Genomic DNA, 72,089 nt, shown 5'->3' on the forward strand with positions numbered 1-72,089 from the left:
CCTAGATTTTGCCCATTCAAGCAATTATTGCTTTGGTGTCTGAAAAGCCATTCAAAAATTCAAAGATTTAAAGATGTTGTTATAGGTGGGGTGCTGGTAGCCCTTCCTGTTGTTAGGGTTGCCCAACACTTTCCAGGAGAAGAGCCTTTCAGTTGTTTGTGAAACGCTGCCAACTTTAACCATTCAGACTGGAATTTCCCATGTTGGTTGTCTGCCTTAGGCAGAATAATTTTGGAACATTTCAGAAAAAATGATTAAGTCATTTCTGAGGAGGAGATAAGGGAAAAATTAATTGTTTTGCCCATGTTAAAAAAACCCCCTTACGGCCATTTTATTGAGAAGTTCTAATGTCTTCATGCTTTAGAGGAAGGGCTTGAAATTTGAACAGGGCTGGCCTTTGTGTCAGGCATGTAGATTTTGCCTTTTCTGAGAAAAGCTGTCCAAATTTGGCCAATTTATAACCCTTTGAAAAATCTGAGTTTGCACATGCTCAGTAGAGACTTGTTAGAGTTTGGCAGCTGAATTCTCAGAGGATTCCATCTGTACTGACAGCTCAAGCCTGGGGATTCAGAGGCTGAGTATGACTTTCCCTGCATTTGCTCCACCCATCTGCTTGCAGGTGGTTGTGGCATCAGGCACTGGACCTGCGAACTAGAAGAGTGACTGTCCTGTGATCTCAGTGTTTCTGGCACACCATCAGCTTGGAGGGGGAAGCTGCCTGACTCAAATGCGGAGGACAAAGGTTGGAAGAGGCAGCAGATGAGGGAAGGAACCAGACTGGAAGCTGGGAAGACTGGGCATGACTGGGCAAGAAGATTTGAACTGGGATGAGGGGTCCTATAGGTGTAGACTGGAACTGACTCAGTTAAGAGTTCCACACACTGAAGTCCTTGGCCCCAGCCTGGAGCCCTTTCCTGCACCCCAAACACCTCATCCCTGGCTCCACCCTGGAGCCCACACCTTCAGCCAGAACCCCCACCCCCTTCTGCACCCCAACCCCCTGCCCCAGCCCGGTGAAAATGAGCGAGTGAGCAAGGGTGGGGGAGAGTGAGCAACGAAGGAAAGTGGGGAGGTGTATTGAGCTGGGGCTAGGGCCTCAGAGAAGGGGCAGGGCATGAGGGAATGGGCAGGGTAGGGGGCAGGGCAAGGGTGCTCGATTTTCTGCAATCAGACATTGGTGAACCTAATGGCAATAATAAGCACAATACCTTTACTAAGGACATCTTAATTCCCTCTAATTCTCTTCATTGCAGGTTTTCCCTGTTATAAGAACTTTTTTCCCAGGATGCTAGTCTGCAGCTGGTCCTTTCAATTTGGCAGAGCCAACTGAGCAGAGCCCTAAAGTGGCCATTTTGGAACTAGCAGTTGCTTCATTCTTTTCCTTGCTGGTTAGTACTTGTTATGTCTTTTCTTAGATTTTTCACTTTTTATTGCCTAGGGGATGGCATGTTCTCACTTCTTGCACATGCTTGTTTTGTTTTATCCTTTGTTTTATCCTTTGTGTTTTGAACATGTTTTCTTTTTGTGGATCTGCCAAAGTTAAGGCATGCCTCCTTGAGAGTGGCGGAGGATGAGGAGAGGGCACATTGAGCAATTCCTAGGGAGGTTGTAGAATCTCCTTCCTTAGAGGTTTTTAAGGTCAGGCTTGACAAAGCCCTGGTTGGGATGATTTAACTGGGAATTGGTCCTGCTTTGAGCAGGGGGTTGGACTAGATGACCTTCTGGGGTCCCTTCCAACCCTGATATTCTATGATTCTATGATTCTAATTCAATAAATCATCTTGATTTCATTTTCCAGAAAACACAGCCTCTTTGTTGTGCCACTGATACCTCAGGCTTATGAAACTCTCAGTCAAACTGGGGCCAAGCAAGTAGAACTAACCTAAATGGGATAGGTTGCTGGACTAGGTTTATGTTAATTGAACATCCTGGCCAGGATATGTTATTAACTGCCACCTTCTTTTCCCTAGAGTCTTTCAAGGTTATAGAATCACAGAACTGGAAGGGACCTTGAGTGGTCATCTAGTCCAGTCCCCTGCACTCATGGTAGGACTATATTATCTAGACCAGTGGTTCCCAAATTTGTTCTGCTGCTTGTGCAGGGAAAGCCCCTTGGCGGGCCAGGCCGGTTTGTTTACCTGCCGCATCCGCAGGTTTGGCCGATCGCGGCTCCCAGTGGCCGCGGTTCGCTGCTCCAGGCCAATGGGGGCTGCTGGAAGCGGCGGCCAGTACGTCCCTCAGCCTGTGCTGCTTCCAGCAGCTCCCATTGGCCTGGAGCAGCGAACCACAGCCACTGGGAGCCGCGATTGGCCGAACCTGCGGATGCGGCAGGTAAACAAACCGGCCTGGCCCGCCAAGGGGCTTTCCCTGCACAAGCGGCAGAACAAGTTTGGGAACCATTGGTGTAGACCATTCCTGACAGGTGTTTGTCTAACCTGCTCTTAAAAGTCTGCAATGATGGAGATTCTACAACCTCCCTAGGCAATTTATTCCAGTCCTTAACTACCCTGACAGGAAGTTTTCCTAATGTCCAACCTAAATCTCCCTTGCAGCAATTTAAGCCCATTGCTTCTTGTCCTATCCTCAGAGGTTAAGAAAAACAATTTTTCTTCCTCCTCCTTGTAACAAACTTTTACATATTTGAAAACTGTCATCATGTCCCCTCTCAGTCTTCTCTTTTCCAGATTAAAGACAAACCCAATTTTTTCAATCTTCCCTCATAGGTCATGTTTTCTAGAGCTTTAATAATTTTTGTCGCTCTTCTCTGGATTCTCTCCAATTTGAAGATTGGAAGAAATCTTCCAATCATAGAAGATTAGGGTTGTAAGAGACCTCAGGAGTTCATAAGTCCAACCCCATGCTCAAAGCAGGACCAACATCAACTAAATCATCCCAGCCAGGGCTTTGTCAAGCTGGACCTTAGAAACCTCCAAGGATGGAGATTCCACCACCTCCCTAGGTAACCCATTCCAGTACTTCACCACCCTCCTAGTGAAATAGTGTTTCCTAATATCCAACCTAGACCTCTCCGCTACAACTTGAGACCATTGTTTCTTGTTCTGTCATCTGCCACTACTGAGAACAGCCGAGCTCAATCCTCTTTGGAACCTCCCTTCAGGTAGTTGAAGGCTGCTATCAAATCCCCCCTCACTCTTCTCTTCTGCAGACTAAATAAACTCAGTTCCTTCAGCCTCTCCTCATAAGTCGTGCCCCAACCCCCTAATCATTTTTGTTGCCCTCCGCTGGACTCTCTCCAATTTGTCCACATCCTTTCTGTAGTGGGGGGACCAAAACTGGATGCAATACTCCCAGTGTGGCCTCACCAGTGCCAAATGGAGGGGAATAATCACTTCCCTCGATCTACTGTCAATGCTCCTACTAATACAGCCCAATATGCCATTGGCCATCTTGGCAACAAGGGTACACTGCTGACTCATATCCAGCTTCTCATCCATTGTAATCCCAGGTCCTTCTCTGCAGAACTGCTGCTTAGCCAGTCAGCCCCCAGCCTGTAGCAGTGCATGGGATTCTTCCTTCCTAAGTGCAGGACTCTGCACTTGTCCTTGTTGAACCTCATCAGATTTCTTTTGGTCCAACCCTCCAATTTGTCTAGGTCACTCTGGACGCTATCCCTAACCTCCAGCATATCTACCTCTCCCCCCAGCTTAGTGTCATCCGTGAACTTGCTGAGGGTGCAATTCATCCCATCATCCAGATCATTAATAAAGATGTTGAACAAAACTGGCCCCAGGACAGACCCCTGGGGCACTCCGCTTGATACCGGCTGCCAACTAGATATTGAGCTGTTGATCACTACCTGTTGAGCCCGACAATCTATCCAGCTTTCTATTCACCTTATCCACATCCACATTCTTCCTGAAATGTGGCACCCAGAACTGGACACAATACTCCAGTTAGGGCCTAATCAGCACGGAGTAGAGCAGAATTACTTCTTGTGTCTTGCTTACAACACTCCTGCTAATACATCCCAGAAATATGTTTGCTTTTTTTGCAACAGTGTTACCCTGTTGACTCACATTTAGCTTGTGGGCCACTATGACCCCCAGATCTCTTTCCGCAGTACTCCTTCCTACGCAGTCATTTCCCATTTTGTATGTGAGCAACTGATTGTTCCTTCCTTAATGGAGTACTTTGTATTTGTCCTTATTGAATTTCATCCCATTAACTTCAGACCATTTCTCCAGTTTGTCCAGATCATTTTGAATTTTAATCCTATTCAAGTTAAGCTGACTCGTCTGTAATTCCCTGGGTTGTCCTTATTTCCCTTTTTATAGATTGGCACTAAATTTTCCCTTTTCCAGTGTTCTGGAATCTCTCCCTTCTTCCATGACTTTTCAAAGATAATCACTAATGGCTCAGATATATTCTCAGTCAGCTCCGTGAGTATTCTAGGATGCATTTAATCAGGCCCTGGTGACTTGAAGACATCTAATTTGTCCAAGTAATTTTTAACTTGTTCTTTCCCCATTTTAGCCTGTTATGACACAGAAGCTTTTAAAATGTATACAACTGGAAATCAACAGGTAGCATTTGGCTTGTAGTTGCTTTTCAGTGTCTGAGTATATATCACTTGTCTAATAAACCAGCTTTTGGACAATGTCAATTCTTAAAATGACCTGCCTAAAGGCTTTTTTATAGTGAATTAAATATCTGAATGATGGTGAATTGGTTGCATCTCTGACGTGATGGAAGTGATATTTGTTATTGGTAGCAGCATCAAAAGGAGTGGGCTGAGGCAAGGTTTGCAACAATTATTGGGGATGTATACCTGACTTTTATCTAAATAGCGTACAAATTCCTAAAAAAACAGCCTTACGTGTCTCAAGTGGAGCACACAGAAAGTGAAGAAGATGCAGTTAATTAACCATCTGTGAAAAATTTGGTTTAAGTGACTTACCTGGCAAAACCTAGAACAGCGATGGCCAACCTGTGTCTCCGGAGCCACATGCGGCTCTTCAGAAGTTAATATGCGGCTCCTTGTATAGGCACCGACTCCGGGGCTGGAGCTACAGGCATCAACTTTCCAGCGTGCCGGGGGGTGCTCATTGCTCAACCCCTGGCTCTGCCACAGGCCCTGCCCCCACTCCACCCCTTCCCGCTCCCTCCCCTGAGCCTGCCATGCCCTCGCTCCTCCTCCCTTTCCCCCAGACCCTCCTGCAGGCCACGAAACAGCTGATGGGGAGGCTCTGATTGGCAGGGCTGCTGGTAGGTGGGAGCAGGGCGGGAGAGCTGATGTGGAGGCTGCTGACATATTACTGTGGCTCTTTGGCAATGTATATTGGTAAATTCTGGTTTTTTCTCAGGCTCAGGTTGGCCACCCCTGACCTAGAAACTCTGGCCAAGACTATAACACGGTTCAAAAAAGAACTAGATACGTTCATGGAGGATAGGTCCATCAATGGCTATTAGCTAGGATGGACAGAGATGGTGTCCCTAGCCTCTGTTTGCCAGAAGCTGTGAATGGGTGACAGGGGATGGATCATTTGATGGTTACCTGTTCTGTTAATTTCCCCTGGGGTACCTGGCATTGGCCACTGTCGGAAGATAGAATACTGGGCTACCTGGACCTTTGGTCTGACCATTCTTATGTTCTTAACTCTGTATCAAAGTCAAGGATAGAAACCAGTTTCGTTGGGTAGTATTGAGCTACATTAACCACAAGACCATACTCTTGCTTCCTACTGTCCAGTGTGTGTCATTCTCTGAACATCTTGAAATTTCTGTACCAGTGAGCGTAGTCCTACAGACAACAGCCTCCTTCACTACACAGCCCTGATTCACTCCCAGAACACCATCCATGCAGGGAGGTGAATGAGGAAGGGTGACTGTTGAAAAAATAGCCTATGATAATGTAATTAAGACTGTGTCATAAGGTTGTACAAGCAACCTTAAATCAAGCATTTCCTAACTTTTGAGTGCTTGACTTTGCAACCTTAATTAGGTCCTATTAACATAGCTTTTTCAAATGAAATCAAATATATAGCTTTTTCCACAGTTATTTTTTCACACATTGCTCTCTGGTACAAGTGACTGTATATTATGATGTGCATTCTGGATCATTTTGATTGCAGTTTGAGATCATTTTGATTGCAGAGCAGTTCAGTATGGTGCAATATCTTGTCTGAAAATAAACAGAGATAGTGCCAGAAGATATCCGTGTAGATTACACATTTCCTTTTTTCACAGTTAGTTGACAACTAAGGTAAATTCACGCAAAGCTCAAATCTCCATCTGGGAACTTCACAGCTCGTACTTGTATTCAGTAGCCTTATATTTCATTACTTTCAGGCTTTGTTACTGCAGATAAATTTGTTTGGGGAAAATCAGAAGTGAAGGCAAAGAAAATCACTGAAGGAACTAATGGATAAGACTGAACTTTATTGACTGACCAGGACAACTTGTAGTGTAGCCATTTAATGTCCCCAAAATTGTGTATAGAAATATGATCTGATTTTACCTGTTTTTTCACTGCTGTTTGCAGAACCAACAGCCAGAGCTGTTATTCAGACTTATCAACTCAAGAAGGTGTATGCTTTGTTTAGGCTGGGAAATACAGTTTCTGCACAACCTGAAAATAATGAATTTGGCTAAATTTGTTTTAAAAAATTCTGCAGGGGAGGAAAAATTTGAGGAATGTACTCATCATCTTGGTGATATAACAACAAAGTGTGTAGGTCAGTCTATAGCAAACAACGATCAAATTTAGGATCTTCATTGTTTGGAAAAAGCCACAAGTTTGCTGAAATAGTGTGAGTGAACTCATTTAGCTGAAATCTTCACTCCACTTTCAAGGTCCTAATTTATAACAGTAGGATAGAACAAAAAAATCGCAAACAAATAGAATCATAGAATATCAGGGTTGGAAGGGACTCCAGAAGGTCATCTAGTCCAACCCCCTGCTCGAAGCAGGACCAATTCCTAGTTAAATCATCCCAGCCAGGGCTTTGTCAAGCCTGACCTTAAAAACCTCTAAGGAAGGAGATTCTACCACCTCCCTAGGTAACGCATTCCAGTGTTTCACCACCCTCTTAGTGAAAAAGTTTTTCCTAATATCCAATCTAAACCTCCCCCACTGCAACTTGAGACCATTACTCCTCGTTCTGTCATCTGCTACCATTGAGAACAGTCTAGAGCCATCCTCTTTGGAACCCCCTTTCAGGTAGTTGAAAGCAGCTATCAAATCCCCCCTCATTCTTCTCTTCTGCAGGCTAAACAATCCCAGCTCCCTCAGCCTCTCCTCATAACTCATGTGTTCCAGTCCCCTAATCATTTTTGTTGCCCTTCGCTGGACTCTCTCCAATTTATCCACATCCTTCTTGAAGTGTGGGGCCCAAAACTGGACACAGTACTCCAGATGAGGCCTCACCAATGTCGAATAGATAAATAAATAAGGCCTGATTTTCTACTCACTCACTCTGGATTTAAATTGGTGCAACCGCACTGACTTCAAGGGATTACACATGACTTGGGCGGGTGTAAGTGAGAGGAGAATCAAGTCCATTGAGACTATTTGTACATGAGTGAAGGATATCCACCTTCAATAGGTTGTAAGTTCTTATCCCAAAGACCTGTATCTTCCTATATTTGTACAGGGTGGTCCTGATAATACTGCAATGCAAATTGGAAATAATATCATGTATTACACTGATGTTATGCTGTATCTCGGACAAAAGTCTGAAATGAGAACCCTGTAACTTACTAAAAAAATCTGTAATAGATTAGTTGTTGTTAAAATGAGTACTGTGATTGACTGGAAGCTCTGGTTAGTTAGAAATAACAGCAAGTAAATCAAGAAGTATGACATAAAAAAATTCCATACATCTACATAATTGCAGGCAGTGAAATGTTATGTATGGTTAGATCGCCACCTACTGATCTTAATTGATCTGCTCTGCACTTTTTCAATTATATACTTTGCTGTGTTGTAGCCATGTTGGTCCCAGGATATTAGAGCGACAACGTGGGTGAGGTAATATCTTTTATTGGATCAACTTCTAAAAGATATTACCTCACCTACCTTGTCTCAATTGTACAAACTGTCACACTACTTTTTTCCAATTTTTTGGAATTAAAAAAAAATTAGGAAGGTGGAGGGGAAGTTGGTAAATTCACTCTTTTTACTGATGCCGTTACAGTGTGAATCAAAACACACTTTTTTCCCTAGTGAAAAGTACTAGTCTATTAATGAGAAATCCATTTATGCCCGTCACAGTCCAGAATGTGGTATTCTAAACCCATACAATTATATAGCAACATAAATCACTGCTAGCTTTCACTGTATATGTGTAGTGGGGCAGTCACCCCACTCCTGGAAGAAAGGGTAGGCTAATTGGGGAAGCAGCCACAGCTGCCCTGATAAAAGGGCTAAGGGAGGAGCTGGGTCAGTCTCTCTCCAGCCTTGGAGGGAGAAGGGCCTAGCTGCCTGGGACCACAGGGTACCTGAGGTAGAGCGGGGCTGGGGAAGGGCAAGAGGAGCTAGGGAGCTCTAGCCTGGCAACTCCCCAGGCTGAGGCCTTGGTAAAAGCCTAGGGAGGTACTGGAGCTGCAGGGAAAGGCAGCTGGTCCAAACCCTTTGCGAGTGATGAGTGGCCATTACAGACTGCAGTTTGCCCCAGTGAGAGGGGGCTAGATGATGACTGGCCACTGAGGCAAGATGGATATATAGGTTTGGGGATTCCCCTGGGAGGGGAGACACATAGTGAGGGGGTACTGCTGGGGAAGAACCCTGAGGTAAAGGGCACCGGGGTCTGGGAGGGACACCGGGTCCTGAGGCAGGTGAGACACTGGCCAGCAGGGGGTGCTCTGGGTCTGAAAGAGCTATTTCCCAAGGCAACCAGCAGGAGGTGCTGCACCGGTGAGTGCTTGATCTGCTACAATGATAGTTACACCCCTATGTATTGCAGCAGTATACAAAGAAGGTATTCTTAGGCAGTCAAGAAAGAACCAAACCAAATAATGTAGCAACAGCTGATCAGCTAGGGCACTTCTGGTAACAGCCCCTAGATTTGAATGGAGGATATTTGGCTTTTCCAGATCTAACAAAGACTGAATCCATTGACATTAGAGGCAAGGTGTAATTGTGAAATATTTTCTCAGGCTTTTGCCAGAGGAGGTGGTGGTGTGTGGCTAAATTTAACCAGAGGGAGAATATGTGGGATTTACACTGGTCAATACTGTATCTTGTCTATTTTTAAAAATAATGTCATATATGGAAGACTTCTATAAATCTAAAAGTATGGTAGATTTCACAATATTCTTGTATACATTTTATACCAACATGCATTACAGTTAGATTTCTGGGACCTATGCAGATAGCTGTTTCTGGAGAAAATATCTGGGTTGGTCCAGTTCCTATACCTACTAGGGCTGTCGATTAATTGCAGTTAACTCATGTGATTAACTCAAAAAATTAATTGTGATTAATCGCACTATTAAACAATAGAATAACAATTGAAATTTATTAAATATTTTGGATGTTTTTCTACATTATCAAATATATTGATTTCTATTACAACACAGAATAGAAAGTGTGCAGTGCTCACATATATTTTTTATTTAAATATTTGCAGTGTAAAAATGATAAACAAAAGAAATAGTATTTTTCAATTCACCTCACAAGTACTGTAGTGCAATCTCTTTATCGTGAAAGTGTAACTTACAAATACAGATTTTTTTTTACATAACTGCACTCAAAAACAAAACAATGTAAAACTTTAGAGCCTACAAGTCCACTCAGTCCTACAGTCTTGTTCAGCCAAGTTTGTTTACGTTTATGGGAGATACTACTGCCTGCTTATTATGTACAATGTCACCTGAAAGTGAGAACTGGCATTCGCATGGCACTTTTGTAGCCAGCGTTGCAAGGTATTTACATGTCCGATATGCTAAACATTTGTATGCCCCTTCATGCTTCAGCCACCGTTCCAGAGGACATGCTTCCATCCTGATGATGCTCGTTTAAAAAAAATGCATTAATTAAATTTGTGACTGAATTCCGTGGGAGAGAATTGTATATCTCCTGTTCTGCTTTACCTGCATTCTGCCATATATTTCATGTTATAACAGTCTCAGCTGATGACCCAGCAAATCTTTGTTTTAAGAACACTTTCACAACAGATTTGACAAAACACAAAGAAGGTACCAATGTGAGATTTCTAAACATAGCTACAGCACTCGACTCAAGGTTAAGAATCTGAAGTGCCTTCCAAAATCTGAGAGGGACGAGGTGTGGAGCATGCTTTTAGGATTCTTAAAAGAGCAACACTCGTATGTGGAAACTACAGAACCTGAACCACCAAAAAATAAAAATGCTGGTGGCATCTGACTCAGATGATGAAAATGAACATGCGTTGGTCTGCTCTGCTTTGGAGCATTATTGAGCAGAACCCGTCATCAGCATGGACGCATGTCCCCTGGAATGGTGGTTGAAGCATGAAGGGACATATGAATCTTTAGTGCATCTGGCACGTAACTATCTTGCGACGCTGGCTACAACAATGCCGTGTGAGCGCCTGTTCTCTCTTTCAGGTGATGTTGTAAACAAGAAGTGGGCAGCATTATCTCCAGCAAATTGTAACAAACTTGTTTGAGTGATTGGCTGAAGTAGGACTGAGTAGACGTGTAGGCTCTAAAGTTTTACATTGTTTGTTTATTTTTTGAGTGATCTGGAGAAAGGGGTAAACAGTAAGGTGGCAAAGTTTGCAGACAATACTAAACTGCTCAAGATAGTTAAGACCAAAGCAGACTGTGAAGAACTTCAAAAAGATCTCACAAAACTAAGTGATTGGGCAACAAAATGGCAAATGAAATTTAATGTGGATAAATGTAAAGTAATGCACATTGGAAAAAATAACCCCAATTTTACATACAATATGATGGGGGCTAATTTAGCTACAACTAATCAGGAAAGAGATCTTGGAGTCATCATGGATAGTTCTCTGAAGACGACCATACAGTGTGCAGCGGCAGTCAAAAAAAGCAAACAGGATGTTAGGAATAATTTAAAAAGGGATAGAGAATAGGACGGAGAATATCTTATTGCCCTTATAAAAATCCATGGTACGCCCACATCTTGAATACTGCATACAGATGTGGTCTCCTAATCTCAGAAAAGATATACTGACATTAGAAAAGGTTCAGAGAAGGGCAACTAAAATGATTAGGGGTTTGGAATGGGTTCCATATGAGGAGAGATTAAAAAGGCTAGGACTTTTCAGCTTGGAAAAGAGGAGACTAAGGGGGGATATGACAGAGGTCTATAAAATCATGAGTGGGGTGGAGAAAGTGAATAAGGAAAAGTTATTTACTTGTTCCCATAATATAAGAACTAGGGGCCACCAAATGAAATTAATGGGCAGCAGGTTTAAAACAAATAAAAGGAAGTTCTTCTTCACACAGAACACAGTCAACCTGTGGAACTCCTTGCCTGAGGAGGTTGTGAAGGCTAGGACTATAACAGGGTTTAAAAGAGAACTAGATACATTCATGGAAGTTAAGTCTATTAATGGTTCTCAGCCACGATGGGTAAGGAATAGTGTCCCTAGTCTCTGTTTGTCAAAGGGTGGGGATGGATGGCAGGAGAGAGATCACTTGATCATTACCTGTTAGGTTCACACCCTCTGGGGCATCTGGCATTGGCCACTGTTGGCAGACAGGATACTGGGCTGGATGGGCCTTTGGTCTGACCCAGTATGGCCATTCTTATGTTCTTTATGAGTCCAGTTATGTAACAAAAAAAATCTATATTTGTAAGTTACACTTTCATGATAAAGAGATTGCACTACAGTATTTGCAATGGGGAAATAGAAAAATACTATTTCTTTTGTTTTTTCCATTTCAAATATTTGTAATAAAAAATAAATATATATAGTGAGCACTGTACACTTTGTATTCTGTGTTGTAATTGAAATCAATATATTTGAAAATATAGAAAACATCCCAAAACACTTTAAATAAATGGCATTCTATTATTGTTTAACATTGCAATTAATCACGTGATTAATTGCGATTATTTTTTTTAATCACTTGATAGACCTAATTCCTACTACGGCCTCAAAGTACCTTAATTTAGAATCATTTAGTTGATTGCTCTGGAGTCTGATGTGTGCCAGTCACCTTCAGAAGATCCAGTAGCATAACAAGGCCCCAGAGGGCCCTTGTGCAAGAAGATATTAGGGGCCCCTTCCTGATACCAAAATTGGCCCCCTCCAGCTTCTCTACAGCCCCCATCCAGATCCCCAGATCCTGCCTAGTTTCTCACCCAGGTCTGTCTAGTTTCTCGATATCCTCAGTCAAGTCTAGCTAATGCCTGCCTGGCTTCCCTCCAACTCTTTCACAGCCCCCCCCCCCCGGATTCTTATCCCCCACTAACTCCCCTCCAGTTCTGATCCAGCCCAACCCTCACTCTCCCTCAACCCCCATCCAGCTTCTTTCAGTCAGTCCTCAGCTTCCTCATCCCCACTCAAATCACCCCTCTGAGACCCTTTTAGCTCCCCTCCTCACCATCACTTCCCTGATCCTTCGTTCCCTACAACTCCACTTCAAACTCTCCCATGCCCCTGAGCTCTGCTCCTGATGCTCCAAACTCTGTTCCAACCCCTTCCCCCACCCTCAACAGTTCTGATCCCGGTCATCCAGCCCCCCAGCTCCACCCAGTTCTGTTCCACCTCCCCTCCCCACAGCTCTCCCTTTCCTAACCCTCCCCAGTTCTCTCCACTCCATGCAAAGCCACCTATTTTTTTGCCTTGCTCTCCATCTTTGAGGGGGAGGGTGTGTGTCTCCTGTCTCCACGCCCCTCCAGCCCTTCACAACCTCCGACGATGCAATCCCCCACACACATCCCTTCTCCTTGTGTCCTTTGCAGTTGCTCAAGTCCAGGGGCGCTCCACACAAAGGGACTCCCCCATCCCAGCCACCCCCCAGTTCCAGGGAGTTGGGCCCCTTTAATCTCATGGGCCCTGTTGCGACTACCACTTGCCTCATTGTCATTGCACCACTGAGAAGAAGAACCTAGTTCCAAATCAGAGTCCTAGAAGGAGTCACTCTTTGTAGCTCAGTTAAGTTTAGGTTCAGCAGCTTGCAATGACTCTTCTTCTCATGGCACTTTTCAGTGTTGCCAACTCCAAGCATTCAGCGCTTATGAGCCAGGTCCCCGTCCCCCCCCCCGAATCATGAGCTTTAAATCATGTGATTTAAAAAATAATCAAAGTTGGTTGTTTTTATTTGCCATCTGGTCTTTGAGCCTTCATATTTTCATACATTTGTCCACAGCCATGAGGGCTTGAAACTGTTTTTAAAGACTGCTGAGATTCTGATGTAATGACCTGACTTCAGAACCGGGGGATTTAAGAAAGATACCAGGATTAAATTATCACTGCTTGCTTCAAAAGGCTGCTTTATGTAGTGGAAATGTCGAGGGCAAATTCTGTCCTCACTATCATTAATGAAATTTCCACTGAAGTTAGTTGGAAGTCAATTGAAGCTGCATTTATGTAACTAAGAGCAAAATTTGGCCCCAAGTACATGAGTGAAATCTATCTGCAGCTAGCTCATACTTGGTCTTTAAAAAAAAAAGGAAAAAAAAGAAAAGAAACTAAGGGGCACATTTTCAGCTGCTGTAAATCAACTAACTTACTCCTCCTGAGAAATTGGCCCTTAGTCTAAGGCCTCTGTTTTCCTTTGGACCAAGTATGAAGGCCCTGATCCTGTTTTCCAAATCTGTAAAAGTCCCCCATTTAAACTGTTTCCCAGTGTATGTTACTTTGGTGGAACCAGCTTATGCACATCTGTGATTTCCATGAGGCGTGCCACTCCCATGATACCACATCCACACCATACAGTCTCATGGAAAATATTGGTTTCTACAAGAACCAAAATGCCATTAATGCTCAATTGCCTTTTCCACTTCAAAAAGTAATTCCAGTGAGAGAGAGCACCATAGGTGTTACCTTCATACAGACAAAACCATTGCAAAGGATTTATAAAAGCATCTCACCTCATTAACTTTGCTCATAAAGCTTACTGAACCTAAAACAGTCATACTCAGACTGAGGCTTCCAAGTGGCCTTTTAATGTGTCTCCTGTGGCTCTTTGCATCACATGCTATTAAAACACTGTGTGATTTTAATTATTAATCAATCAGGATGCTTTTACTATGTTATTAACCAACTGTAGAATATTTGGTCAGTCATTTTGCTATGAGAATAATATATGTAAATAGTAAATGAAACAATGAATTCACACTACCGTGGCTCTTTTGGGTAATGTTGATCTCTAGTTTGGCTCCTGTACCACTGATGTCTGAGTATCACTGACCTAAAACAATATCCATAGCAAAGTAATGTACAGCCCAACCATTTGAGCGCAGGGCAGACAGAATTTTCTCCTCATGTTATCAGCTATCTAAAAAAGTCAGCTCTGTTAAAAAAAACAAATGGGCAGCAGAAAAGGCACAACATGTAGGGCTTGATCCTGCAATAAGATGTGGGCAGAAGGACCCCTGAGCCCCGAGGGAGACCCTTTGACATGGATTGGCCCACATGCATTTCACTGCAGGCCATAGTTTGCTGAGAACATTAATGAATTGTGACCGGATCAGACAAATACTCACACAGTTCCTTCAAGGTCAGCAGTTGCAATTACTGTGCAGCAAGGAAGGAATTAAAGTGTGCCTACTGCTAACCTGAGCCAACTGCTTTAGTTCCTTGAAAAGGGAGTTTGACAAGGTTCTTGTCTGAGACTGCATCAGGTTTCTGTTAAACTGAACTGAAAGAGGCTATGCCCTGACAGGGCGCTCGCTGCACTGAGAATGAATCACAAAGAACCAGTGCAGACAGTAAGATTCTTACAGAGGTTGCTTGCAGTTCATCAAACCTGTTTGATTCTGGTCCTCTCATCTACCTCCCCCTTTCAGTGACTCTTTTGAACTTTGGTAGAATCTTTGGATTTTGGACCCAAATCTGGATCTGGTCCCTATGTTTATAATGGACTGAGCCAACCCCTGGATCTGAACATCCTTAAACTGGATTGTTTGATGTGTGAATTTCAATTTTGCAACTTGAGTCTCCCTCTGATTCATAATCCTTCATAAACTGATGCTCCACCTCATAGCCTGGCTGAATTTACTGTCAGCAGCAATCTTGCTATGGCTAAGGAAAAGCAGCATTGCTAGAGATTGAGGAAAGCTGAGACATGCTAAGGGCTTGTCTACACTGGCAAGTTTTGTCGCCAAAAACTGGCTTTTGGAGACAAAACAGCAATAGCATACACACTCAATGTGACTTTTAGAAAAAACCTGCCGAGTTTTGGTGACAAAAATCTTCCACCCCCCTCGAGAGACTTTTGTCTCCCCCCCGCTTATTGTTGACAAACATGCAGTGTAGACACCACAGTGCTTTTTAAAAAAATGTTATTGGCCTCCAGAATGTATCCCACAATTCCCATGCTGCTGCTCTGGTCAGCAGTTTGAACTCTGCAGCCAACCCGCCCCTCCACCTTGCAAGCCCCGGGAATTTTAAATCTCATTTCCTGCTCGCTGGCTTCCCAGAGGAGCTTCCCAGGTCAGCATGGCTGGCTATCACACCAAAGGCACTCCCACTTGGACCATCGCTGAGTTATTGGATCTGATCTGTATATGGGGAGAGGGGTCTGTTCAGCCGCAGTTGTGAGTGACCTGTAGGAATCAGGACACATATGGGCACATTTCTCGAGGCTTGTGTGAACAGGGCTGTGATCGGGACAGGCAGCAAAGCAGAGCGAAGATAAAGGAGCTGAGGCAGGCGTACCATAGGGTGCGAGAGGGGAACCATCAGGTGCACCTAAGACCTGCTGCTTCTAGAAGGAGCTGAATTCTATCCTCGGTGGTGACCCCACCTCCATCACCGATTGCCCCATGGATACGTCACAGGCACCAGAAAGAGAGGGTAACCCACAGGCTGAAATACTGGATGAAGAAGTCAAGCTAGAAGAGGATGTGGTGCTCCCAGTGGGGTCGCCAGGTGCATCAGGCAGCCAGGAACTTTTCTCCACTCCAGAAGTGCTCAACGGGGAGCAGGAACCAGATGAAATGCCAAGTAAGTTGCTGTGGCTTGTGTAGGGAATCAAAAAGTGGGAGGCAGGTAGTGTTTTCTGTCAGCTGGACATTGCCCTGTGTAGCTGATGCGCATGGCCAAGCAGGATGTCAATGGACATCGAGACCTGCAGGGAATCCTCCAGAGAGAGGCTCTGGAAAGTTTCCAAGAGGTACTTGTTAATCCTCCGCAGCAGATTCCAAGGGATTGCAGCCTTGTTAGTTCCCCCATTGTAGGAAATTGTACCATGCATTTAGCAATCACTGGAACTGGGACCAAAGCAGCACACAGATGAGCTGCATATAGACCGGGGTGAAAGCCGCAAGCATTCAGCAGCTGTGCCCTGGTTTCTCTGGTCACCCTCAGCAAGCCAGCAGGTTGGCCACCTGTGAAAAAGTGTGGGATAATTTTAGAATGAGTTCCCTGCAAAGCTGTCCTGCAAGCCGTGACCTTTTTGTCTGTATGCACAACCACCTTCCCCTGGCTCCCGACACTCACCATGATTAGAGGGGTGGGATAGCTCAGTGGTTTGAGCATTAGCCTGCTAAACCCAGGGTTGTGAGTTCAATCCTTGAGGGGGCCATTTAGGTATCTGGGGCAAAAATTGGGGATTGGCCCTGCTTTGAGCAAGGGGTTGGACTAGATGACCTCCTGAGGTCCCTTCCAACCCTGATATTCTATGATTGAGGTGCTCGCGGAGTGGTGCGCCTGCCTAGAGTCTCTCAGAGAGAAAGTGATTTCTACTAGCAAAGGCCTTTTTTACTAAAAAGTTACATTCCAGCAAGTGATTGAAACAATCCCTCTTCTGTTCAGCACAGACCTGGAAGAACACACCACGCACCCCCGCAGACCAGCTTCAGCAGATAAGAAAAAGCCCTAGGCGCAGCAAAGAAGACATGTTCTGGGAGGTACTGCAGTGTGATGAGAGACAGACCAGGGAACAGAAAGAGTGCTGGGAAGCTGAAAGGCAGGGCAGAAAGGAGAGTGCTGCTTTTTGCTAGGCAAGTGACAGAGCTGATGATAAAAGTTATGGAAGATCAGCCCGAGATGCTCAAGTCTTTGATACAGCTGCAGACTGAGCAGATCCGTTATCGACTTCCACTGCAGCCCATGCAGATGCACAATTCTTTGCCAACCCCCCCACCCCCCACCCCCATGCCCAGACATTCCTTTTCACTTTGCAGCCCTCCTGAGCCTCCCCATCACTCCACCCTCTCTCACAGCTTGCACAATGATCGCTGGAGCTGCACACAATTGTGAGGTTTTACCCTTTTTAACAACAAATAAAGGCTAAGGTATTTAATGGTACAGTGTTTTTATTCTGTGTTCTACAAAAGCATATAGCAATCAATTCACGCTTGGGAACAGGCTTCTAAAGCATTGTGTTGCATGGATCTTGGGCCCCACAATTGTACATGGATGCACCAGGGAAGCAACTCCAAAGCAGACATGTGTTACTGCCCCTCATTGTCAAAGTGGTTCCTCAAAGCCCTTCTGATGTTAATAGCAGCCCCCTGGGCTCCTATGACAGCCCTAGCATCTGGCGGTTCAAACTGTGCAGCCAAGCGCTCTGCTGCAGTGCTCCACACCTGAGCGAACATTTCACCCTTAGATATCACACAGATTATGCAAAGTGCAGGACGTGGCTATGACCACGGGAATATTATCCTTAGTAAGGTCTAGCCTGCCCTTGAGACACCTCCAGCGAGCTTTCAAACGGCCAAAGGCATATTTGACTACCATGCAGCACCTGCTCAGCCTGTTGTGAAAATGCTCCTTGCTGCTGTCCAGGTGCCCTGTGAAAGGTTTCATGAGCCAGGGCTGTAAGGGGTAAACTGGGTTTCCGAGGATTACTATGGGCATTTCCACATCCCCCACTGTGAACTTGTGGTCTGGAAAGAAAGTCCCCGCCTGCAGCTTTCTGTACAGGCCACTGTTCCTGAAGATGTGTGTCATGCACCTTTCCGGACCAGCCTGCACTGATGTCCGTGAAATACCCCTGGTGATCCACAAGCACCTGCAACACCGTGGAGAAGTATCCCTTCCAACTGATGTATTCAGAGGCAAGGTGGTCTGGTGCTACAATTGGAATGTGTGTGCCACCAATCACCCCGCCACACTTAGGGAAACGCATCTCTGCAAAGCCCTCCACTATGTCATGCACATTTCCCAGAATCACGATCCTATGCAGTAGGATGTGATTTATTGCCCCGCACACTTGGAGTAATACAGCCCCAACAGTGGACTTTCCTACTCCCAATTGATTTGCAATTGACCGGTAGCAGTCTGGATTCGCCAGCTTCCACACAGCGATTGCAACACACTTTTCTACCAAAAGGGCAGCTCTCATTCTGGGGTCCTTGCACCACAGGTCGGGCGGACAACTCAGCACATAGCTCCATGAAGGTTGCTTTGCGCATTCTAAAGTTCTGTACCCACTGGTCATCATCCCACACCTGCATGACAATGCGATCCCACCAATCAGTGCTTGTTTCCCTAGCCCAAAAGCGATGGTCTACCGTATGCCAATGCTCTGTGACCGCACAAAGCACTACGTTGCTGCTGTCTATATCACACTTGGGTGCCTGCGATTCATCCTCTGTTAACCTGGCGAGTAACTCTGCGAGTAACTGTGCTGCCATGCGCGATGTGCTCACGACAGCTGACAGTGCATAGGAGAGAAGTACGGGATCCATCCTCTCTGACTGCAGATGCTGGCACGCACTACCAAACACGGGCGGCGAGGTCTATGGGCCCGTGGTGCCCGGGCACGAGGAATATTCCTATCCCAGGGGCCCGGCTCCAGCAAAGTTTCCCCCTTCCCGTGCTTCCACCGGCCGCCCCCAGGCAATTTAAAACAGCCCTTGGGCTTCCGCTGCCACCCAGCAGCAGAGCAGGGCTGAGCAGCTACGTGTTAGGGGGTTGTGCCGCTGCGCGCTGCCCCCGCCCCAAATGCCCCTGCGACCAATGGGAAGCTGCAGGGGCGGTGCCTGGAGACAGCAGTGTGAGGAGACCTGCCTCCCACCTGCCCTGCCTAGCAGCCACTGCCAGAGGGGGTGCCCCAGGTAAGCATCAACCCTCCCCCATCCACTTCCAGAGCCTGCACCCACACCCCCTCCAGAAACACACCCTTCAGCCCCCAAACTTCCTCCTGCACCCCCACCCCCTCTTACCCCCAAACTCCCTCCCAGAGCCTGCACCCCTACCCCCCCCGTACCCCCATCCTGCACCTCTCCCCAACTCTCTCTTGCACTCCCACCCCTCCCCTGCACCTACTTTTGTCCCAAACTCCCTCCCAGAGTCTGCACACCCACCCCTCCTGCACCCCTGCCCCCTGTCCAGAGCCTGCACCCAGCACCCAAACTTGTTCCCAGAGCCTGAACTCCAGACCTCCTCCTCCACCCAAACTGCCTCCCAGAGCCTGACCTCTCACCCCTTCTGCACCCAAATTCCCTTCCAGAGCCTGCACCCTGCACTCCTTCTGCACCCCAATCCCCTGCTCCATCCCAGAGCCTGCACCCAAACTCCATCCCAGAGCCTGCACGCCAGACCCCGTCCCCCACCAAACTCCCACCCAGAGCCCGACCCCTCACACCCCCTGCACCCAGACTCCCTCCCAGAGCCTGACCTCTCACCCCTTCTGCACCCAAACTCCCTCTCAGAGCCTCCATCCCCACCCCCTCGTGTACCTCAATCGCCTGAATTCTAAACTCCCTCCCAGAGCCTTAGGCAGGTGTGTGTGGGGAGTCTGCGGGGGGGGGTGTGTTCTGGGCACCACCAAAATTTCTACAAACCTGCCGCCCCTGCTACCAAAGAATAACAGTTGGAAAAACAGCACGAAAGGAAGCCAGAAAGCATTGGAGGGGTGGGACACAAAGTGGTACATGACGGTACATTTTGCACATCCCAGGATGCACTGCGCTCCGTTTCCACAGTCACAAAACACCTAGCGATGGATGGTGTCACCAGGCACTGTGGGATACACACTCACAGTGCATTGCTCTTGCTGTCGACAAAGGTGCCCCAAACGTGGACACGATCTGTCGACAGAGGGAGCAAATGTAGACACACTTTGGCGACCTTGCTTTTGTCTATTTTTTCCTTGGCAACATTAGTTTCATCAACAAAACTTGCCAGTGTAGCCAAGCCCTAAGTGGAAGGATAATGCAGTAGTTAAGACACTAGCTAACTTGGGCCACAGGACACCTGAGTTCAATTCCTTGCTCCACCACCAGAGCAGTTCAATTCCTTGCGCCTGTGTGACTTTGTGTGAGTTGCTGGGCATCAGTTAGTCTTCTGTAGAATGGCAATAATAACGCTGGCCTACTACACAGCGGTGTTGTGAAGACTGAGGTGCTTGCTGTTATAGTAGTGGGAGGGTCAAAAGTACCCTAGATAAATAAATGAAGAGAGACTTAGCCCACTGGAGGAAAACAGTCATGTAGATTCTGCAACATTTTTGAAAAGTAAAATAGTTTCCATTCGTGTTTTTTGACCTAAATTCACCATTCTCCCCTCCTCCCCTTCCCTTTTCTGGCTTGCTTGGGTCAGAAAGCTGAGTGTTATAATTTGCAGATAATTTTTAGAGGAATGGTGTTAATCCCTTGTGTAGTAAAAGGATATAAAGGGACAGCAATGAGGTCTGTCATTATAGGATTATGATACCATATTTAAATATACAGAAAGAGTAGCACCAGGATAGAACAATACTTCAAAGTGGAAGCCAGTTGGTAAAGTATCTGTTGACTTAGCTCTGTAGAAATTAGAGGTGCTCGAACAAGCTGTGGTGATAATGGCTGCCTGGACCACTGTTAACAGAAAAGTAAATAGTGTTCTGGAGTGTAGCAACCATGTTGCTGCATTTTTTTTTGTTTTGTTACCACTATCTTTATCCTCACTTTTACTAAGTAAGAGATGTGACACCATGACGAGTCACACAAAAGACACTGTAAAACATCTGAACTTTTTAAATCAACATTTATATGAAGTCACTTTGAAATTCTGTGTCTCTTTGTAAGATAAAAGAAAAACAGCCAACAGCACTTACTCTTCCCAGCTTGCCCCTCAAGCTGTTATATATAGGCACTGTAGTTGTAGTCATGTTGGTCCCAGGATATTAGAGAGAGAAGGTGGCTGAGGTAATATATTTTATGGATCAGCTTCTGTTGGTGAGAGACACAAGCTTTCAAACTTTCACAGAACTTGTCTCTCTCCCTAACAGAAGTTGGTGTAATAAAAGATATCTCACTCACCTTCTCTGCTAATCTATTAAGCATTCTTGGCTCATTGCTAACTAAACAAAATCCAGAGGGTTCACCACAATCAAGTTTTCAAATCATGCTAAAGGGGGCAAATGGGGATCTAACACATTTTGACCAGTCAGCATTAAAGGGAATGATTAGTATTAAGATGATATTCAAAACCCCAACACATGGTGTATAGATCAACCATGGAACCAAATGGGGTTAAAAGTGAGTTTGAAGCATATTTAAGCCTTTTTTTTTTTTTAGCCCAGCTGTAAAAGCCAGTAGAGATGAGACTAAGCTCAGGAACATGTTACTGTCATTTAGGCTCAGACTTAAACACTTGACAGGCATGGTAATGCAAATGTCATAATTTGAGGAAGTGGAATGTATGCATGAGTTTCCATGTGCTTTCTGAAGCAAAAGGGAGACGTTGGCAGTGAGATTCCCCAGCACTGACTTTTGTTTCGCTTTCCTTTAAATGTTGCAGTGCAGTCATTATGAAGAACATAGCTTTTCAGGAGTGGCTCTGATTCTCCTGCCAGTTACAGCAGTTTTACCATGACAGAACATCACTTTCTTCAGTGGAGTTATACCTGAGTTACACAAGCGGGAGAGAGGTCAGAAGGATTTGGATGGACCTTATTGGGGAACTGATCCCGTGGGGATTGGTGACAGTGCCAAAGAAGAGGAAAATCACCAGAGAAGTCACCCCACCATGCCCTTTGACCATTTCTGAACATCAGGACTCAATCGAGTTGGAGTGGAGGAAACCAGCGTTTCAGTGCATCCACTACACTTCATTGCTCATCTACCCATCAAGCTTTGCAAGAGGGTCTATCCCAGTATATAATCAAATCTCTTCACTTTTATATAAGCTCATTAAGAACATGTAACCAGATCATGGCCCTGAGATCTCACCTCCCAAATGCAAGGAATTCATATTTCCCAAGTCTCCAGGAAAGTTCTGATGAGTCAGATGCTTTAAGCAATGTCTCAGGATTATTGGACATGTCATTTGAGGCATCTTCCAGGATAGCAAGTGCTTGTGTGTAAAACAGCATTGCACATGTATAGTTCTATATAAAATACTAATAGAGGAGACAACCTCCAAATGTTGAAGAACTTTCCTTAATGCTAGTGGAGGTTTGAGCATGATGTCAGATGCAAAAACAAGAAAATGGCCATATTCTGAGAGGTGTAATTTTGTTTCCTGCTGTAACAGACACACCTCATCTTTGGAGGCATAACTGATTTGTTAAAATATGTATTTGTAAGGATGAGAGCAAACACAGCCATATTTTTATTGATAAACTTTAAACAGCCTTGTACATTAATAAATTCATTTTCTTAGAAAATGACTAAGAGAAGAGATTTTTAGGTTCAAGATTAAAAAAATACTTTTGCAGCATTACTTAGAAATGAACATTTTTACAATAAATAAGTCCTACTGGAACCATCAAGACCAATATAGAAGTCTAAACTGAATAACTATTCAATAATATATTTGTGACTCATGTCCTTCCTCATAGGTTGAGCTGGAAGTGATTTTAGCTACTTCATCTGATGAATAGGCTTTAACAAAGTCTTAACTTTCTAGAATGTAGTCGCTTTTTCTTCATTGAACAATAATGTGTAAAAGATAATACAGAATTGTAACTTCACTTCTTAATAGCAAACACTGTTTCTGGGGTTGGGCATATCTTCCTGGATATCTCACTTCAGCTTAAACTCATGTATCCAAAACTTAACTCCTTATCTTTCCTCCCAGCTTTTCTCTACTGCTCCATTCCCTGGAGAGGCGTACTCAGAGGCATGAGCTTTAGGGGTTATGTGTGTGTGTGCAAACGCATGTATTTTTAAAATACAAAATGTCTTTTTGTCTTATTCATTATTTTATATTGACACTCACTTACAGTCTATAATCATCATGCGTAATGAACATCAGGACTGCATTTTACTTGCCCCCCCCCATGTTTGGATACAGACTCCCACATCACGCTGAGCCCTGTTTCCAAACCACCTCTGCAATTCCAAGTTCAACTATGAGTAATAAACCGCTTACTGTTTCTTTATTGTGTTACTGCCTCCTTATATTCTATTTTATTGTTTGTTTACTTGTACCTGCATCAGAGTCTAACAGAACATCTTTCATTGCAAAAGAAAAGGTGATGGTCGCGGACAGGAAATATGCCTCTATTTTTACCTAAGCAAACCACTCTTGTTTCAAGAGTATAGGAGGTTAACTTTCCTCTCCAACTGTGTCCTTTGCCTGTCTTTGACTCTTAGAGCAGGAGGGAAGAGTTTAGCCATTTCTCACTATGCTAAACAGGTTCTAATACCCCACACATTGCGGTGGTATGAGAACCTTCCACTGGTGCATTAAGGGACCTGACTAGCATCTGTCAAGTGTGGTTCTTTCCCACCATCACCATGTATATCTTCACTGTCCTCTCCCCCTAGAGTCACTGTCATCTTTCATACAATCCAAGGCTCACTGTTTCACCATTTTATTCTCTGTTCCACATTATACGGTTACAAGTGTGAATTTTGTGCAAGTACCCTCTCAAGAATTCTTATTCTTTTAATAAATCTAGCATCAATTTAATCAAATATCTGAGATTTCTATTCTTTGTACCAATATTCAACTGATGAAAATCTGTCAGTAACCACAGTATCAAATACACAGGAATAAAGTATTTAATGCAGCTGAGTGTAAGTCACTGTTATATCATGGGGAGAAATCCCTTACGTGTGTACACACCAGTGTAAAGATATTTTATACAATATGAAATCCAGTGTTTTGTTTTGTGCCATATTGCATGAGACAAAATTTAAAATCACAATACAGGTTAGATGAGAGTAAAGAGTTGAAGATTCAGCCAGTGCAAAGAGGGAGGAAGATAGACATTTTCAGAAAATGAAATGTATCAAATCAACTTATTACAATAGTTCTGGAGAGTTAAATGACTCAGGGCATTGAGAAGGTGCCATTCATTTCCAGTTAATTGATATGAAATTGGCCCAGGCCACTACTGACAGTGATTTAGTTGCACATGTGAAATGAATTAGGCTCCCAGCAGAGATCCTCAGGTGTCTTCACTGCAACTGGCACCATTGTTGGCATGCTGAGACTGAGGCCATGTCTGTATTACAATGGCACAGCTACAGTGCTGAAGCTATAGTGTAGACCAGAGGAAGTCAATTTTTTTTATCAAGGTCCAAATTTCTTGGTCAAGGTATAGTCAAGGTCCAGATTCCAGAGAAAATAATAAAAAATAACAACAATAATGATAATAAGTAAATACAAATACTTTGCGATCTGTTCAAAAGCATCTGGTGATCTGGATTTGGCACACAGTCCGCCTATGACATAGATACTTCCTATATTGATGGAAGAGGGTTTTCCATTAATGTAGGTAATTCACCTCTTCAAGAGGTGGCAGCTAGTTTGACAGAAGAATTCGTCTTTTGACTTAGCTGAGTCTACAGTGGGGGTTAGGTCGACCTAACTATACTCCAGAGGGAGTGAATTTACAGCCCTGGGTGATGTAGCTAGACGAATCTAAGTTCTAGGTCTAGACCAGGCCTGAGTAGACAAGAACGTGTACTGCCCTGTCCACTTGCAAGTGATCTCTACAGAACAAATGCAAGGAGGGCATTGTAAGGAAGCTTACATTGTTGCTTTTCTATTGATGACAAGGGGTCTTCGGTCTCTGAGGTTAACAATTTGGCACTTTTGCAAGAACTAAAGATATTAATTTTTTTAAAAAATCTGCTAAATAGTGATAATGGGGGAGGGAAGTGATACGGTATAACTCATTTGTTAAGTTGAGTTTGGTGCATTTGTACCTCATGTATTTCATTACATAACTGGGACATTCAAAGCAAACTTGATCAGACTTCCGCATTCGTGCAAAAGCATCTTCCTGGGTGGATCCTTATGCTCCAATGGTGTCCCACTGACTTCAGCAAGACTCTGCAGAGGCATAAGGATCTTCCCATGTAAAGATTCCTTTGCAAGATTGGGACTTTAGGATGCAACAAATAAACCACTGCAAAAATTTAGATCAGAGAGAATTCAACATTCTGTAATACTCCATTCAAACAACATTGACTCATACAGTAAACAACACAAATGCAGCACATGAAGTAAAAACTGTACCCACAACAAGGTGAAACAGTGCAAATACTTTGTTTTAAACCAAAACATACCACAGATATACACAACACAAATGCACTGTTTACATTTTGCAATATAAATAGACTTGACAGAACTAAATCTGTGAATATAGGAAACTACAGAACAATAGTACTAAACAATTTGTATTTACTAGGGAATACAACACAATTATAGAAAAGATCAGACCATCACTGCCAGAAATGGCTGTAAAGTATTTCACAAGATTATACTGGAAGGAAACTAAAATAGTTTTTCTTTAAGTTTTGCTTTTAAAAATATTAAGGCAATCTCACAAAAGTCAAGCTAGGCCCTCACCCTGCAAGGAGCACTGTGTGGCAGATGCTTGAATATGTGCAGAGACCCAGGATTCTGCCTACTTGGAGCTTATTGCAGGAGTGGGGCTTTTAATAATAATTAACCATAAGCATTGCAACTTGTAGCTTTTAGCTACCTTTGCATATAACATTTGTTTACCTTCCACTTCCTCCCTCCTAATTGTTTAGCACCAAAATTCAGTTTTCTGCTAATGATGCATCTATTTCTCACTAAACTGTATAATACAATATAGATAGTAGAATAATGCTTCTAATTAGCATATAATAAAAGTAAAAAACAATCACAGATTATTTCAGTTAAAGTAATTCTGATATGAGCTTATCTGCATTTTTAACATTTTTAAAATAGAGTTTATACATAAAAACCTTTTGGAATTCCGTTACAGTTTGAAAGACAAGTGGCATTTAATTTGATCTTATACACAATTACACAAACTAAACTAGAATGCTGAACCATTAACCTCTTCAGGTGCTATAGTTTCCATCTTCTTAAAGCAAGGGCTGTGCTACAACCATAACAAATGGTTGTTGCAAAGGCAAAAATCTGCAGAAGAAAGCGAGATGAATCACATATGAGATTTCTATTACTGCTCTTCAACTTTTCCCACAACCACATTTTACAAGGAAGCTTCAGAATCCCCCCCCCCCCCCCCCCAGTTAGCCAGAAAGCCATGATGAAGATTGGTTGTGACCCCCTGAGACCCTATCATGATCCTCAGGTTGAGAACCTATGTGCTATTGCTTTGACAACATTTTGTCAAAAGCATCAAATCCTGACATCACTTTGCTACTTTGTAACTAAAGTAGGTCTTTTACCTAGGTCCTGGTGCAACCCTCTTAAATACTTATTTTTATACCTTGTAATCAAGTTTCTTCTCATTATCAAGGATGAACACAGTCATTTGGCTTTTGTTTCTACTAGTATTTAATTTCATTCGTCTCCAAATTAATGCATCTGACTCCAGCAAACATAAACTGAGGAGAAAGCTACCACTAAAACAATATGGTATCAACATTTATTATTTACTTGTGGAAATGGGCACTTTTTTTTTTTTTTTGATCACTAAAGATAATCAGCCACTGGAATAGGTTACCAAGGGATGTTGTAAAGTTTCTAGCACTTATGGTCTTTAAATAAGGACCGGATGGATGTCTTTCTGTAAGATGTGTGCTAGCTTAATCGCAAGTTGTTTTGCTGGAGGAATCGTAAGGTGAAATCTATGTTTGTGTTCATCCTAGAAATTATACTAGATGGTTCTATGAATGCATTTGTGAAGAACTAGGGAGGATGGAAACTAGGAGGGATTTATTTATTAAATTGAAACACTTTCTGATGTGTTCCAGGTCAGAATGATGGAGACCTGCCTCTCCCTCTCTCTCCTGGGAGTCACTTAGATTATTACATCCTACCCATACTAAACATGCTTTGAGTGAGATAATGAATGTTTGGAAAACAGATGCTAATAATCGCTGGGACTATTACTTTTTTAAAAAGAACCTACACACATGCCTTCATCTAAACAGCTGGAAGGTCATTGTCTTGACAGCAGCTATTTAGCAAGACTTTAATTTTTCTGTTTTCTCTATGCAGTCTTTAACATTTTCTTGGTTAATGGCAGCAAAAATGAACATGTGACAAGATGATAATTATTTTCAGACATACTTGGGGAACAGCTGTGAAGGAGCTAGGGATCAGAGCTCTTCTGTTTGGCTCTTCTTCCCCACATCCCATCAGCACTGTGTGGGGCCTAGAGACTGGAGCTTCTTCCCCACGTACAGCCGGAACAGCCCAATGGGGAGCTTCACAATACCCCCCAACCCACTACAGCTCAGCAGAACTATGAGAAAGGCAGGAATTCTGCATACTAGGTGGAACTTTGCATCACACAAGCATTACAGCAGTGCTCTAGGAGCTACACTGGCTCCTCATAAGTTACTGGGTAGAATTCAGGAAGCTGACCTATTAAACAGACCTGACCGATTTGGGACATGGTTAATCTCTATTCCCAGGCCATACTGCCACAGCTAGGATCAGCTGGAGCTGCCTTGTTATAACTGGGAGGATGCTGCTTGTAGAGGAATCTCAATGAGCTTCCTAGACTTTGAAACTAATTCTTCACATCAAGACCCACTGCAGCCTGCATCTGTCAAGCTGCAAAGCTCCGTAATTTTTTTTGTCTTTCAGAGAGGATGGGCTGAGCACTGGAACAATTTATTTGTTTTATCTTCATATCAGCTGGTAAATAGTTATGTCTAGGTGGGTTGAGCATCCTTTATCATTTTTGTCTTGTGTATTTTAATTTTTGTGATGGACACCTATAGAGGTTTTTAATAAGCTTAAATAAATGTATATGATCCTATGATCTAAACAAGACACTGTTAGAAGGCGTAAAAACTAAGAACAGTACTTCCAATCCCTTGTGCTAAACCCATTGGCACACATCTATGGAAAAGGCAGCATTGTTCAAATGCAAAGGAAAACACCTAATAATTGAGCCTTCACTTCCACCGACTAGTATGCCTCACTCTAAATGTTCCCTTATGATCATATATAAAGAACACTATTCTGTAGTGCAGCAAATACCTACCACACAGTAACAACTTATTGGGGCGGGAGAGAAATAAAAAAAATTAAATTATCAATATGTGAATATTCGGTGCTGTGTAACACACAAAAACAGACAGTCCCTTCCCCGAAAAGTTTACATTCCAGTTAGCCATTAGATTGGTTGGGTAGCTAAAAAGGGTTAAAACAGACTTCCATCTCTTGATGTATATCTATGAAATACTTACTGAGGCTGCTATGCTTATGTTATAGTCTTGATCGCTTAGCAACACGGTGGCATTTGATGGACATCGATAATTATGCAGAGATGTTGTTGCTGCTTGCAATAAAAAGGCTCCAAAATAAAAGACAAAAGTAGCCGCATGGAAAAGAAAATCCTGAAAAGAAAGTGACAGAATTAGGCTATGTTGTAACTGATTGGATATGTGCATTCTTCTTAACCAATCTCTAAGTTTCAGTGCAAACAAAATGCAAACAAAAAGCAAGCTTAGAGGTGCCATATAGAAGACTTTCAGATCATTCACCTAAAATTAATGTCATCAGAGTGCAGCCATATCACAATGCAACACATCATAGTAAGAAACTTTTTAATCTTTATATCCTAAAAAAGTACACAAGGTGATACTACTCAGTTATGTTACTGTAGAATATTAAAAACAAAAACAACAAAACCCACACCTTTAAAATAAATACTGTATAGCTTGACCTCTTAAGTGATCTACGTCAGCAATTATGTTGCCATGTTTTAAGTCACATTTGCAATAACGGCTATAATAACCCAGCAACTTTGTTACTAAAAAAGCAACAAGAACCACTATTTAAAAGTAGTATGATGCATACCATATTTAGAGTAAAACACAAAGCATATCCTATTACTCTTCTCTCATGCACACTATATTGTGCACATTTGTGTATACAAACATTTGCTATTTACATTCATTTAAAGAGGTGTATTAAGTGTTAGTTTTAATTTCTCTCTCCTGAGTCCTGTACATTTCAGCTCCAGTCACTAAGAGTCTGACTTTCCAAGCTGAGGGAATACAATAAAGCTTTTAAAACCTCCCTAAAATATTTCTGTTTCTATTCTGTAAAACACAGTGTACAGAATCAGGGTGGATTTGATTTAAATCGCATTGATTTAAATCACTGGTCAGGAAGACTCAATTTAATCATGAATTTCTACATAAAAGTGCATTCTTTTTGCTTGTTATAACCTTAATACATATTCTTCACAATTCAGAGATCAATGTAGGTTTCATTTTTAGAAGGTACACACTATACATTTTTAAGTGATTTATTTTGAAAACTTTTCAGACTAGTTTTACAGCTGTATCAGAAAATGAATGATTGTTTAGTTATTTCATTTACCAAAGGTAACTGAAGCAGGTATTTATGAAGTCAGTGGGAGGTGAACTATCTCCAGTTCAACAGGTTAATCATTAATATTTGGAGGATTTTCTTGCCATGCTGTATTAGGAGGAGAACATCACCAGACAGACATTTAAATTGTTTTATTTAACTAAAACAACAATGTTCTGTATTCTGGATTTTTTTCTTCAACATCAAATATATAATATTTTAACAAAACAAGCATATGACTTTTTGAAATTTAGTTAAACATTCAAGTTTTTTAAAATCAGGTTTGTTTTTGTTAAGATTTTTAACTAAAATAGTTAAATGAAATATTTAAAAAACCAACAACAAAAATTAAATTGACTGTGTCAGCAAGGTCAACATGAGAAACTTAAAATATTGGCTTCTGCAGCTAACTCAGTCACCTTCACCTTCATTTTCCTGTTTGTTCATAATCTGGAAAAGAAAAACAAGCTTTCCTGCTTTTTCAGGTCCCAAACGATTTCTCAGTTTGGAATGAATTAGTCCAAAGGAAGAAAATATTCTTTCTATACCGGCAGAAGAAGCTACTGCTGTTAAAAGTGAGATTATCGGTTCAACAGTCTCTGAATCCAAGTGTTTAAGTGATGTCCTCCAGTTCACTGCTGTGACTTTCTTTAAAACATCATCAGCAAACATATATTTCTCGAACGGTTCACCCTTAGCTCTGAAGTTTATTATAGTTGGCATTATGGAGGGATGATTGCTGGATGTCCATGTCATAGCCAGCTCTTCTTCAGCAGTTAAGGTTTGACCCTGGTACCAAGTATTGAGAATATTTGCAAGAAAATGAGCTGAACATAGTGCTTGTCTCATTCATTTTTTTAAATGCTTGTAATTTAACTCTGTCATTGCATATTTTCCTTTTAAGATCTTACTCAGTTCCTTCCAAATTTCAACAGCGTCAGCAATAAACAGCTATTTCCCTGCATTTTGTTCAAGGCTACGGAAATAGGCTTCAGGGTACTCAGCATGTGTTCAGCATTTCTCTTAAGCCCAATGTTGAGAACTTTGGCTGTGACAGTGCCATCTATTTTTTCACGATTTTGTTCATAAACTGTCATCAGATTAGGCCAGTTCTTGATTCAGTGCTCAAAACAGTCCACTACTGAGTTCCATCACACGTCTTGTGGGAGGGTTAGCTTGGTTCCTCCCACTTTTTTCAGAGCAGCTGCTGCAAAGTGGTTGTTACAGAAGTATTTTGCAATTTCAACATCATTAGGTTTTATTTCTGGAACACTGAAGTCTTTGGCCAGGAGGTGCATCAAATGAGCACTGCAACCGTATGCTATTAGCTTGGGAACTCTCTTCACTTTCTTCTAAATAATTTCTTCTCATCTTGGACACATTTGCAGCATTGTCTGTGGCCAAGCTGCGTACTAGACATCTGAATTTTTTTTCCACAGTTTGTTATAGCTTTTTCCGCTACTTCTTGTAAGTATTCTGCTGTGTGAGCATTTCCTGATGTATCAATTGTTTCTGTAAGGAAGACATTCCCTTCTTCTGTTGTCACAAAAGCACATACAACAGAACCATTGTGCACATTGCTCCACCCATTAAGACTCAGGTTAACAATTTTACCCTCTAGACCATTCACACACTGCTCAATTTCTCTTTCATACACTTTATCCACAATTTGCCTATGACATCTGCTCTGTTGGGTGGACTGTATCCTGGTCTTAATGACTGAACCATGTTAATGAAGCGTGGGTTCTCAATTGTACGGAAAGGAGAGTCTGTTGCATAAACAAACAGAGCAATTTTTTCATCAATTACCTCTTTTTGTAATCTGCTGGTTCTTATCACAAACTTATATATGGTTGTTTCTGGATGATGGAGATTTTTATTTATTTATTGTTTTTGCTACCATGGCTATGTGACATACATGATGTGACTGAAACACGATCATTGGCAGATAACTCTGAAACTATAGAAAATGATGGTGATCTTGAAGGTGGATAGTCTTCAGAATCCTTTATGTTGAAGATGGATTCTCCTAAACAAAATAAGTCAATGCAGTTATTTAATTATTATTACCATACTGCTCATTTAGTATTACTCACTGCATTCACTGACACCTGGTACTACTTTAAAGGTGAAATTGTAAAGGGAAGATCTGCCTATTTCAGCTATTTATTTTTTATCAGAACTGCATCTAAAATGATAGTACCATAGAGTAACAACTATATTTTTTGCTCAAACATGAGAATTCAAGAACAGTCCAGAAGGAAGTACAGGCAGTCCTTAAGAAAGAAGTATGAAATAAAAATATTTACCAACCTGAAGATCCTGCATGTTCAGACATGTTCCTTTCGTCATCTTCAATGCAGCTTCCTCCTGAGAAGGAACACTTCTCATGATGTTGTTTCATTTGGGCAACCAGGCTTTGTATTTCTTTGTGGCACTGTTTGCATTTTGCACGCGTGCCTGTCTTACCCACGGAGAGAGGAACTTCATTAAAATATTCCCAAACTGGGTCTCTTTTACGGCCTGCTGCCATTATAAGTTTTCCCTTCTAGTGAGCGAATGGTATTGGTAGATCTCAAATCAATGAAGGCTACACTCAGAAAGACCTCAAGACTTCTGGAATATGCTGCTCAAACAGTCTCACTTTTGTTTCTACTGCCTATCCCTCCCTTCTCACATTTATCTCCAGACTCCTTCCTGTCCAAATCTATTCCGCGTCCAACAATCTTCTAGTCATTGAACTTTTTGAAACTTTCCACTTTTAGAGAGAGGTAAGGGATTGACTCTGTGTACACAAATTTGCAGAGGGACAATAAGGTTCAGGTCTGTTATTTCTCACCTCTATATATTATTTATTTAAAACCGTTTTTGCTGTTAACAAGCATGTTATCTCTGGAGACACAGATCCACAGTTTGAGAACAGCAAAACTAAGCATCTCTCATGGTATCTTCTAGACTGAGCACTGAGTCCGATTGGGTAGATAGAAAGATTAACCTAAATAATCTATACAGAAGCCTCTGGAACCCCATAAGATTGGGTCCCTAATCCATGAACTATTGGAACTCATTTACAAAACTTTTCTTAAACATTACATGAATATATTGTCTCATACTATAGAATTAGAATGTATAATCCCTATTCCATGATGCCCAAATAAATCTGTTATCTTTAAGGTGCCACCGGACTCCTCATTGTTTTTGTGGATACAGACAAACATGACTACCCCTCTGTAGTAGTACACAGAAGAGATATTTTCAAAAGAGAACCTGTCATTTTCCTCCATCCAGATGCCAAACACTCTAACTTCCCTGGCAATAGTTACAGTGAAGATATGTATCAACAGTAAGGTTCTATCTGGGACATGACGTCTGTGATCCAAAACCTAACTGTTTACTGTTCGGGTTTTTAAATAAAAAAGCATGGTGCCCAATACTCCACTGCTTTACACTCTGCATAATCACTTAAGTCTTGTGCAAAGTGTGTGTAAAATACCACCAGATCAGAAGGGAATGGTAGCTTACACCTAGTTTGTGCAGATGTAAATGGCTACACAATATGTAGGGCAGTAGAGAATAAAGTCTATGGTCTTTGCACTAACATCTGGTTCAGTATAGAGCAGGGAAGGGCCGGTGCAACCACTAGGCGAACTAGGCGGTCGCCTAGGGTGCCAAGCGGTTGGGGGCGGCCAAAAGCGCGCTGTCATAAATATAAAGGGAAGGGTAAACACCTTTAAAACCCCTCTTGGCCAGAGGAAAAACCCTTTCAACTGCAAAGGGTTAAGAAGCTAGGATAACCTCGCTGGCATCTGACCAAAATGACCAATGAGGAGACAAGATACTTTCAAAAGCTGGGGGGAGGGAGAAAAAAAGCCTCTCTCTCGGTCTGTGTGATGCTTTTGCCGGGGACAGAACAGGAATGGAGTCTTAGAATTTAGTAAGTAATCTAGCTAGATATGCGTTAGATTCTGATTTCTTTAAATGGCTGAGAAAATAAGCTGTGCTGAATGGAATGGATATTCCTGTTTTTGTGTCTTTTTGTAACTTAAGGTTTTGCCTAGAGGGATTCTCATGTTTTCAATCTAATTACCCTCTAAGGTATTTACCATCCTGATTTTACAGAGGTGATTCTTTTTACTTTTTCTTCTATTAAAATTCTTCTTTTAAGAAACTGATTGCTTTTCCATTGTTCTTAAGATCCAAGCGGTTGGGTCTGTGGTCACCTATGCAAATTGATGAGGATTTTTATCAAACCTTCTCCAAGAAAGGGGGTCTAACGTTTGGGAGGATTTTGGGGGGAAAGACGTTTCCAAATAGACTCTTTCCTAGTAATATACCGGTTAGACGTTTGGTGTGGCAGCGAAAGTCCAAGGACAAAAGGTAAAATAGTTTGTACCTTGGGGAAGTTTTAACCTAAGCTGGTAACCTCCTAAACTTACTTTTTTCATGAAGGTCCCCACATCTGTACCCTACAGTTCAGAGTGGGGAAGGAACCTAGACACGCGTTCTGGGGAGGCGGTGGAGCGGAGGTGAGCTGTGGCAGGGGGGCATGGGGAGGGCCGCCAGCAGCAACCGCCAGCAGAACCGCTCCCCGCCCCAGCTCACCTCTGCTCTGCCTCCTCCCCTGAGCACGCCGCCCCACTCTGCTTCTCTCCATCCCAGGCTTGCACGCCAAACAGCTGATTGGCGCTGCAAGCCTGGGAGGTGGGAGAAGCGGCAGCGTGCTCGGGAAGGAGGCGAAGCAGAGGTGAGCTGGGGTGGGGAGTTGCTGCACGCGGCTCCACGGGCCGAGGGGAGGGAGGGAGAGAGGGGGCAGGGGGGAGCTGCCGCGGGGGGGCGCCTCAGGGTGGAGGCCGCAGAGCTGCTGCAGGGCCGGGGGTAGGCAGGCACAAGGTGGAAGTTTTGCCTAGGGTGCTAAACATCCTTGCACTGGCCCTGGAGCAGGGGATCTCAAACTGGGGGTCGGGACCCTTCAGGGGGTCACAGGGTTATTACATGGGGGGGGGGGTCACGAGCTGTCAGACTCCACCCCAAACCCAGCTATGCCTCCAGCATTTATAATGGTGTTCAATATATAAAAAAGTGTTTTTAATTTATAAGGGGGAGTCGCACTCAAAGGCTTGCTATGTGAAAGGGGTCACCAGTACAAAAGTTTAAGAACCACTCGGAGCAACACAACTTCCTTACTCATGCTGAGTTAGTGTCTTACTCCCATGAGTAATCACACTAGATTGAATAGGGGCAATGTAGGAAGTAAGGACTGTTCAGTGTAAAGGTTGGCAGAACCTTACCCTAAAAGTGCTACTAATTTGCATCCAGGAGAGTTAAGTTTGGAGGGTTTAAAAATGGTTTTAAACTATTTTTATTTTAAAATAAAAGATACTAGACTCATCTTATAATTTTCCATTACAAACAATAATATTAAAATAATGTGCCAGGACTTTTCCCATTTTTGGCCTTATCAAACCACTAGCCTTAATTAGCCATTCTGAATTCCATGCCAAAGTTTAGTTTCTGCAGCATAAGAAATAATAAAAAAATCTTTTTCTTTAAACATTTTCCAATTTAAGTGTTACAACAAACAGCAACATGGTAGACTCTCTTTTAATTTAAAAATAAAAAAATGAGTTTATGTAACCAGGTTGAAAAAACTAGGTTTTTTTTTTTAAGTCACCACAGAATTTGCCATTTGCAGTAGATTTCAATGTAGACGTCATGGTATCTTGCTGAAAAAAATCTAGGTCCAGCATACTAAAGGACATATAAATTTAGCCAGCAGGTACTGTGCTGAATTGTGGCCAAATGGTAATCATCTTTCGGTAATTAGTGATCTGGACTGGATTTTGAGCCAGTGAACTAGGTATAAAAGGTTCATATTCCATTTCTTTGACCTATTAGTCACGGGGAATTTTTAACAAAATCACAGGCAAACGTCATAGGCATGACTTCCACAGGTGTTGTGCACCCATTGCCATTTTGCTCACATAAGGGGCACTCTCTTTATCACAGAGTGGTGTCAAAATTCCCTATCCTACCAGAAATAAAAATAGCCAACAACAAGCATTTGATAGGGCAAAATCAATACTGTATAATGCACACTCACAAGGAGAGTTATAGGATGAATGTTTGTGTAGTACTTTGAACATTCAAAAAAGCACTATGGCTCCAGTCCAGCAAAGCATTTAATTATGTGCAGAACTTTGTCTGTGATTGGTTTCACTGAAACCAATGACACTATTCACTTGCTTAAAAGTAATGCACATGCTTTATGTGCTTTCCTGCATACTAACTGATGTGACTGCCACTGAACAACACTAACAACCCTCTGTGAAATTCCCTCCATTTCCCCAACATCTAGCTCACAATTCCTGGATCATGACTTTTATTTTGTGAATAAAGCATTAAAAAGTCATTAACTAGCTTAACCTGATTTGTGGTTTAATTCCATTTAAGAGTTGAAGTTGTACTTTGTTTGTATGTACAGTGAAACACTGGTGCTACAGTGCTAAAGTCTGTTTGGACAGAATCCAGAGTAGCACTGCTCATTACACAAGTTTAATCTTTCAAACACCAAATTTATGAAGTTCTATGACCTTTGATTCAAGATTTGCACAGATCTAGGGACTCTCACCACAGTTACTTGGATATCAAGGGATGCACAACCACGGATGTTTATACTGAAACATACAAATCTGGCTAAAAGCAGTATGATTGCCAGTAATAAAAATGAGCGACACAGAAGAAAGGTTATTTAACGAAGGTGGTAAGCAATTAGGCATAACTGCATTTAATACCATAAAGATTGCTAGTGACAGAGGATGTGGAAAAAGCTAATGTATTCAATGCTTTTTTTGCCTCTGTCTTCACGAACAAGGTCAGCTCCCAGACTACTGCACTGGGCAGCACAGCGTGGGGAGGAAGTGACCAGCCCTCTCGGAGACAGAAGTGGTTCAGAACTATTTAGAAAAGTTGGACGAACACAAGTCCATGGGGCCGGATGCGCTGCATCCGTGGGTGCTAAAGGAGTTGGTGGATGTGATTGCAGAGCCATTAGCCATTATCTTTGGAAACTCATGGCGATCGGAGGAGGTCCCGGACGACTGGAAAAAGGCGAATGTAGTGCCCATCTTTAAAAAGGGGAAGGAGGAGGATCCAGGGAACTACAGGCCAGTCAGCCTCACCTCAGTCCCTGGAAAAATCATGAAGCAGGTCCTCAAGGAATCAATTCTGAAGCACTTAGAGGACAGGAAAGTGATCAGGAACAGTCAGCATGGATTCATGCCTGACTAATCTAATTGCCTTCTATGACAAGATAACTGGCTCTGTGGATGAGGAGAAAGCAGTGGACGTTTTATTCCTTGACTTTAGCAAAGCTTTTGATACTGTCTCCCACAGTATTCTTGCCAGCAAGTTAAAGAAGTATCGACTGGATGAATGGACTATAAGATGGATAGAAAGCTGGCTAGATCGTCGGGCTCAACGGGTAGTGATCAATGGCTCCATGTCTAGTTGGCAGCCGGTATCAAGCAGAGTGCCCCAAGGGTGGGTCCTGGGGCCAGTTTTGTTCATTATCTTCATTAATGATCTGGACGATGGTGTGGAGTGCACCTTCAGCTAGTTTTCAGATGACACTAAACTGGGAGGACTGGTAGATATGCTGGAGGGTAGGGACAGGATACAGAGGGACCTAGACAAATTAGAGGATTGGGCCAAAAGAAATCTGATGAGGTTCAACAAGGACAAGTGCAGAGTCCTGTACTTAGGATGGAAGAATCCCATGCACTGCTACAGACTAGGGACCGAATGGCTCGGCAGCAGTTCTGCAGAAAAGGACCTAGGGGTTACAGGGGATGAGAAGCTGGATATGAGTCAACAGTGTGCCCTTGTTGCCAAGAAGGTTAACGGCATTTTGGGCTGTATAAGTGGGGGCACTGTCAGCAGATCAAGGGATGTGATTGTTCCCCTCTATTCGACATTGGTGAGGCCTCAACTGGAGTACTGTGTCCAGTTTTAGGCCCCACACTACAAGAAGGATGTGGAAAAACTGGAAAGCGTCCAGCGGACGGCAGCAAAAATGATTAGGGGACTGGAACACATGACTTATGAGGAGAGGCTGAGGGAACCGGGATTGTTTAGTCTCCAAGAGAGTGAGGGGGGATTTAATAGCTGCTTTCAGCTACCTGAAAGGGAGTTCCAAAGAGGATGGCTCTAGACTGTTCTCAGTGGTAGCAAACGATAGAACAAGGAGTAATGGTCTAAAGTTGCAGTGGGGGAGGCTAAGGTTGGATATTAGGAAAAACCTTTTCACTAGGAGGGTGGTGAAGCACTGGAATGCGTTACCTGGGGAGGTGGTGGAATCTCCTTTCTTTGAGGTTTTTCAGGTTAGGCTTATCAAAGCCCTGGCTGGGATGATTTAGCTGGGAATTGGTCCTGCTTTGAGCAGAGGGTTGGACTAGAGGACCTCCTGAGGTCCCTTCCAACCCTGATATTTTATGATTCTAAGGTCTGATTCTTTGTATATTTTCTCTGCTTGTTATTGCTCACTCAAAAAGCCTCACAATACAATAAAATAGAATGATACAGTATTGCATTTCACCACTTTTAGGCTGTTAGAAACTCCCCATTCTTAGCATACACCTCACAGGAACACATTTTTTAAGTAATAACACAGGAAAGCGCAAACTATAAGTCATTGAGGAATGCACTTGGTAACTTTCCAATAGTTTGAGATAGACACGTAACTTGCATAAAATGGATCGGATTACAGCTGACTATTTTTTTAAAATATGGAGGTACAGCTTGTAAGGACTACTGGTTTCAGCATGTAAAGCTTCATCCTAACATGAGCAGAATCTTGCCATCTGATTGAATGAACACTGAGCACTGCATGCTGGGACCTGTAGTTCCACAGGCTGCACTATCAAATTAAAAGGAAAGGGCAGACAAGAGTCTCTGAAGAACTCTGAGCTATGTTTGTGCTGCAGGCCATGCTTTGGCCATTCATGATGTGAAGGCCAGGCACCTACCCTGGCATAATATTTAAGGACCTGATCCAAAGCTCATCAAAATGAATTAGAGTTTCTTCATTAACTTGAATGGGCTTTGGATCAGACCTCAAGAGTCTTACGAAGAGTAAGATCAATTTGTTTTTCTCATCCAATCATGACCCCCAAGGGAAAAAAAACTCACCATCTGGTTCCAGTCCACAGCCACTCTGTGTGTATAACTAAAAAGGAACACGCCCAGGAAGAGGATGGACAGAAAACAAGCCGTCACCGACACAAACATCACCCATCCCTGCAGTAGAGGCAGCGGAACTCGAGAGGCAGCTACCAAAATCCAGACAAGGGCTCCAAACAGCTGCAGGAAAAACCAAATCCATGATGAGAACGAAGGCTTAAAGCTGAATCTTGTCCAGCCCCTCTGGACTTGAACTAACCGTTTATTTATTTATTTTTTAAAGCTTTCAGGTGCAATTTTTTGGTACTGGGGTAAAATTTTCAAAAAATCCCCTTTTGAAAAGTGACTTAGCTACTCAGAAGGCTAAGTAATTGAGAATCAGTAAGACACAAGCTTGTAAAGCCTTTTTGAAAATGGGATTTAGGCTCTTAAATCACGTAAGTGCTTCTGAAGTTTCACCTGAAATCTGATTTTGAAGGAAATACAGGACAAGTGAAAACATTATCAAAATGCATTTATCCTAAAATATAAATAAATAAATCTGTATCTGTTGCAACTGGCATACCAAGGATGTAAATGAGATTGAAATCTAAATCTTATAGCCATATATAGTTTTGTTAGCTCCCAGCGGATACAGATATGAGATAATTATAAATGTATAAACCAAATTTATGGTTTAGACCCAAAAGAGTAAAAAGCAACAAGCAAAAGTAAAATATAAAAGACTAGCATAACTATGGTGGGCTGCTGAGTCATGAAAATCGGATAAATGAAGTATATTAGCCAAGTTCTTTTCACATTAAGAGCTATATAATTAGGAGCAGAATTTATTCCTACAAATTTAAGTTGCAGCACACTGATCTTCTCAATGAATGACTTCAACCATAAACACAGATCTCTATAAGAGTGATACTTGCTTCCTGAAATGTGTTCCTTTAATACAGGAAGCCTTAACTTGATTGAAATAGAACTCATCTATTAACTGAGCACTGCTCAAATTTATATTGAGTTACCATTTCCAGTTCAACCCTCCCAGAATTCAGAGTATAGATTTGGAGATAAAATTTTCACACTGCAAGAAGTACAACTTCAAAATAATGCCTGCCCAGTTTCTTTTGAACCTAGGACCCCAGACTCAATTTTCAGAAGAAATTGCCTGGAGTTGGAGTAAGTATAAAATGCAACCATATGTGGATAAAATGAGGCTGATGATGTAAAAATGCACTAGCAGCATGCATTCAGCATTCCCATGGATTAGTGTCATCAACCTTCAAGTTACTTTCAAGGGTTTCTCTTCAGGTTTTAGTTGTTGTGAGGAAGCAGGTTTTCTCCATCTTTATAGCACTGGAGACTCAGAACATTATTCAGAGAACAGACATGTAATGCATTGTAAGAGCACAAGCTTTTCTGTAACATCCCACGGCTGAGCCTGGCAGCAAGGTTACTCATTTAAACATCCACTGTGATCCTGAGCAGGCTCAATATCAGAGAAACACCAAGACTAAACTGAGAACGTCAGCACCTGTTACACAAGCTAGCAAATCCATCAAGCAGTTCATTTTTGGTCACTGCCGATCTGGGCTCCAGTCCTGACACTGGAGCCACACCAGCAGATCCGTGGACCAGTGTGGAGGCCATTGTGGAAAAAGTCAGGGCTGCATGTGGAGGGGAAGGCAGGCCCTATAGGGATCCATTTGAAAGATTGGAGCCCAGGTCAGTATTCAAATCTGTGACTGTAAGAAGAAAGACATTCCGGGTGAAATCCTGGAGTGATTGAAATCAGTGGGAGTTTGCCATTAACTTCAATGAGGCCAGCATTTCACCTCTAATCTGTTAGTAAAAAGAAAAGGAGTACTTGTGGCACCTTAGAGACTAACCAATTTATTTGAGCATAAGCTTTTGTGAGCTACAGCTCACTTAAGCTATTACCAGCAGGAGAGAGGGGTGGGCGGAGGTATTGTTTCATGGTCTCTGTGTATATAATGTCTTCTGCAGTTTCCACAGTATGCATCTGATGAAGTGAGCTGTAGCTCACGAAAGCTTATGCTCAAATAAATGGGTTACTCTTTAAGGTGCCACAAGTACTCCTTTTCTTTTTGCGAATACAGACTAACACGGCTGTTACTCTGAAACCTAATCTGTTAGTAATCATGATGCTGCTCCTGCAAACTCTTACCCTTGTCCTACATGAGTAGTCCCATTGAAGTCAAGGGGACTGGTCATGCCAGTAAGGTTAAGCATGCATGCTAGAGTTTGAGGGATCCTAAAAACAAGCACACTCTACAGGTTTACTTCCTTGGACTTCTGAATCTGATCTAAACGTGTGGAGGATCAAGATTGTCTTGATTAAAATAAAACAGTGTAAAATACATACACAATGTTCTGTGGCCTGCTGCCCCGTAAATCAAACGGAACAGGAGCCAAAAACACAGCTCTGAGTGGAAATCAGGAGAACAAACGCCTCCGGTGTTACTTCAGCACAGTGGTATGTTGCACAGGATCCCCCTTCTGGGGAAGCTCTGAGGTGGGAAAACGGGATTAAGCAAAATGGTGGTGCCCCCACCTCACACACATTCATTCCCCCCGCTGACTGTCCTTCCGCCCGCCCCTTGCATAAAGTCCAACGCTCCAGTTCTCCCGCAGCCTCCTTTGGGGGACAGCGCCTGGCAGGGGAATGCGGAGTCCGCTCTTGCTCTCCGGTTTCCTGCTCCTGGAGCAGAACCTCACGATGCTGCCACCACCCGCTCCGGCTGCTGCACCTTGACTACCTACAAAATGGCAGGTGAGCAGCGTGGGGGGCCGGTGGCAGGGCGGCGGTGCCGCCTGTTCGCAGCAGCCTGGGCTCCGGCACAGGGGGGGCGGGCAGGTGTGCACCGCCCGCCCCCGGTTCGGTATGCACGACACTGGCCCTGCTGCTCGGGGCACTTCACATCGCAACCCAGCGGCGGCGAGGCGCTGGGGGCTCGGCGCAACAAGTGCTGGGCCGCGGAGGAGGAAAGATTTGTTCGGGGTTTTGCTGGGGGAGGAGGAGCTGGTACTCAAGGCAGGAGCGAGTGGGAGCGGCGGGGAGTGCAACACTAAGGGGGGGGGGGGAGAAGAGGGGACCGGAGAGGAGACCGCGGCTGAAGAGTGCGGCGATGGGGGGAAGAGAAGAGGGGACCGGGGCTGAAGGAAGGGGGGAGAGGGGAGCCCGTGCCCAGCAGCACTGCCCTCCCCGAGCAGCGCTCGGCCCGGGTCACTCACAATCTCCAGGCAGATGAAGACTCCCGAGTAGGTGCGCAGGATGTCCAAGCCGACGGGCAGCGTGATCCTGGGCGCGGGGAAGTAGGCGGCGGGGTTGGGGGGCGGCGGCATGGAGCCCCCACTGGCCGACATGCTGCCGCCGAGAGAGCCGAGCTCTGCTGGCCCTGACGCGGTCGCAGGTTGCGGGGAGGCTACGCCCAGAGCAGGTGCAGGAAGCGTGGGTGCAACACTCAAGCACGGAGACGGCCCCTGCGCCGGGCGCCGCCCAGTCCCCAGCCCGGGGGCTGCTTCACGCGCCGCCCGCCCCGCCTGGAAGCGGCAGGCCCGGTTCGCGAGGACGCCGCCAGCGACGCTGCCTGGCCCGGGGGCTTCAGGCAGCCACGGCCCCCTTTCTTCTGGCGACGAGCCCAGACTCGGCCCCCGGGGTGTTCCCAGCTCAGGGACACACACACACACACACACACGCGCGCGCGCCCTCCAACCCCTGGGGGTGATCCCAACTCAGGGGCAGACACCTTCCCCCTTCAATCCCCTGTCGCAGTTAGCTAGAGACAACCCCCCTCCCCGCCTGTAGCCCCCTGGGGTGTCCCCAAACTGCACTCAGGGCCAGAGCCCTTGCTGCAGGCCCCTACTCCTCCAGTTCCCGGGGGTTTTGCAATCTGAACCCAGGGCCAGACCCCTCCTGCAGTCAGATCACCAAAATCATGAGACTGGTTTAATCATGAGATTTTAAAAATAATTTGGAATTCTTTTTATTTACCTTCTCATTATAGAAACTTTAGGGTTCACAGTTTCAAGCTTTATCTCTGCAACCACAAAGGCTTAGAAATCTACCTTTAAAAAATCAACCAGCCAAAACAGGTTATAATGCAGTCACTTGACTCCAGGAGTTGGCGTTTTAAGAAAAACATCAAGTAGCACAAGGTTTATGAAGAAATGATGAGACTTCAACATTAAAGGCAGATTTGTTTATAATATGCAGTTTTCCATTCAAAGTACAATAAGAAATTGCATATATACTTTAGTAACATCCAAGTTTAGAAAAGGGTAATAGGACAAAAGACTATCATTTACGTTCCAGTAGGGGAAAATGTTGTTAATGAAAGACCAAACTTATAGCCAGAAATACATCTGGAAACGCATTCATCATGCCACTTATAATAAACTTTATTATCTCAGTTCATTTATCTTTTATTTAAAAGATATAAAATAATCCTAAAACATTTTTTCTTGTTTGCTGTTCCGGTTCAGGATTTTGAGATTAGGATGGATAGGTACTCTGTAGAGATAGCTGGGGGATTGCCCCACTCAGAATATAGATCGGAATAAAATGAAATAAACTTCATCCCAAATCTGTGGGCCATTCTCAGCTGCTTTTTTTTTTTTTTTCTTTAACAGAATTACTTTTTCAGATTAAAGGATTCATGCCACGGTAGCTGCTCTGCTTCCTCAGGCTACATGATTCACTGATTATGCCTCAATTTTTGGGTGACTGTGGTGAGGTACCTTGTGTTTGATTTTCAGAAGTGCTAAGTATTACAACCTGCCCCATTACCCTTCTGTACGGACATAAGTCTGTTGTAAGAGGGCTCAGCCACTGGGTCCCACATGGTTTTAAACCAGTGGCTTTCAATCTTTCCACAATAATGTACCCCTTTCAGGAGTCTGATTTGTCTTGTGTACCCTGAAGTTACATTTCACTTAAAAGCTACTTGCTTACAAAAGCAGACGTAAAAATACAGAAGTGCCACAGTATGCTACTACTGAAAAATTGCTTACATTCTCATTTTTACATATAATTATAAAATAAATCAATTTGAAGAGAAATATTGTACTTTCATTTCGGTGTATAGTATATGGAGCAGTATAAACAAGTCATTGTATGAAATTTCATTTTGTATTGACTTTGCTAGTGGTTTTTGGAGGCTGTTATAAAACTAGGCAAATATCTTGATGAGTAGATGTACCCTATGGAAGACCTCTGCATCCCTATTGGGTATGTGTGCCCCTGGTCAAGAACCATTGTTCTAAACCAGCTGGATCTGGCCTGAGGCTCGTCACTGTTTCTAATTCGGGGTCTACAGGGCACATTCCCAAGCTCAGATCGCTTGTCTGAGCCCTTCATTGAGACATGACACTCCACAGTTTAGCAGCCCTAGAGCCCCAAACCAGTGCCTTAGACCTCTTGAGCCCTCTAGTTACTTTCATACAGACCCTCAAGTGTCTCACATAGGCTGTGGGTCCTCTGCCCTTCTAGTTTAACCCCTTCAGGGACAGGTTAGCCACAGTCCCTTAATTCTTAAAAGCACTCAAGAGTTCTAGATCTTTGACAAATAAAAAAAAAGTCCTGAAATGCCCCCTTTCTTAATTTTTTCACTAGGAGTTGGAGGGTTGTCAGCATTTCAGGCTGGACAGAGTCCCCCGGTCCTTTTTTCTCCTGGATGCCCTACTTCCAATGGTGATGATCAGTCCCTTGCAGAGTTGCACCTCCTTTTAAATAATCTCTCTCTCTCTCTCTCTCTCTCTCTTTGCCACGTTTTCCTCTGGGATGTTCCAGACCCTTCCCCAACCCGTGGGTTCCAGTACAGAAAGTCCATCATTCCATGGGATAGGGAGTAGAAAGAGAATTGGAGCCAATGGCCATCAATTGCTCTATTGATGGTTTCTCAGGCCATGTCTACACTACAAAATTTTGTTGACCTACAGCCACTGCAGTTATGAAATAACTTGTGTGTGTGCACACCTGGTTCCTTGTGTCGGTGGTACACATCCTCACCAGGAGCACTTGTATCAATTGTAGTGTCAGCATGTGGCATTGTGGGACAGCTCTGAAAGCCAGTAAAATTGACGTAGGCAGTGCAGTTTCTACAGTGATTCTGCATCGACCTAATTACATCGACCATGACTCTATGCCACTCGGGGAGATGGTGTTACTAAATTGGCATAAAGAGTCACATCAGCCAGAGCCAAATGTAAGCGAAGACGCTTCCACAACTAGGTTGATTCAAGGCAGCTTACATCAACCTAACTGTGTCCTGTAGACCAGATCATCCTTCAGTGAGTAATTGAGCAGCTTTCCTGAGCAGGCACCGTCTGCAGTGTTATATGATAAGATGCCTTAGACAAGTTTAGATGGGTCATTAAGCCACACAAAATTGAGTCCACAGCCTGGTACAGAATATCCCACCCTGTCACAGAGAGACCCAGAAGTCCCATTGAATTTAGGTACCTCAGAATTGGGGCATACACAGTTTGTGACACTTCTGAAACTGATTTTTAAATTACTATTTTGTGTCAGGTTTTATTTTCTCTCTGTTACTATCATAATGTTCATTCTTTGGCTATAATTTTTATTTGAAACTTAAATCCTGGTGAATCATTGGTTTACTAGAATGCCATAATCCAATGGATTATGTCACTTGAGCAATGCTATCCATGGGGAGAAGTATGCGTGGGTGGATTTCTTCCTGATCAGCGTATGCTGTGAACCATGTGATTTAATTATCGTTATCTTATCCTGTATAAGTAGAAAAGTTAATGATTTGGTCATAAAATTATCCAGTTCTTTTATTACTGAGCCACAGAATTCGCCGTTGACCTTCAGCAGCAGCAAATTCTACAGGCTGATTATGTGTTGTGATGTCATTTTTCCTTTCATTTGTTCTAAATAAATATACCATTAGTTTCAACCTGCACATTCCTTTACGCCACGGTCGTAATAAGCAAAGCTCTTCTGAAATCAGAGTTGCTTTCTATAGTGATGCCCAAATTTTGCCTTTGGATGCACATGCAGAGGATGTGACTGAGCCCAAATCAGAGTTAGGGCAGGATTTAGCCTTAAATCATAGAATCATAGAATATCAGGGTTGGAAGGGACCCCAGAAGGTCATCTAGTCCAACCCCCTGCTCAAAGCAGAACCAATTCCCAGTTAAATCATCCCAGCCAGGGCTTTGTCAAGCCTGACCTTAAAAACCTCTAAGGAAGGAGATTCTACCACCTCCCTAGGTAACGCATTCCAGTGTTTCACCACCCTCTTAGTGAAAAAGTTTTTCCTAATATCCAATCTAAACCTCCCCCACTGCAACTTGAGACCATTACTCCTCGTTCTGTCATCTGCTACCATTGAGAACAGTCTAGAGCCATCCTCTTTGGAACCCCCTTTCAGGTAGTTGAAAGCAGCTATCAAATCCCCCCTCATTCTTCTCTTCTGCAGGCTAAACAATCCCAGCTCCCTCAGCCTCTCCTCATAACTCATGTGTTCCAGTCCCCTAATCATTTTTGTTGCCCTTCGCTGGACTCTCTCCAATTTAGCCACATCCTTCTTGAAGTGTGGGGCCCAAAACTGGACACAGTACTCCAGATGAGGCCTCACCAATGTCGAATAGAGTGGAACGATCACGTCCCTCGATCTGCTCGCTATGCCCCTACTTATACATCCCAAAATGCCATTGGCCTTCTTGGCAACAAGGGCACACTGCTGACTCATATCCAGCTTCTCGTCCACTGTCACCCCTAGGTCCTTTTCCGCAGAACTGCTGCCGAGCCATTCGGTCCCTAGTCTGTAGCTGTGCATTGGGTTCTTCCGTCCTAAGTGCAGGACCCTGCACTCATCTTTATTGAACCTCATCAGATTTCTTTTGGCCCAATCCTCCAATTTGTCTAGGTCCTTCTGTATCCTATCCCTCCCCTCCAGCGTATCTACCACTCCTCCCAGTTTAGTATCATCTGCAAATTTGCTGAGAGTGCAATCCACACCATCCTCCAGATCATTTATGAAGATATTGAACAAAACCGGCCCCAGGACCGACCCTTGGGGCACTCCACTTGATACCGGCTGCCAACTAGACATGGAGCCATTGATCACTACCCGTTGAGCCCGACAATCTAGCCAGCTTTCTACCCACCTTATAGTGCATTCATCTAGCCCATACTTCCTTAACTTGCTGACAAGAATACCGTGGGAGACCGTGTCAAAAGCTTTGCTAAAGTCAAGAAACAATACATCCACTGCTTTCCCTTCATCCACAGAACCAGTAATCTCATCATAAAAGGCGATTAGATTAGTCAGGCATGACCTTCCCTTGGTGAATCCATGCTGGCTGTTCCTGATCACTTTCCTCTCATGCAAGTGCTTCAGGATTGATTCTTTGAGGACCTGCTCCATGATTTTTCCAGGGACTGAGGTGAGGCTGACTGGCCTGTAGTTCCCAGGATCCTCCTTCTTCCCTTTTTTAAAGATTGGCACTACATTAGCCTTTTTCCAGTCATCCGGGACTTTCCCGGTTCACCACGAGTTTTCAAAGATAATGGCCAATGGCTCTGCAATCACAGCCGCCAATTCCTTCAGCACTCTCGGATGCAACTCGTCCGGCCCCATGGACTTGTGCACGTCCAGCTTTTCTAAATAGTCCCTAACCGCCTCTATCTCCACAGAGGGCTGGCCATCTCTTCCCCATTTTGTGCTGCCCAGCGCAGCAGTCTGGGAGCTGACCTTGTTCGTGAAGACAGAGGCAAAAAAAGCATTGAGTACATTAGCTTTTTCCACATCCTCTGTCACTAGGTTGCCTCCCTCATTCAGTAAGGGGCCTACACATTCCTTGGCTTTCTTCTTGTTGCCAACATACCTGAAGAAACCCTTCTTGTTACTCTTGACATCTCTGGCTAGCTGCAGCTCCAGGTGCAATTTGGCCCTCCTGATATCATTCCTACATGCCCGAGCAATATTTTTATACTCTTCCCTGGTCATATGTCCAACCTTCCACTTCTTGTAAGCTTCTTTTTTATGTTTAAGATCCTCTAGGATTTCACCATTAAGCCAAGCTGGTCGCCTGCCATATTTACTATTCTTTCGACTCATCGGGATGGTTTGTCCCTGTAACCTCAACAGGGATTCCTTGAAATACAGCCAGCTCTCCTGGACTCCTTTCCCCTTCAAGTTAGTCCCCCAAGGGATCCTAGCCATCCGTTCCCTGAGGGAGTCGAAGTCTGCTTTCCTGAAGTCCAGGGTCCGTATCCTGCTGCTTACCTTTCTTCCCTGCGTCAGGATCCTGAACTCAACCAACTCATGGTCACTGCCTCCCAGATTCCCGTCCACTTTTGCTTCCCCCACTAATTCTACCCGGTTTGTGAGCAGCAGGTCAAGAAAAGCGCCCCCCCTAGTTGGCTCCTCTAGCACTTGCGCCAGGAAATTGTCCCCTACGCTTTCCAAAAACTTCCTGGATTGTCTATGCACTGCTGTATTGCTCTCCCAGCAGATATCAGGAAAATTAAAGTCACCCATGAGAATCAGGGCATGCGATCTAGTAGCTTCCGTGAGCTGCCGGAAGAAAGCCTCATCTACCTCATCCTACGTGTTTAAATGGAAATAGGGAATTTATCTTGAAACATCTCAGTTTGGCCATGTAGTATTACATTATTGCTTGTGATAATTTACATACACACAGAGTTTGATGCGTCTTGATTCCTGCTTAAAAGTCTGTTGAATTCTTTAGTAGTTTAGTGCCATAAAATAATTGAAAATTGAAAATTTAGTTTCAGTGACTTAGGCAGATGTTTATGTTGGACGTCTTGGTTACTAGTGTCTTCATGTAAACAACCACCTCTTGGCATCTTATTGAGATGAACTGATGCTGCTATTTCATCTGGCTGGCTGCAGAGTCAACAAGATGACAGGAGTGTATTGATAACAGTACTTAGCAAGGTCTAGCTCTTCAACCATTATTTTAAAAAAATTATGCAAACAAGCTCTAAACTACTAGATAGCTATTGCCCTCTCTGTCCTTATATCTTATATTTCAGCATGGTGTAAAGCCCCAGATTGTCATTGAAGTCAAAAATTAATTGCTGTAGTTTTTAAGATGACAAAATTATTCATAAGGAGTGTGAGCATGAAACACAAATTCATACCCATGATTGTCTCTACATCACAGTGGCAATGGTTAGTGTTGTGATGGCATTGATAGAATGAGACTTTGGTTTTTAAAAGTAGGTTAATTGCTTTAAAATTATCCCATATATTGCTGTCAACAAAGAGAGAATCCTTTGAATTTTCCATTTTTCTGCTTATTTAATTTAAGTTCTTTTGGAACATATGTTAGACGATGCTAAATATATTATCTAGAAGATGTAATAAGCATCAACATTTGAATTAATTAATCATCAGTTATCTAGATTCCCAATATAACTATGTAGTATGTCCTTTTGTCTTTGACTAGTTATTTACTGATATGTGCACTGAATGTATGTAGAGTTGAAATATTTGAGCTTCTGTCTGCTGCATTTTTCCCAAAATGTGATAGACCAACATGTGGTGCCTCATACCTTTGAAGAAGCATGTCACAATGAGAAAAGGAGTACTTGTGGCACCTTAGAGACTAACCAATTTATTTGAGCATAAGCTTTCGTGAGCTACAGCTCACTTCATCGGATGCATACTGTGGAAACTGCAGAAGATCTTTTTATATACACACAAAGCATGAAAAAATACCTCCTCCCACCCCACTCTCCTGCTGGTAATAGCTTATCTAAAGTGATCACTCTCCTTACAATGTGTATGATGGAAATGGCCCAACTTGATTATCATACACATTGTAAGGAGAGTGATCACTTTAGATAAGCTATTACCAGCAGGAGAGTGGGGTGGGAGGAGGTATTTTTTCATGCTTTGTGTGTATATAAAAAGATCTTCTACACTTTCCACAGTATGCATCCGATGAAGTGAGCTGTAGCTCACGAAAGCTTATGCTCAAATAAATTGGTTAGTCTCTAAGGTGCCACAAGTACTCCTTTTCTTTTTGCGAATACAGACTAACACGGCTGTTACTCCTGAAACATGTCACAATGATGTCTGGAAGCTGGCCACCCCAAACGCTACCGGTCAGCAGCAAACCAGTTTGGCATGGGGAGATCAACTGTTGGGGCCATTGTCTTGCAAGTGTGTGATGCCATGGAAAGCCTACCGTTGCACCAGTTTATAAGTTTGGAGGAGGAGGTTCAGGAGGTTATTGACGGCTTTGTAAGCATGGGATTTTCCAAACTGTACTGGGGAAATTGAAGCAACCTATATGCCTATTATTCACCCCATTCCTGCCATCAGGGCTCAGAATCCATAAACAGAAAAGGGTATGCCAATGGGGTTTCAAGGGCTTGTCGACCACAATGGCAGGTTTATGGATATAAATGTTGGGTGGTCTGGAAGGGGTAGGATTCTAGAATATTTTTGAACTCCGCTCCATTTAAGTTAATGGACTGATTGCCCCTGGGAACACTATGGACATTAATAGTGTGGACATTGCTCTGGTGATCCTGGGAGATCCAGCTTATCCTCTGCTTCCCTGACTAATGAAGCCGTTCACAGGCTGCTTGGCCAAAGAGAAAGAACTGGTATCAACTCCTTATGAATTAAATTTTAAAGGTTTTTATTATTAAACAATTATATAACAAACAAAAATGAACCATCAACTGAAACGAAAATGAAAACAGCTTTTAAGTATGAAACAATATATTAAAAAGCAATTATCTCTAACTCTACAAAGAATGCTTTCGTTTAACCAGCTGTGAAACTGTAGCCCCTCCCCAGAGGCATGGCTCAAGCCTGCTCCCTGGTGCTTGCTAGTCGGAGTGGCTTCTGCCCTCTCCTCACATGGGTCAGTCCTAGGATCTTTATTTTGGCACCTGGTGCCTCCACCCCAGGTGACTTCTCTGTGGTTAGAACACAAAGGGTGCTGTTTCTTGGAGAATGACCACTCTGTTCCCAAGAAATAAACCCAGTATGCTAAACAACAAAATACATTCCTACAAGCCCCAACAAATGAAATACCATACTCAAAAACTAAAATATAACACGGGACTTTACTGAGGTCAGGAAACCAAAGCTCTAGGGAAGGGAAGGAGTAAGATGAACAAAAATACAAAAACATCAACAATATAACAAATTTCCCAACTCCCTGCATTAACCACTGTACAGGGACCCCCAGCTCCCTCCCTAGAACATCTCTAGGCAGGTGGGATGCTGGGGATAAGTCCTGTGATGAGTGCTCTAGGGCTGTGAATGTTGGCAGGCTTAAACAAAATGAAAGAGGTTCCCTTATATTGTCTTTGCCTCTGGGTGGGGTAGGGTCCTCTTCAGACCAGTGAGCCAGGAGTCCAATGGATGTCTGAGTGGGCTGTAGCTGGCAGGCACTGGGCTGGTTCTGTGTCTCTCTGATTGCTGGTCTCCACAGGGCCGGCACGCTCAAATCACATACTAACTCCCCCAGTAGTTCAAAGTCCCCCTTTGTGTTAGGGGTGGGAATTGAGTAAAGGCTCCCCAGACTGTGCTGCTCCTCTCTCAGCTCCAAACTCAAACAGCCCCAAAATGAAACAAAAACTAGTCCCTTTGTCTTTTGAGGCAACTTGTCTCCTCGCACTGAAGGGCTCAGCAGGCCGGGCACATCACTAGCCCAGCAAACTACATATATAAATCACTCCATCCCAAGCTCCCCATTGGCTTCTGCAGGAGTTTCCAGTCTATTCTGTCTCTGCCCCAGACCCTAAGCAGGCTGGGAAAGGGTGTTGGGAGGCTCTGGAGCCATAGTTGCTGTAGTCCGGAGGTTACGACCCCAGAGACTCAGTTCAGTGTTCCAGGAGCTGGCAGACTCCAAAGGGGGATACAAAACAAAACAGTAAAGTATGACAGTGCAGGGAAGGGCACGATGCAAGGGGCACAAGGGCTTAACATCACAGGCAAGAATACATATTGGCTCTGCCTCTTCTGGTGGTTCAAAGGTACCAGGAGCAGTAGAGGGCTCAAAAGAGCTGGGGTCCCTCCCAGGCACCATAGTTCTCAGTGCCCTGAGCTGGGGTCTGGGAGGGGAATGGCCTCTGGGGAGCTGTGCTGTGGGAGTACAATGGGCAGGAGTTGTTCCTGCAGCCTGTATTGCAGCCTGTGTTAAAGGGGCAGCATAACATGGCTGGGAGCTGGTTTGCAGTACTGTGCTTCATTGCCTGCTGCTGCCCTAAGAGTATCATGTGCTGCAACAGGGCATTCTGGCTTTGTAGTTCATTCAGGAGTTGTCTGCATCTCCCTGTCTTTTACCTTCCTGTATTTGGCCCTGGCAACGCTGGCCCTGGCAGACTGCTATGCTATCCATTGCCCCTGCAGTGATCTCCCTAGAAAGCTCCTTGTCAGGTTCCTTCTCAGTCCTCAGATACTGTCTCCACCTCTCCGCATTTTCCAGGTTTTTGGGGGGACTCTGTAATAATGTCCATCAACATGTCATCAGGAGTCTTCCATTTTCTCACCCTCAAGTTTGCCAGTTGCTCAGCCATTGGTAAAAGCTCCATTTATAAAGGTCTACCGAGGGCAGGTGCCATAACTGTGGGGAATATAAAACATAACTGTGGGGAATATAAGAAGTGTAACTGTTCATAGTCTAGGGAGGCTGCGATAGTATATATATATATTTTTTTACATTTACATTTATCTCTCTGAGATTATTCCCAGTCTTGGGGAACGTCAGAAATGGTAATGGTGTTGTGTGCACTGGGATTTTTGTCTGTGCAGTTTATGTTCTGTGGCTTTGCCATTGTGCCTTGGAGGCTGGGGGTAGGAATTATGTTTCCAGTCTGGCTTTGCAATTTTTCTATCCCTTGGAGGTGCTTACATGGTGTTGGAAGGGTTAGCAGGATGATTAATCTTGGGGTCAGGTGGCTAGTAATCCCCTCTCCAATCCCTTTAGGCTGTCCTGACTCTGGATGACATCACACTGAGCCTGGTGTCTAGGAGCAGATAATAGCCTACTCAAGAAAGGCAAGGGGCAGACCAGCGAGATACGCTGTGAAGTTATTCACCAAGAAGATGGTCTTGCTAGAAGTTCTGCGGGAGGGGAAAGGAGTTATGAATTATCCCAGGGACGGGGATGACCATGCAGCTATTCTTCACAATCTCAGAACAAATATTGAACAATTTCTCAGCCTTAGATTTTACTTTATCTCCCCTACGGACATGCTGAAAATTCAGAGAAAAATAGAGAGGGTTCCGCAATGGTTGCCCGAAGCATTCACTATTACCAGTCTGTAAGGATGCATGTTACAGGGGAGCTGTACTCTTTGTAGCTTTGTAAGCTTTTACTTCCTATAGAGCGAGAGCACTAACCAAATTTCTTTCCCTGGAACCTCTGTCTCAGAAACCCTTTGTATGCCATGTTGTTGTCACTGTGTTGGTCCCAGGATCTTAGAGAGACAAGGAAGGTGAGATAATATCTTTTACTAGACCAACTTCTGCTGGTGAGAGAGAGGCAAGCTTTCAAGCTTAATCAGAGCTCTTCTTCATGTCAATAAACCTTTGCATTTCATGCAAAAGAATGTTTTCCTCATTTGAATCTGTCTTGGGAGGGGGTGGGGTAGAGGGTGCTGTTGCGCCATGCTGCCAGCCCGCTTTTCGGAGGTGACAAGAGTTGGGTTTTTTGCGAGTGATGGTCGCCTTCACCTGGCAGGTTAGCTGAGGGAAGGGGAAAGGGAAAGGAAAATGTGTATATGGGCGTGCGCCTTTCATGGCCTGGGCTTGAAAACAGTAAGTATTCATGGCTTTAGCGTGAAATAGAGGCTGATTCCAAAATGGCAACTACTGCAGCTGAGTAAAGGTATGGGAGCTGAATGGACAGTATGGGCTGTTGGGAGGAGGGGACCTCAGACTTGGAAAGGCTTCTAGCCCACATCTGGCCTACAACAGTTATGACCAGAGGCACCCAGAACAGAAGTTAGCATGGCAGTGTAGCATAGTATAATAATATTTAAAAAGGGCTCTAGAGGTGATTCTGGCAATTACAGACCGGTAAGTCTAATGTCAGTACTGGGCAAATTAATTGAAACAATAGTAAAGAATAAAATTGTCAGAACAACATAAATTGTTGGGCAAAAGTCAACATGGTTTCTGTAAAGGGAAATCGTGTCTTACTAATCTATTAGAGTTCTTTGAAGGGGTCAACAAACATGTGGACAAGAGGGATCCAGTAGACATAGTGTACTTAGATTTCCAGAAAGCCTTTGACTAGGTCCCTCACCAAAGGCTCTTATGTAAATTAAGTTGTCGTGGGATAAGAGGGAAGATCCTTTCATGGATTGAGAACTGGTTAAAAGACAGGGAACAAAGGGTAGGAATAAATGGTAAATTTTCAGAATGGAGAGGGGTAACTAGTAGTATTCGCCAAGGGTCAGTCTTAGGACCAGTCCTATTCAACTTATTCATAAATGATCTGGAGAAAGGGGTAAACAGTGAGGTGGCAAAGTTTGCAGATGATACTAAACTGCTCAAGATAGTTAAGACCAAAGCAGACTATGAAGAACTTCAAAAAGATCTCACAAAATTAAGTGATTGGGCAACAAAATGGCAAATGAAATTTAATGTGGATAAATGTAATGCACATTGGAAAAAATAACCCCAACTATACATACAATATGATGGGGGCTAATTTAGCTACAACTAATCAGGAAAGAGATCTTGGAGTCATCGTGGATAGTTCTCTGAAGACGACCACACAGTGTGCAGCGGCAGTCAAAAAAGCAAATAGGATGTTAGGAATAATTTAAAAAGGGATAGAGAATAAGATGGAGAATATCTTATTGCCCTTATATAAATCCATGGTATGCCCACATCTTGAATACTGCATACAGATACGGCTCTTCATCTCAAAAAAGATATACTGACATTAGAAAAGGTTCAGAGAAGGGCAACTAAAATGATTAGGGGTTTGGAACAGGTCCCATATGAGGAGAGATTAAAGAGGCTAGGACTTTTCAGCTTGGAAAAGAGGAGACTAAGGGGGGATATGATAGAGGTCTATAAAATCATGAGTGGTGTGGAGAAAGTGAATAAGGAAAAGCTATTTACTTGTTCTCATAATATAAGAACTAGGGGCCACCAAATGAAATTAATGGGCAGCAGGTTTAAAACAAATAAAAGGAAGTTCTTCACACAGTGCACAGTCAACCAGTGGAACTCCTTGCCTGAGGAGGTTGTGAAGGCTAAGACTATAACAGAGTTTAAAAAAGAACTAGATAAATTTATAGAGGTTAAGCCCATTAATGGCTCTCAGCCAGGATGGGTAAGGAATGGTGTCCCTAGCATCTGTTTGTCAGAGGGTGGAGATGGATGGCAGGAGAGCGATCACTTGATCATTACCTGTTAGGTTCACTCCCTCTGGGGCACTTGGCATTGGCCGCTGTTGCCAGACAGGATACTGGGCTGGATGGACCTTTGGTGGGACCCAGTATGACTATTCTTATGTTGTTATGTAATAATAAATTAAAATTTAAATAGTTAATTTTTTACTATTTTTGTAATAATTTACATCCTGAGGTTCTCTCCATAGGATCAGCCTTCTCAGTCCTGGTCTGGATAACTGCCTGGGAGTTGGGTTTGCTTGCTGCAGGGCAGGAATTGGGTTCATCTTCATCCTGGATGGAATCGGCGTCCTGAGTCCCGAATAAATCCTGGCTCTCTGGGGAGATCTCTTCACTAACCTGCTCATGCTCATCCCCCAGGGAGTCTTACTGGTAAATCTTGAGTTTGGTGGGGAGGCTGGGGAGGGAGAAGGTGATCAAAATGATCCATCAGCTGCCAGGGATGGGCAGTCATGTAGTTTATGTAAAATCCTGTCCAGCTCCCCGAAAAAAGCATGTGGTGTGTCTGCTGCTGGATTTTTTCCCATTGTCCGTCATTTTACCGTCGTAAGCTGTTTGCTCTTTATCTGGCACTGTTTGGCATCCTAGTTGTGGGGCCCTCGCAGACAACTGCCTAGCAATTTCAGTGGCTGGCCAAAACACCTAAGATATGTCATGTCATAACCTAAAAGTCATAAAGCTCCCACTCCAGTGAGGTGCTTGCCACAAAATATCACAGCTCTAACTGCAAACCATAGCAGTACTTTTAATGATGGGGTCGAAAGTAGTGCCGTGTTATCTCATTGGTGAACGTGACAGTCGTGAGATAGGACAGCACATCTTATACGCTCAGTGAATCTGCACTGTATTTCCTGATAGTTGGATATACTGTGATGATGCTGGAATTGCAGCTTTGAAGATTTTTTAAAAACACTTTTAACAGTAATCACAGGCAGTAATAATAGCAACATTTATATATCCCACTTCATGTTCCAAACACTTTACACATGTTCTTTAAACCTCCCAGCACCTCCGAAATGTGCGTACAGCTATTCTAATCTCTTGTGTATTACGTTGCAACGTCTAGAAAGTAAGGCCATCATGGATTGGGCAAGTAAATAATTAAAAAACAAAACAGACACTAAAGCAAAAGTAGGCACCTGTGTGGCCATAGCTATGGGTCAGACACTGGCCATATTTACCCACAGTTAGACCTCTATGCACATAGCTTGATTAAAACAAACAGATCATAGTTCAGTGAGTCATTCTGCCACTCTTAGGATCCACTTCTCTTTCCTGGTTACTTTCATTTTCTGCAGAAAGATCACAAAAAAAAGCCTTTCACATTTTTAGCTTTCCAGAATTTTTCATTGTCTGTCTTAATCCAATTATTATTTTTGTCAACATAGAAATACAAGACCACAGCAAAAAAAACCTGTTTTTTTAAACTTACATTTATTTAGCATGTGTCTAATAACTGTGGGCATGATCCTGATGTCACACCAGTATAAAATCAGAGTAGCTCCACTGAAGTCAGGGAAGTTAAATCAGTGTAAACTGGTGTGAAATCAGAAGCAAGCTCTGTGTCTTTTGCATAGCCTTATCCTGAAGAAGGCTTTCTAATTGGCACTCATCTTTATTTGCTATTTCTATTAGATATTTGAGAGAACCCTTTACAGAGGTACACTATGGACCATATTTTCTTCTCAGAATAACATGAGTCAGGAAGGTTTTCTAGCAGTCCCTTTAGCCTACTGTAAAATTGAATAGTTTCATAGTGGAAAACAGATATAGGTAGAAAGCCAATGTACCGTGTAAACACAACAAATCCTGTTTCAGATTTTTAAGTTATTCTCTCAGTTACCATTGTTGTCACTGAACTGAACATGAAGATCTAGTTCCCCAGCTGGTATACGTTGGCACAGCTTCATTGACTACAATGGAACTATGCCAGTTAACACAAAATGAAATCTGGTCGGAAACATGCATTCAAACTGTGAATGATCTAAAAGGCATAAATGATATTAAAGATCTGGAGTACTTGTGGCACCTTAGAGACTAACGAATTTATTTGAGCATAAGCTTTCGTGAGCTACAGCTCACTTCATCGGATGTATTCAGTGGAAAATACAGTGGGGAGATTTATATACATAGAGTACATGAAACAATGGGTGTTACCATACACACTGTAACCAGAGTGATCATTTAAGGTGAGCTATTACCAGCAGGAGAGTGGGGGGGGGAACCTTTTGTAGTGATAATCAAGGTGGGCCATTGCCAGCAGTTGACAAGAACATCTGAGGAACAGTGGGGGGTTGGGGGGGGGGGATAAACATGGGGAAATAGTTTTACTTTGTGTAAAGACCCATCCACTGCCAGTCTCTATTCAAGCCTAAGTTAATTGTATCCAGTTTGCAAATTAATTCCAATTCAGCAGTCTCTCATTGGAGTCTGTTTACACATGAAACCTGTCATTAAAGATCTGGTTTCTTGACTATTGCATGGATTGTAAATTAAATGCCAACCCAATGGTGACAGTACACAAATATCATGTTTAGATTAGCAGACATCATGGATTACAGGGTACAAATACCAGGTTATTGAGATTTTTCTAAGGGGCAATGATGCTAGTTTTATTTTAATACACATCTGGCCGGGCACTTGGTTTCATTCTAACCTCCTTGCACTGTCTGAATAAAACAGAAACAACGAGGAGTCCTTGTGGCACCTTAGAGACTAACAAATTTATTTGGGCATAAGCTTTCGTGGGCTATAACCCACTTTATCAGATGCATGGAGTGAAAAATACAGTAGGCAGGTATAAATATACAGCCCATGAAAAGTTGGGAGTTGCCTTACCAAGTGGGGGGTCAGTGCTAACGAGGCCAATTCAATTAGGGTGGAAGTGGCCCATTCCCAACAGTTCTCAATCCACCCTGATTGAATTGGCCTCGTTAGCACTACAAAATATTTTTCCTATGTTGATATTCACCCCTTCTTGTCAACTATTGGGAATGGGCCACATCGACTTTGATTGAATTGGCCTCGTTAGCACTGATCCCCCCCCATTTGGTAAGGCAACTCCCAACTTTTCATGGGCTGTATATTTATACCTGCCTACTGTATTTTTCACTCCATGCATCTGATGAAGTGGGTTATAGCCCACGAAAGCTTATGCCCAAATAAATGTGTTCGTCTCTAAGGTGCCACAAGGACGCCTCGGTTTTTTGCGGATACAGACTAACACGGCTACCCCTCTGAAACCTGAATAAAACAGAGTACTTCTGTTGAAGTTCATGGGCCTGATCCAGCTGAACTGTGCTTGGCACAGGACCTATAGAGAGGGGTGGCGTAAAAGCCATACACCACCTTTTGTGTTCCACTGGTTCTGGGGCTGGCCAGTTCAGTTCCCAGAACAACTGAAAGCAGCCACAGGGCTGTTATAAACCAGCCAGGGATCACTGGAGAGCAGTTGCAATCTGGCCATGTCCCCTTCCCTCTGACAGGCTTCCTATGCCAGGAGCTATGGCTATGCTAGTGCTACATCATCCAGGGATTCCTCTTACATCAAGTTTCAGAGTAGCAACCGTGTTAGTCTGTATTCGCAAAAAGAAAAGGAGTACTTGTGGCACCTTAGAGAATAACTAATTTATTTGAGCATAAGCTTTCGTGAGCTAAAGCTCACTTCATCGGATGCATTCAGTGGGAAAATACAGTGGGGAGATTTATATACACAGAGAACATGAAACAATGGGTGTTACCATACACACTGTAAGGTGATCATCAGCTAGGTTTTTAAGGTAGCTTTCCAGTCCTTGTAGGAGGACAGGATTAGAACTGACAAACTGGAGAAATGGTTTGAAATACATAGGATGAAATCAATAAGGACAAATGCAGAGTACTACACTTTGGAAGGAACAATTAACTGCACAAATACAAAATGGGAACCCTAGGAAGGAATACTGCAGAAAAGGATCTTGGGGGGTTATAGTGGATCACAAACTAAATGTCAGTCAACAATGTAATACAGTTGCAAAAAAGGCGAACATCATTCTGGGATTCATTAGCAGGAGTGGTAATTCTTCCACTCTACTCTGCACTGATAAGGCCTCAACTGGAGGAGTACTGTGCCCAATTCTGGGCTCCACACTTTGGGAAAGATGTGGACAAATTGGAGAAAGTCCAGAGGAGAGCAACAAAAATGATTAAAGGTCTAGAAAACATGACCTACGAGGAAAGATTTTAAAAATTGGGTTTGTTTAGTTTGGAGAAAAGAAGATTGAGGGGAAGACATGATAACAGTCTTCAAGTACCTAAAAGGTTGTTACGAGGAGGATGCTAAATTGTTCTTGTTAACCATTGTGGAGAGGACAAGGAGCAATGGGCTGAAATTGCAGCAAAGCAGATTTAGGTTAGACATTAGTAAAACCTGCCTAACTGTCCAGAAAGTTAAGCACTGGAACAAATTACTTATGGAGGTTGTGGAATCCCTTTCTTTGGGGTTTTTAAAGAACAAGTTAAACAAACACCTGTCAGGGATGGACTCTAGATAATACTGCCTCAGTGCAGGGACTGGATTAGATGACCTACTAACATCCCTCTCAGTCTTTGATTTCTATGATTATTTTGCCACCAGTCACATACTGATTAGTCTAATCAAAATGTATTTACTTCTGGATTTTATCAGTAGGCAGAAACATGTATCTAATGTTCTCATGAACAGTCTATTAATATGAAGTCATTATATTTTTATTGTAATTTGTTTACTTTTTTTAGACTATTTGTTTAATTCAGCAGGGACCTAGTTAAAAATCCAATAGAAGACAAAGAGTAATCAAGCAGCATAATGAGATTGCTCAATTTAATGTGATGAATGAGTCCAGGAAGGAAAAAGCAAGAAGGGGAAAGTTACAGGTATGCCAATCCACAGATGGTCTTCAAGGTTTTAAAATAGCCATTAAATAGCTTTGTGTTAAGAAATGAGTCTATATATAAAAATTGCTAAGTTTAAATGGATAACAAGTATGTATAATCAGGCATTATCTGATTATCTATCTTTTTGTAGGATGGTAAATAATAATTATAGTGACAAACATAATTAAATGAAACATCATGTTACGTGTGTGTGTGTGTGTGTGTGTGGTTACTTTCATGCATTTAATATAATTTTTGCTCTGAATGCTTTGTTTTTATAAAATGAAAAGATTAAAAAGAAAATAAATAGGATTTATTTCAGTTTGAAAGTCATAAGATGCCCACCCAGAGGGATTGTTTGAATATTGTTGCATGGATGCAATCATACAGTGGAATTAACACTTGGAACTGATTCCATTGGGCCAGTGATTTACGTCCTGGGGCAATCCCCAGTGATCTCAGCAGAGTCACATAGAATGTAAAACAGCATAAAATTGGGTTCATTGTGTAAGACTCCGGATAGACTCATGCACAAGTACTACAACTTGGAAGATAGCTGAAAATTTAGGATCTGATCCTGCAAGTTGTATCCATGTCTTCTGAACTGATGAGCTCCCTCTGTGTGCTCACACCCTTGTAGGAATGGGCTGTGAGTGGAACGTCACATACAGCCCACGGACTTTTATTTCTAATGCAAACCTTTTCAAACATCTGATTAAAGAGTAATACAGGGTTGCCACTTACCTCTGGCCACAAGGAAGTGCTCAGTCCCTCTGCAGCACCCTTCCTCTGTTCTCCATCTTCAGGGCTCCTTCTGAGTACTATACAGTCTCTCATGAGTAGAACAATCCTTCACTTGCGGCTGGTTTAATGACTGCAAACAGTCCCACATAGTTCTTAATGGCTCAGACATAAAGTTCAGCATTGCAACCCAACAGTTCACACTTATCTCTGGCTTTTCTGCCACCCTCACAGAGCTCTTCCTCTGCCAACATCTGTTCTTTACAGTCACTACTCCTAGGCTTTTCTATCTGGCACTCAGCCTTCTGGCTCTAGCTTCCTTTTCCTACCAGCTACACCTCTGTTCTTCTGAGGGAGAAGCCTGGCTACATACTGCCCCTCTAGAGAGCTCTTCTTGATTGGCTGGAAGAGAGGGTAGCTCTGTCCCACCTGACCCTAGGGCTCCTAGTCCCATGCCTTTAAAGGGGCAGTGCCCTGGTTTTTCTCCAATCCAACTACTTATTCCCCAGGACTGTTCCATTTCCTGGGCCTTTGTTCATTCCAGCTTCCTGGAACTGGGTGTTCTGGCCTCCTCTATTCTTAAAGGGCCTTTATACCCCAGTACCTGAATATACCCCATTTGTTTAGTCTGGAGAAGAGAAGACTGAGGAGGGAAACAATAACTAGGGTTGCCAGGTGTCCGGTTTTCAACCGGAAAGTCCAGTCTAAAGGAGACATATACAATTACTGCCCACAGGGGCGCCGGAATGGGCAGGGGGCGGGGGGTGGGAGGGAGGGAGGGAGGCCACAACCTGAGACAGGGATCCCATGTGGGTCGGATGCTTCTCCCCAGGGAAGAGGTGACTTTGCAGCACCAGCTCCTGCTTCACCTTCCTTCCCGTACCACTCGGATGAGTTCGGCCCAGCCCAGGAGGGTGCGGGACCAGCGCCCTTAAATCTCAGGGCATTGCAGAGCCTGGCCTCCAGCTTGCACGCACAGCGTTGGTAAGGAAGGCCATTTTCCCTAGCCCGGCCCAGCTCGCCCAGCTAGACAGACTGACAACACTCCCATTCTCTGCCCCCCATGATCGCTGCCTCCAAACGCCAGCCTGACCCAGCGCATGGGTACTGGGGGCACCAGCTCATCAATCTGCGCCAGCCCCTTCTCAGTCAGGGCTGACTCCTACCTGCATCTCTATGCAGGCTCTGCTTCAGCTCCTAGGCCAGCTCTGCAGGGGCCAGGTGAGTTTTGGAAGGAGGGGGGAGCAAGCGAGTGGGGGTGGGGCAGAGGGAACAAGCGAGCAAGGGGGTGAGGGGGTTATAGTGTCCAGTTTTAAGAAATTGGGAAGTTGGCAACCCTAACCATAACATTTTTCAAGTACTTAAAAAGTTACAAGGAGGAGGGTGAAAAATTGTCCTCGTTAACCTCTAAGGATAGGACAAGAAGCAATGATCTTAAATTGCAGCAAAGGAGGTTAGGAAAAACTTCCTGATGGGTATTTAAGCACTGGAGCAAATTGCCTAGGGAGGCTGTGGAATCTCTGTCACTGGAGGTTTTTAAGAACAGGTTTGACAAACATCCTGCCTTGACAGGAGGGCTCTCTCTCCCAATGATCTCTCAAGGTCCCTTCCAGTGTACACTTCTGTGATTATAGCTTAATTTTCAGAGGGAATGTCAGGTGTTCAGAGGCTCTGAAAAATAGGCCTTAAGTACACGGCAAGCTTCAGATGGTAACAAAATGCTATTTTTGACTTTTCCAAATGCAGACAGTCTCTGAAAGTTATATAAAGTATGAAAAACACCATTATCTCACTATTAAATAACTCAAAAATGGCAAAATGATGACAATATGTTATGGCAAACCAGTGATTATTCCACCCTGTATAAGGGATTCAACTTGGGAGAAAATGCCCCAGAAGCTTCAGCTCAGAATTCAGTTTACCGAAATATTTATAAACAACTGAAAACAGGAATTTGCTATGAAAATGCTTCCTCAAGCCTATCTAAAGCATCACTGCTATAAGGTTATAAAGCTCAAAGCCAATCCCAGCTCCTTACACAATGGTTTTTCTCTCTCTCTGCTGATTTCCTCAGTCATTGAGAAGTTTGTAAGTGGAGGCATTTGATCAGGTACATGTTAATTCAAAAGAAAGCAAACAGGTTTGATTTTTTTTTTCTTGTTCCTTTCACAAAACCTAAACCAGTTAGTCTGGATTCTTGTTAGTCTGTCTCCTGGTACAGGGAAGTAAAAACCACATATAGTATGTAAAGGAGTACTTGTGGCACCTTACTCCTTTTCTTTTTGCGAATACAGACTAACACGGCTGTTACTCTGAAACATATAGTATGTAAGGAATTGTTGGAGAGGAAAAGACTGTGGCTTCTCTGACCTTTTTTTTATAATGGATCTCATCTTAACAGAGAGATTGTCTTAACAACACTTCCCCACATGCATTCAAGATTTCATGGGCCATTTCCCCTTCTAGATACAATCCATAACAAACCAACAGCAACCACATCACTTGCTTACATGGAAAAAAATAGGAAAATATTTAATGTATTTTAAGTATCTTGAATGCAATAAGTGTTAAGTTCCTTTTTGGAAAGCCTTATTCACACTGTACTTTTCCTGTCCTTTTAGTCTCCCCATTCATCTCTTCTGTTCCTCTCTTCCTGGACATGCTTTCATGTCAGGTACTGATAATGATGCTTTCATGCACGTGTAGCCTAAGCCACCTAAGCGTGGCTCTCCTTAGAATTCTTTGTAGAAGGTTCTGAAGATAGGAAACAATTGATGTTTTCCATCTTTTTCCATAGGCTAATATGAAATTTTCACACACACCCCCCCCCACAGGTGTGATCCAGAGCAAAATTTCACTCTTCACTGGAGCCCTTCATGAGGAAGGGGCTCAGGACTGGACCTTAAATAAATACTCATGAACAGGGTAGCCTGAATTTATATATAAATATATAAGGCAACATTTTTATACAATGGCCTCCATTGTGTTCCTGAAAATAATTATGGTTGTCATTTAGACGTCTAATAATTCCTGTGCTCACCTACTAATGCATTTAGATAGCTGTAGTTTCACCCACAAATTATTTTGGGTACAAAATCGATGGGGGGAGACTAATGTGCTAAAAATTCGGCCCATAAATTGAACGATAGCAAAAAAGTCATCTTGTATTGCCGTTATTTAATAGGTTTGTTTGCTTGCCCTGCAAGTAATGTTTCTATTGTGTAAATTGCTAAAGGCAATTACTTGAGTGCTCTCATATCCTTCTCCAAATAGTCACATCCTCCACCTGAAAAGAATTGAATATGGTTATTTATATAACCTAGCATAAAGCCATTTGGCCCAGCCAATTCATGAGAGGCAAAAGAAACCTAAATTTTAACCTTGGGCTAAATTTACTGCCTGACCTTAGGCAAGAGGAAATCATTGTGACTCAGATAACCCAGTCTGGAAAACTATGTAAAAAGTGGGAATTCACTGAACATTGGATACTGCATCGCAGGCGAATTGAGCTATGGCGGTCAACAAAAAGAACAAGAATAAACTGAACTCAATAAAGCATGAATGAAAGCCCCCTGTCCACCCACCTTATTTCTTTATCCCCAAGCTAAAAGAAGCCTCACCATTGCTCTCATCTCTACTATCCTGGAATGTGAAATGGGGCAGGATCAAGATTGAATTATGTTCATGGCAGTGCATACTGCTATTGCTCTGGCCACAGAACCAGACATTCCAAGTGAGTCTTAAGATGATCTAATGAGGGGCATAGCAATGTGTCTGGCTCAGAAAAATAGAGGATACCATTAAAAAAATTATCCTGTTCCCTGGTACACTAATATTTTTAGTGTTATTCTCAGGCCCTCTCAGAGGTCCAGAGAGGCCCGGGCCACTTCCAGCTTTCGAGGCCCCTAGCTATAATAAAAATAAAAAATGATGACGCATGAAAACAAGGCACCAGAAAAAGAGTGAGACATAATTTGAATATTTTTTTATTTAACAAATGCTTTTCTAGCCTTTTTCTGTGCAAATACACTAATTATTGAGGGAAAATGTAGCTTTCGTGCAATGTCACAGTTGATATTAAGCATGGCGAGCCCATTCAAATGGCGAGCCCATTCTTGTCCCATAGTTGAACTATGATAGCTCTTTACTTGCTTCAACACGTTGAAGGTGCATTCACCTGAAGCCACTAGCGCAGGCAAACTGACAAAAATATGCAATGCAATTGTGATATTAGGAAACACCCCAGAGAGTCCAAGTTTGAGTATTTCTCGATGCAATTCCTTTGGCTTGCAATCCAATTGAAAGTTCGTGGAATATATTTGTTTGAGGAAGATGACCCTGTCACTGAGATCTTTTGAGATTTCTTTGTTGTACTGTTGTTGAAATTGTTCAGCTGCAGAAAGTAGATCTTCATTACTCAGTCTGTTGAACTGCCAAAGAAACCCCAAAAGGGTACAAATTAGTCTCACTGACTCAAATTGACGTGTAAGACCTGATTGAATAGACTCAATGATGACAAGGAAGACATTGACTCTATAATGCTACTTGGCATCGGATTCAGTAGGTAAGTTGCAATTGGTGGATAACTCAGATAAAATGCCAATATTCTGTGCTACTAATTTGGACTCAGTCAGGATCGCATCCCGTTGTTCACGAATCTGTTGAATGTCATTTAGAAGACTTTCAATGTTATCCCTCTCAACATCACCCCATTGTAAGTAGCTTCATGCACAAAGATGACATCAGAATTCATTTAAATTTGGACCGGGGGAAGGAGACCAAAGCCCTGAGGTAAGTGGGAAAGCGGGATACCGGGAGGAAGCACAGGCAGGAATGTTTGTGAGGGGAGGGCTCCTGCCTCATACTGGCAATGAGGGGCGATCAACAGGTTATCTCAAGTGCTTATATACAAATGCACAAAGCCTTGGAAACAAGCAGGGAGAACTGGAGGTCCTGGTGATGTCAAGGAACTATGACGTGATCGGAATAACAGAGACTTGGTGGGATAACTCATATGACTGGAGTACTGTCATGGATGGTTATAAACTGTTCAGGAAGGACAGGCAGGGCAGAAAAGGTGGGGGAGTAGCACTGTATGTAAGGGAGCAGTATGACTGCTCAGAGCTCCGGTACGAAACTGCAGAAAAACCTGAGTGTCTCTGGATTAAGTTTAGAAGTGTGTGCAACAAGAATGATGTAGTGGTGGGAGTCTGCTATAGACCACCGGACCAGGGGGATGAGGTGGATGAGGCTTTCTTCCGGCAGCTCACGGAAGCTACTAGATCGCATGCCCTGATTCTCATGGGTGACTTTAATTTTCCTGATATCTGCTGGGAGAGCAATACAGCGGTGCATAGACAATCCAGGAAGTTTTTGGAAAGCGTAGGGGACAATTTCCTGGCGCAAGTGCTAGAGGAGCCAACTAGGGGGGGTGCTTTTCTTGACCTGCTGCTCACAAACCGGGTAGAATTAGTGGGGGAAGCAAAAGTGGATGGGAATCTGGGAGGCAGTGACCATGAGTTGGTTGAGTTCAGGATCCTGACGCAGGGAACAAAGGTAAGCAGCAGGATACGGACCCTGGACTTCAGGAAAGCAGACTTCGACTCCCTCAGGGAACGGATGGCCAGGATCCCCTGGGGGACTAACTTGAAGGGGAAAGGAGTCCAGGAGAGCTGGCTGTATTTCAAGGAATCCCTGTTGAGGTTACAGGGACAAACCATCCCGATGAGTCGAAAGAATAGTAAATATGGCAGGCGACCAACTTGGCTTAATGGTGAAATCCTAGCGGATCTTAAACATAAAAAAGAAGCTTACAAGAAGTGGAAGGTTGGACATATGACCAGGGAAGAGTATAAAAATATTGCTCGGGCATGTAGGAATGTTATCAGGAGGGCCAAATCGCACCTGGAGCTGCAGCTAGCCAGAGATGTCAAGAGTAACAAGAAGGGTTTCTTCAGGTATGTTGGCAACAAGAAGAAAGCCAAGGAATGTGTGGGCCCCTTACTGAATGAGGGAGGCAACCTAGTGACAGAGGATGTGGAAAAAGCTAATGTACTCAATGCTTTTTTTGCCTCTGTTTTCACTAACAAGGTCAGCTCCCAGACTGCTGCGCTGGGCATCACAAAATGCGGAAGAGATGGCCAGCCCTCTGTGGAGATAGAGGCGGTTAGGGACTATTTAGAAAAGCTGGACGTGCACAAGTCCCTGGGGCCGGACGAGTTGCATCCGAGAGTGCTGAAGGAATTGGCGGCTGTGATTGCAGAGCCACTGGCCATTATCTTTGAAAACTCGTGGCGAACCGGGGAAGTCCCGGATGACTGGAAAAAGGCTAATGTAGTGCCAATCTTTAAAAAAGGGAAGAAGGAAGATCCTGGGAACTACAGGCCAGTCAGCCTCACCTCAGTCCCTGGAAAAATCATGGAGCAGGTCCTCAAAGAATCAATCCTGAAGCACTTGCATGAGAGGAAAGTGATCAGGAACAGCCAGCATGGATTCACCAAGGGAAGGTCATGCCTGACTAATCTAATCGCCTTTTATGATGAGATTACTGGTTCTGTGGATGAAGGGAAAGCAGTGGATGTATTGTTTCTTGACTTTAGCAAAGCTTTTGACACGGTCTCCCATAGTATTCTTGTCAGCAAGTTAAGGAAGTATGGGCTGGATGAATGCACTATAAGGTGGGTAGAAAGCTGGCTAAATTGTCGGGCTCAACGGGTAGTGATCAATGGCTCCATGTCTAGTTGGCAGCCGGTATCAAGTGGAGTGCCCCAAGGGTCGGTCCTGGGGCCGGTTTTATTCAATATCTTCATAAATGATCTGGAGGATGGTGTGGATTGCACTCTCAGCAAATTTGCGGATGATACTAAACTGGGAGGAGTGGTAGATACGCTGGAGGGGAGGGATAGGATACAGAAGGACCTAGACCAATTGGAAGATTGGGCCAAAAGGAATCTGATGAGGTTCAATAAGGATAAGTGCAGGGTCCTGCACTTAGGACGGAAGAACCCAATGCACAGCTACAGACTAGGGACCGAATGGCTAGGCAGCAGTTCTGCAGAAAAGGACCTAGGGGTGACAGTGGACGAGAAGCTGGATATGAGTCAGCAGTGTGCCCTTGTTGCCAAGAAGGCCAATGGCATTTTGGGATGTATAAGTAGGGGCATAGCGAGCAGATCGAGGGACGTGATCGTTCCCCTCTATTCGACATTGGTGAGGCCTCATCTGGAGTACTGTGTCCAGTTTTGGGCCCCACACTTCAAGAAGGATGTGGCTAAATTGGAGAGAGTCCAGCGAAGGGCAACAAAAATGATTAGGGGACTGGAACACATGAGTTATGAGGAGAGGCTGAGGGAGCTGGGATTGTTTAGCCTGCAGAAGAGAAGAATGAGGGGGGATTTGATAGCTGCTTTCAACTACCTGAAAGGGGGTTCCAAAGAGGATGGCTCTAGACTGTTCTCAATGGTAGCAGATGACAGAACGAGGAGTAATGGTCTCAAGTTGCAGTGGGGGAGGTTTAGATTGGATATTAGGAAAAACTTTTTCACTAAGAGGGTGGTGAAACACTGGAATGCGTTACCTAGGGAGGTGGTAGAATCTCCTTCCTTAGAGGTTTTTAAGGTCAGGCTTGACAAAGCCCTGGCTGGGATGATTTAACTGGGAATTGGTCCTGCTTTGAGCAGGGGGTTGGACTAGATGACCTTCTGGGGTCCCTTCCAACCCTGATATTCTATGATTCTATGATTCTATGTGCTTCTGAATAGACTGAAGTTCAGTTCGAGCCTGTGCAGTGAGACTGAGAGACTCAAGCACATTTAAAGCCTTTCTCACTGAATTCAGATTCTGTACAACTGGTTGAACACCATCAATCTGTGCAGACCATCTAGTTTTGGATGTCCCATACAATGAAACAGGAAGATATTGCTTCAGAATCTCCCACCTTTGTGGATTGCTACTGAAGAGATTGTACATTTGCTGAACAGTTCCAAAGTAAGTAATTGCCTCCTTGCGTGATTCAGCACAGTCAGCACCTACACTGTTTAGTGCAGGGATCGGCAACCTTTGGCGTGCAGCCTGCCAGGGAAAGCCACTGGTGGGCTGGGCCGGTTTGTTTACCTGCAGCGTCTGCAAGTTTGGCTGATAGCAGCTCCCATTGGCTGTGGTTCGCTGTCCCAGGCCAAGGTGCTGCGGGAAGTGGCGCGGGCTGAGGGATGTGCTAGCCGCCCTTCCCGCAGCCCCCATTGGCCTGGGATGGTGAACCGTGGCCAGTGGAAGCTGCGATTGGCCGAACCTGCAGATGCTGCAAGTAAACAAACCGGCCCGGCCCACCAGCGGCTTTCCCTGTCGGGCTGCATGCCAAAGATTGCCAACCCCTGGTTTAGTGTGTGGTTTCCATAGCTGGAGAAAATATAGTTTGAATTATGCTCAAGCAGAACTGCTTGTATACCTTTGTACTTCCCAGCCATATTAGATCCATTGTCATAGGCAATGCAATGCAGACTTGAAAATCTAACTTAAAACCTAGTAGAATTGCTAGTACTCGAGCAGCAATTTCTTTTCCAGTTTTTCTCGTGAAATTATCAAACAAAACAAACCTTTCTTCAATTGAAAATTTTGAGCTGTCTACAATCTTAACATATCGAATAACCATAGTAATCTGTTCCTTGTGAGAACAATCTGGAGTTGCATCAACAATGATTAAAAATACTTGGCATTTCGAATCTCATCAAGAATTGTTGTTTGTACGAATGACCCACATAGCTCAATAAACTCATTTTGTATGCATGTGGAGAGATAATGGACTTGCATGCACTTTTGAATCTCTTGCGATTCTCGAACACATTTAACCTGCTCTGATAAAAGTGGGTCATATTTGCTGAGGAGCTCAACTATGCTTAGAAAGTTTCCATTTGCACAATCACTAATACGTTGACTGGAACCAAAGAAAGCCAATCCCCGCTCAGAAAGAAAAAGGATGACATTCAGGATGCACTCAAGAAGTTTTTTCCAGTTATTAGTTTCTGGAGAGAGTTCAGTCAAGAGTAAATTCTCAACTGAACTTTCAGCTGATGCTGCCCTATTGGCTGATTTCCATGCAACATAGTTTTCTTTGTTTGACATTGAACTCTCATGTGATGGTACTCAGTCTTTCAACTTCCTCCAACCTCTGTTGATGCTCCATCCTGATTGATCAGAGAGAACTGATGCATTTGAAGCACTTTTGTTCAATGACGCAGCGTTCACAGTACAGAGATTGTTTTTCCGTACTCCAGCATAACCAGTCTCTTGTGCAGGTCTCACCATTTGGAAGAGTTTTTGTCAGCAGATGAATAGGGAAAGCATGATTATCAGCATCTTGTGGAATGTTACTTGGAATTTCAAAACAACTAATTTGAAAAAAAAATTGCATTTGGGCAGTATTGCTCTTGTCAATAATTCCAGTGTCAGTCACAATTAAACCTGTAGTACTCATGAATTGCTCTTGTTACGTAAGTTCTACATCTTCCTGTTGCTGTTGAGTTTCTTGATCGTACACAGGATCTTCTGCTGCATCTGTTACTGTTGGCATATCTCCTTCTTGACTAATGTCCTCATATTCAGGTATTGGCATTGAAATATCAGCTGTTGCATTTGCGGAGTCTGTAGCGTTGTTTTTTGGGGAAGATGTGTTTTCCAGTGGCTTGAGAAATGAAGTTATTGGCTTTGAGCTCTTAGCTGCTGCTTCGCTCAGTTGTTTTTGCCATCTCTTGCCTGACCACCTTCAAATCTCCTCTTCATAGTGATCTATCTGATCAATATGTAGCCTATCCACACTTGAAATATTCTGCTGTAAATAAGTATCTCATCTACACTTCAAGTCTTCTACTGTAAACATGTACACAAATGCTGAATGGTACACAAATGCTGAAAAGACTTAAAATGAAGGAATACTAATTAAGAACACAAAAAAGAACACTAAAAAAGAACTAATTAAGTCAGACAGGTTATTATCCTTATCACTGAATCAAAACTCAAGCACACAAGGTATAATATAACAGGCTAAGCTGAAGTCAAAGGGATGACATATATATATATATATAGTAAACACAGACATGGATACAGAGAGAGGGATAATGTCCAAAAATTTCAAACATGTGTCCTCACGAAACTAACTGTATAAGATTGTCCTCACAAATTTTCACCTTGAATCTGGGCCTATAGACTATGAAAGCCGATGATGATGGCCAAGCTACCAAGCTAGGGCTCAACCAACCAACCCGTCACCTCTTTTAGCTACCATATGAAGAGAATAATGAGGAATTCTCACACATAAATAATTCCTTATTCAACTAGACGTAAAACTATAAAGACACTAAAATGTAACAATTCTCTTCCTTTCAACACACACTTGATCCAGCACCAGCCACTAATAGTGGTTTGTTTATATAATCAGTTGATCTGAGAGGACACGTTCATCACAGTCTAATCTTGTGCCTTCAGAATAGATATATTTTTATTAATATTTATGAACATTTTAAACTCTTTAATATGACAAAATCTGTATCAGTTAACAAAAAAATTATGTCTTTTACCAAATCACATCTCTTATTTGCTTAAATTTGAAGCTCTAAGCTGAGAAAGTGTGTCACATTTTGGTCTGATAGGGATGCGCTTAAAAACAAATTGTGTAACGTATCAAATGCCAAAAAATTAACAAGTGTCTAAATGTGAGGCCCCCTTTGAGCTTGAGGCCCAGGCCAAATGGCGCTCCTGCCCCCGCTTCCCTCCCCCCTTCACCTCCCCCGCCGATTGTCCATGGTTACTGTCAAGGTTCCTCCCCTACTCTGAACTCTAGGGTACAGATGTGGGGACCTGCATGAAAAAACCTCCTAAGCTTATCTTTACCAGCTTAGGTCAAAACTTCCCCAAGGTACAAAATATTACACCCGTTGTCCTTGGACTGGCCGCTACCACCACCAAACTAGTACTGGTTACTGGGGAAGAGCTGTTTGGACGCGTCTTTCCCCCCAAAATACTTCCCAAAACCCTGCACCCCACTTCCTGGACAAGGTTTGGTAAAAAGCCTCACCAATTTGCCTAGGTGACTACAGACCCAGACCCTT

At 43.4% G+C, this 72,089-nt stretch overlaps 1 protein-coding gene across 2 annotated transcripts; it reads right to left on the minus strand.

Annotated features, from left to right (window-relative positions):
• Positions 1–24,017: 24,017 nt before the first annotated feature.
• On the minus strand, positions 24,018–42,616 carry MAL2 (mal, T cell differentiation protein 2). Of its 2 annotated transcripts, XM_073330272.1 has the most exons (5): positions 42,195–42,616; positions 38,961–39,131; positions 32,088–32,144; positions 28,643–28,792; positions 24,018–26,393 (listed from the first exon to the last, which is right to left on the minus strand). In XM_073330272.1, the coding sequence occupies exons 1-5, from the start codon at positions 42,324–42,326 to the stop codon at positions 26,322–26,324; spliced, it is 582 nt and encodes a 193-aa protein (XP_073186373.1). In that variant the 5' UTR covers positions 42,327–42,616; the 3' UTR covers positions 24,018–26,321. The 2 variants fall into 2 exon arrangements, with proteins under 2 accessions (XP_073186373.1, XP_073186371.1); XM_073330270.1 differs by lacking the exon at positions 32,088–32,144 and having other exon boundaries at positions 42,195–42,582.
• Between the last annotated feature and the right edge of the window lie 29,473 nt (positions 42,617–72,089).

This window comes from Lepidochelys kempii, chromosome 2, assembly GCF_965140265.1.
Source record: "Lepidochelys kempii isolate rLepKem1 chromosome 2, rLepKem1.hap2, whole genome shotgun sequence".
Lineage (NCBI taxonomy): Eukaryota > Metazoa > Chordata > Testudines > Cheloniidae > Lepidochelys > Lepidochelys kempii.

Coding starts and splice junctions, on each gene's coding strand:
- MAL2 (XM_073330272.1), bottom strand. CDS start 42,326: ATGTCGGCCAGTGGGGGCTCCATGCCGCCGCCCCCCAACCCCGCCGCC. Junction 39,132..42,194: donor TCTTCATCTGCCTGGAGATT/GTGAGTGACCCG, acceptor TTTTTCCTGCAG/CTGTTTGGAGCCCTTGTCTG. Junction 26,394..28,642: donor ACATAAGCATAGCAGCCTCA/GTAAGTATTTCA, acceptor TTTCTTCTGCAG/ATTTTTGCCTTTGCAACAAC.